Here is a 72,089-nt window from a genome sequence, read left to right as displayed (position 1 = left end):
ACTTACAGGATACAGGAGGCCATGAGGCCCAGCAGCCTTAGAGTCAGTCTCACTGAAAACCAGGAAAGGCTGAAACATTGGTGTCATAGACCAGCTCCGATGAAAGGGAGCATCTAAGAGAGAGTCAGATGTGATTTTGGCACATTGATAGTGAACATCAGCTATTGCACAAGGTTTGCCATAGTCTGGAGGTGGAAGACGACAGCTTGGGGCGAGCCCGCTGCAAACAGCCAGTCATCGAGATAGGGGAGGATTGACACCCCTGATCTCTGAAGATGAGCTACAACCACCACCATCACCTTGGTGAACACCCGACGGGCACTGGTAAGGCCGAAGGGGAGCATGGTGAACTGAAAATGCTCATGGCCGACTGTAAAACTGCTGATCGTGCCAGTGTGCAGGCAGGATGGGAATATGAAAATATGAGTCCTGCAAGTCCAATGCTACCATCCAGTCTCCTGGGTTCATGGCAGTCAAAACCTAAGCTAGCATGAGATGTTGAATTTCTCCTGTTTGAGGAAGAGGTTGAGGGTTCAGAGGTCTAATATAGGATGATGGCCCTTGTTCTTTTTGGGGACCAGAAAGTAGCAGGAAACGCAATTGCAGCCTACTTCTGGCCAAGGGACACTCTCTATGGCTCCCTTGACCAAGAGACCCATGACTTCCTTGTGGAGCCAGGACAAATGATCCTCCAGCAGACGGGCATGAGATGGTGGCATGAGATAGTCTTGAAGGCGAGGAAGTAGCCCCTTCAGACAATCTACAAAATGCACATGTCTGATGGCATGGACTGCAAGTTGGACAGATGAGGGTAAATCCTGTCACCAGCTGGATGGCCATGGTGGTAAAAGGGCAGACTAGGAAGGCTTGGAGGCTGCAGCTACTGGGGGCTATTGAACGGACCAGACTGCTGGCTACCTGACCCATGAGATGTGTGGTTACCACACCCTCGTCCACGCAGAGGCTGGGGAGCAGGCATGGCTTGGTGTCTGGCAGGGTATTGGCGCTGTTAGAAGTCCCTTCCGTATCCACGAAGAGAGTGAAATGCAGACTGGGGGTGACGTGGGGCAGCCAAGAGATCCAAAGACTTGGCCATAGCCTGTGAGTTCTTAAAGTGTTTCAGCACCAAGTCTACCTTGTCTCTGAAGAGACAGGTGCCATCATAAGGGAAGCTTGGACTTACCCCAAAATGCCATTCATCCTCAACCAGGCATGGTGCCTCAGGGCCACTGTTGATGAACCCGCGCTCCGCAGTGAGTCATCCGTGTCCAATCCACAACAAATTGTGAACTTTGTTCCATCTCTCCCTTTGGCAACGGCTTGAGAGAGTCCGGCTCGGGCCTCCTCTGGGACCTGTGGCAAAACGTGTGCAACTGTGTCCCACAGATTGTGGTAGAAATGGCCCAAAAAGGCATGTGGTGTTCACCAACAGAAAGTATAGGCTGGCAGAAGAAAACTATTTCTTCACCAAAGAGCCCAGACTTTTGGATCCACTGTCTGGGGAAGCAGCAGGGAAGGCACCCTGGGAAGTTGAGCTATATACCACCAAGCTTTCTGGGGTAGGGTGCTGTGTAAGGAAGTTTGGGTCCCACAGTGCGGGGCAATGGCGGCGGGCAATTGTCCAATTTACAGGAGACCCTGTGTTGGCTATGGACCAGGTCCCCAACAGGACGTCAGTGAGGTCATCATTGAATGGGAGTAGGAGTTCCGACAAGGAGACTACTGGTTGCAAGAACTCTGTCAAGATGTGGGTCTTGACTCCCACCCAAGGCAACTGAAGGTCAAGGACCTCAGCCACCGTCTGCACCACCATTGCATATGAGGCTCCCTCCTCCACAACCACTGTAGGGGAAGAAAGCATACCAGTATCTGGAGAAGTATCCAGTCCAGTGGCTTCACCCAGTTGGAGTCAGTGATCACAATGGGCATGGCACAACTCGTGGGTGTCAGCGGTGCTTTGAGCTTTGGCCTTGGGACCGGCAACAGGGAAGGTCAAGATGTTATGACCAGGATTAGTCCGGATCCAATAATGGATCCCTGGGGACCTGCTGGAGCAGTCAGCTTGGAACCAGACGGGCCCCCTATGACCCTGCAGGGCCAAAAGGCGTGTTGGGGAAGTAGGGCCGCCCCAACATGAGACGCATGGCCTCATAAAATTCTTTCAGTTGGGCGGGGGTCGATCTGGGTCCTGGAAAGTCTTGGAAGTGCGGAGTTAGCCCAGACGCAGGCTTCAAAGAACCATGCCTCGAGCACCAATGCTCCCTTGTCTCAATGGACGAGGAGAAGTTGAAGACTACTTCGACTTACTGCTCTTTTTCTTGCCCCTCTTACCTGAGCGTCCCAAGGACTTTGAATGGGATGAAGATGACTTTGAGCTCCATGGACAATCACAGGACCTTTCCCTTTACCAGAGTCATTTGCCAGGCCACTGGCAACTTCAGGGACTGCTCCATCAAAGTCTTCAGTGCCATGGCCCAGCAATGGGGGCCCGAGTTGGTGTTATGGTCACGCTCCACGCACCACAGACAGATATGGTAAAGTTCTGTCACTGACATCGGCTGGTGACAGGCGCTGTACTTAAAACCTGTCCTACGAGATGGTATCTCAACACACCAGGAGGCAATACCTCAAAAACAGTTGACATAATGTTTTAAAAAATATACAGACAGATGTAGCTCTCCTCTGGATCGGCGCAGGCTGGAGTGGAGATAGAAGAACTGTCGTCAGTACCGACAGGGCTGGCTTTAGTGCTGGTGGCGCCCTGTGCGACAATGTTTGTTGGCGCTCCCCCCAATGACCACCTCCTCCACGGATTCTCTCACTAGCACCCTTTAACAGTGACCAATACTCCATAACCACACTCTCTCCGATGCATTGAATTAGTTATATAGCGCCACTCATACCAGTGTAGGGGGTCTGAGCACTTTGCATCACACACACATTACACAGAGACAATCAATCATACGTGTGTGAATCAGTGTATAGGAAATGTTACATAAGCCAAAGGACTAAAAGTGTAGGAGTCACATGTCATCCATACTGGTAGGCAGTATAGTTTAAGAGTGCTTGGTGTGGAGAAGCACAAACTCAGAGTCGAAAAAGAAACAGCATAGTTGGGAGTTTTCTTTAATAATAAGAATCGATTTCTAGCCAAATTAACCCTTTATGCAACATTAATCAATGTTCTGATGTATACTTTGCAGTGTGTATGTAGTTCTATGGTGAAAGTTAATAGCTCACTGTTGAATATTAGCACTTTAAGTTCTAAACTGCAAGTAACAAAAGGATGTCTCTTTTAAAAGCAGTAACCTGCTGATCTGTTTACATTATATGCACTCTGTAATCTACGTGGTACATGTTCTTTGCAGCAGGCATATTAACCCTCTGCACTAACTTCACATGAGTCAAAACCTCAACTATACAAAATGCTGCTCTCTCTCCAGGAAGATAATTAATCACACAAGTTATCTTGACTTTTTTGTGAGGCCTGGTAATTGCCGGGGAAAGAAACTGCTGCAGCAGGTGCTTCAAAAACATAATAAACTTACAAACTCGTCGCCCCCAGGAAGCCAGCACCCGGTGCGGTGGCACTGGTCGCACTGCCCTAGAGCCGGTCCTGAGTACCGACGTCACTTCTGGCGCAGCCGCAACCACCATGCAGAGGTGTTCGATGCCACCTACTGGCACACAGGGGTACTGGTCATCAGTCTGACACCTTGGGAAATTCAAAGGTAAGGAATCTGCAGCTATAAGTGACAGCCAGAAATGTTTTGTCATCCGGCTCTGTATAATATCACTAAATCAGCATTGTCTTATTTTCACTTTGAAAAAATACATTTTGCAAGCTAAACCATAAATGTCTACCTTTATAGTAACATTTTAATTAGGATAACAGAGGAGTGTTTTAAATCGTTACAGATAGCAGGCGTTTATCATTTCGTATATTCTAGACAAATCCTGCAAATGGCTGGTATGCATGCTGCGTGCTGGTTTTCCCAAAGCTGAACAGAGGAGAATTGAACAGACGAGAATGGAGCACTTTGCAGCTGTTCCCGGCTGTGTGACCTTTTCAAGATCTCCCTTTGAAACTCTGCTGATAACTAGCTTTACTTGAATCTTGCACAGTGCCCACACGCTGTTCTCTACAGTGCCAAACTACCGCTCTTGTGGGTATAAATAGCAGAGGAGAAAAGCAGATTGATTATTTAAATGCAATTACTGAAGCAAAAGGTAGAAACTATCAAAAACTTAAACATTCAACCTCACATATTGAAATAAGACAGCAGGTTGATTCACTGTATAGCAGGGTGGGGTTTGTACCGTATAGACTTCCTGACGTTAAACGAGATTGGGGTAACAAAAATAAAGTTAGTTTACACTAACCATATTAAAGAGAAAGCAAGAATTGGCAATACCATTAGGACAAGTGTCTCTTCAGTCACTGGTCAGTTTAGTCACTTAATGCGTCGTCACACAAACACTTTGTAAATCATTGTCCACTAATTTACCCTTCCACTTACCCACTTCTTGCATTCACCGAATAACTCATTCCCAATAAACCTCACAGAAATTCAACAAGCATATACAGGAAAAATTCAAAGAATAAAAGTTACGAAAAAAGAAAACATTTTACCGTTATGAAGTGGCGGGGGTATATTTGCAATAAATACAATTAAACATAGTAGAATGCAGCGATCTTGAATTTGTTTTTTGTACAGAGTATTGTTTTTTTTTTATTATTACAACATGGCTGCTGTGTTTAGAAGCAATCTGTCGATCATCCTGGAGCGATAAAACAATTATATACCAAGGACAATACCATTGGAATAGTGCTGCTGGTTTAGAAGCGGTGGCCCTGCTGGATAAGTTGCACTGCAAATGAAATGATCAGCAAATTTGCGGCGTGATAGCACTGCATGGCAGCTGTATGATGTTCTAAGAAACAACGTTTTAAAAAGGAGAAGGGAATATATGCCAGGAGACCTATAAAAGAATGTAAACTAAAATACTGGCCACCAGCCCAGGCACTGATATACACAAAAATGTTCAGGTTGGTGAGTGAAATTACCAGGCTAAATGCTGTTACTCACAGGGCAATACAGCCAGTGGCTGAAGTGGGCTGAGCCACTGCTCTAGACTGTATGAAGTCATGGACTTCTCAAGTGAATATGAATGACACTTGAGCAGACCATTGGCAGAAGAGGGCAGAAGAGGACGGAACCAAGGCGCCTTTTGTATTAAGAAAAAAGACAGGAAAGTAATCTGTTTCATAAGCAGGCAATTACAAGGTAGCCGCACTCCCTGTATCCAAAATATAGTGGTTTGAGAACGCAATTAGAGTACATATCGTGTATACAAAAGCCATCAATCTACCGAAGTCCAGCTCAACCCCCTTCTGGAAACAGATACATAAACTCTTAGAGATATTCATTGGAGATCACTTTTTCTCTTTGCCTCTTCCATTTCTGTCTCATTGTATTTATTTATACAGTGGTGTTTTGCTGGCTGGTAAAACTGGGCGGTGTGTCCATGACTGGAAGTACCTCCTGAACTTACTGTTCTTTTTCATCTCTTTCCATCATGTGGCTGGGCAACCAAATGAGTGGTGTATTACCTTGTTCGCTCTGACTCCTCTCGACCTGCTAGTCTGGTGATAGCCTATTACAAAGGACATCATGTTGCACTGCGGCGTCCACTGTTACTCGTTTGGTTTTGCTACTCTTAGGACTGTGTACTTTGCTTCTGTGCCACAGCATGTGTGCTTTTACTGAAATTAACTATTATATTGGCTACGCCCAGTTGGCCTATGTAACTTTCCAAACCGGTCAATCGCTCCACAGCCTACCAGCCGAGTATTAGAGTTTTCCAACATTTTCTCTGGTGATCCAGCAGCCCTGCAGCTCGGACAAGTAAGATCATCGTTGAGGCTCCAGGTACCTGTGGGAATAAACAAAGAACAAGGGATCAGGGACATATTTAATTTCCACGGAAATAGAGCAACTCATTAAACTGTCCGCAATTGTACTTCATTAAATAGACCTGGAAACTAGCAAGAGGCACTACTAGCAACCCGACTTTTTAAAGGTTAAGGAGTTCCAGAAGAAATGACATTGCAAAGGGTTATCAAGGCATGAAGACAGGCCTTTAAAAGTTCAGTAAAAGTGGGTTCTATTAGAATGCATTTAGATTTCTGCAAATGGTGCACCAAGTTAAAAAGATTTGTATAGCGGGTGGTTCAGGAGGGAAACCTCTGCATACTAGAATTTCAGCTCATGTCAGAGTGAATTAATACAGGTACATACACATATGATTTGCCAGTAGTTATTTGTATTAAGTATAAGACACAAGTGAGATCACTGTTAAAACCTTACTCTGGTATTTGGGTAGGATTTATTTTAAAATATGTTTATGTGGAGATCCCAAGGACAAACATTGTCATTCTCCCTCTCTATTCCCATTCCCTCCTCCACAAAGCACTTTCAAGTGTTGGAAAGCATTCATCTTGAAGTGCATATTCAACTGAATCCATGAATGTTTCTGCACCTCTCCCAATCCACAGCCAAACATACATTAAATAAATGTGTTGGTTTGTAGCTGACCTGTTAAAAAGAGAAAGAGAGAAAACAAAGACACTGGGTATTGCCATTCGAATTCGTCACTAGTTAGCAATTCTACAGTGTTGAAGTGAATGACTAAGGACTAGATAAACCTCTGTAGTATTTTATCATTGTGTTCAGCATTTAATACTTCTTATTGCGTATTATATATCATCAGAATATGTGTTTCTGGCACTTCAAGTTCAAATGGAACTTTGAAATTCTTGAAATCATAAATATCTACGAAACTAAGTTCAAACATATTTGGATTTATCACACTTATTTTACTGATAAGATAACTACCTTTAGTTTTGTGAGAACACACTTTCTGGATCGAAAATATATTCAGGGTTGTTTTCGCAAACTTCATAATAACTAACATTTATCAGAACGATGAAGTTTACGTGGATACTAAATAATCACTTTTTCCAGTTCCTCACATAGATAAACAAGGCGTGCAAGATAAATATGAGTTCATAATTCCTCAGGGATAGCTCTGAAACAGTACTTTAACAATAGAGTCCACAAGTATGGATGGATTCCTAAGAAACCTCCCTGTATTCACTTCAAACTTCTGTTAATTCCAAAAATGTTCACGAAGAATCTCCAAGGTTTTCCATTCACTCACACAACAAGGTACTAGCTTCAGCAACAATGTATCTTGATTACCTAGAGAGGACAGTGTAAGCCATGAGGAACATAAGTAACGTCAACATGATAGCCACCATGTGCAACCCTCCTATGAGGTCTAAGGCTTCGTGGTAAATGTACTTTACTTGACTGTACTCATGAGCCTCCCATAGTGCATCCTTTGAAAAGCAAAGTCTCTCTTTACATGACGCCAGCGCTCTGCATGCACTGCCAGCCTTCACTCCCTCAGAGCGTACTCACACATTTCGGAATATTGTGTTCATGTGTCTGTCAAGTGGGTAGAAATAAGCACAGCAAACTCTGTGAGCACCTGGGAGGTTTATTTCACTGAATGGAGCTGAGAGAGGATTATGATTGCTCCTGTCCAAAGCGAAGGTTTTTCATATAATTGTGACAAGTGAAGGGAATTCTCTGTAGAGAAGCTCCTCACGACCACCTACTCACAGCACTGGGGGACCTGGGAGGCCTTTGGATGTTCATCATGTGTATCAATATTGAATTATTTGTTACATGCTCTGAAATGGAGGCAAGCAATATTAGCCAAAAAATCAAGCTGTCAGTTGCCTGTAGTTATATAGTTACTAAGGAAAGCTTGAACAAGCATTGGTAAACGCATTTCTATTTGCACTTGAATATAGTTTTTGTTTTGTAACAACCATATTTTACTTGAATTTCAGCCAGATTGTACCTCACTTTGAGGAAATGCATGGTAATGATGACTTAATTAATGTTTAGTAGAAGCATGAAATTAAAAGATGAAAAATGCATATAGCTCTTAAAACTGTAGCAATAACTTTCACATAGTATAATTACAATTACCCCCCACCCCTTTGCAACTGGCATTTTGGTTGTGACAGTAAAAATCAAAGTACTGCTATGAGGAATGTCACTATCCCATTAGGTGAAATCTTGTATTTTTTCTGTAATTTGTTCCTCTCTCCTGTACCCCCTCTTTTTATGTGCACACTCCTAAGGATAAATATTAACCACAAGCTCTTCAGATTAAGAGAAATGGGAGGTGGTGGGAGACAGGAGAAGGACAGAGAGATAATGAGAATGGTGTAGGAAGAAATGTGAAGTAGTGGGAGAAGGGTGGCAGAGTTATAGAAGATGAAGATAAATGAGTAGGAGGAGAGTCAGGTATAAATAGGCAGAGAGGTTTGGTAGTGTGATGTGCAAGCAAGAGAAAGGTAGAGGTGGTGAGAGGGCAACATGATAACTAACATATAGAACTACATGGCAGGTGAAAAGAACGTTAAGGCTAAAAGAAAGGTAGAGTGAAGTGTGAGGGGTTCAAAGAGAGTAGAAATAAAAGATTACATATAGAGTGATGACAGGTGAGAAAGAGAGAGAGCTGTGAGGTGAAGTTGATTTAGAGACAGAAAGAGAACAAAATAGAGCCAGTGGTGATGTAGAACTAAAGAGGGAGAGACATACAGGTGAAGTGAATCACAGAGAGGTATGAGGAGAGATGTATAACTATAGAGGTGAGTTAGAGAGAGCTAATTGAAACACAGCAGGATCTATAGAGAGAGATGATACGGAAAGGGAGAGGAGCATAATGACATATAAAGAAAAAGAGAGATTAAGACTGTTGAATAGTAAGAAAGTAGTAGGGTAGTATGAGAAGTGAGGCAGATATAACAGAGGTAGAAAGGGGTGAGATAAGAGGAGAGGAGAGGTATTACATGAGTGATGTGAGACATTTAGATATTAGGTAGCAAGAGCAAGAAGGTGGGCTAAAAGGTGTGAGATAGTGTCAGTCAGATGTGCATTAAATAGAGAAACAAATAGGCACCAGAGAGGTAGAGAGTTGTGTGGTAGAACAGGAGGTTAAAAAAAGGCAAAACAAGGTGAGGTATATGGAGACGAGGTGAAGATAAAGAGGTGAGGGAAAGAGAGAGACGAGGTTGAGTAAGTGATGAAGTTGAGGAACAAAAGATTGAGGTGGGTGAGATGGAAATAGCTGTGATTTGCGGTAAAAGGGTTAGATGGAGAGATTGCATTTAGAGACATGAAGATTCGGAGAAAGACAGTTAGTGTGACAGAGAGAGGTCACATAATGGGAGAAAGATAGAGAGAGATTGTTGTAGTAGAAACATTTTAGATACATACATAGAGAAGGCTGGGGACACAGAGATGCAGAGGCAGCTAGAGAGAGGTAAAGAAAGAAGGGTAAAGTGGAAGTGGGTGAAGTAAGAAGAGCGATTTAAGAAATAAACATAGGTAGGACAGACAAATAGGACTTGGATACCTTATTTAGTCATACAGGGTGGTATGTAGAGAGGAGATGTAGAAGGGTGTGAAGAAGGTGTGGTACAAGACAGATGTGGTATAATAATATGGAGAGGTAGAGAGAAAGGTGAAGAATTCAAGCTTAGGTATAACAAGAAGAAGGTGAGGTGTTGGTCCAATGAATTTGCTCAAACTTTCTTATGACTGTGTGGCAGAGATCTGTGTGTGTATATATATATATAAATATATATGTGCCGCTTTTCAAACACAAGCAGATGAAGGCAGAACGCCGAAACGCGTCCTTGTGAATAAAGCATCTTCAACTTGGGCCCCGTGAGTGCGGTGTGTTTCTTTTGGGAACCGGAGCTTTGATATTTGTGTGGACCCACCTCCACACTAACCGCACCCGTCTGCAAGAGTGCATACATTGCCGAGGTGGACTTTGGAGCTGGAATTTAATTGGCAATTGCACCGCCATCAGGGAATTAAGGCACCGACTGCGACTTTCGTTGACAGGAATCATGCCTGTGGAAGCTAAGGCCATTTGACCTGCTCCCGCGCTGAGTGCAGCGAGACCCTGGGGCAAGGCGAGGGGTCCTCGGAGAGGATGCACTCCACGGCGCAAAGGTGGTATGGCTGGTAAGATCGACAGGGCACTTTAAGAGGACAGCAATTGTGCCGCAACTAAGAAAAATCCTTTGCTTTAACTGACTTCGAATCCCAGAATACATCAGGGAAGAAGAATGCTGGGTCCGTGTCCTCTTTTGATGTTTGTGTGCCATATCCAATGGGGCTCACCTGTTACAAACCATCATGATAGGTTGTGCCGCTTTTCAAACACAAGCAGATGAAGGCAGAACGCCGAAACGCGTCCTTGTGAATAAAGCATCTTCAACTTGGGCCCCGTGAGTGCGGTGTGTTTTTTTTGGGAACCGGAGCTTTGATATCTGTGTGGACCCACCTCCACACTAACCGCACCCGTCTGCAAGAGTGCATACATTGCTGAGGTGGACTTTGGAGCTGGAATATATATATATATATATATATATATATATATATATATATATATATATATATATATATATATATATATATATATATATATATATATATATATATATATATATATATATATATATATTACCTACTGGCGGTCGCCAGTAGGTAGTTATAGTTAGGACCCCTTTTCCATAGGAAATCCGCAACATTCTATTTTGAATAACTTTGGCGCCGGTCGACGAATCCTCGCGAATTTCTCAAAATAGGTGGGGCGCTACGCTCCGCTCCTACCCTGAAAGTCTCGGGGGGACTCGTCAAGCGGGGGCTGAGATAAAAGGGGGGTCCCAAAACGCGTTTTTCCCATGCATTTTTCCATAGGACCTTTAGACAGGGCTACAGCCCGAACGGCTGAACAGAATTACTAGAAATTTGGCAGAGAGGTAGTCCTCAGGTCAAGGAAGTGCCTTTTGTAGGTTTGGTGTAAATCTGTTCAGTAGATTCTGAGAAAATAGCCTTTAAATCAATATATATATCTGAGCCAGCTTACGGTACGCTTACCGTAAGCTTACCGTACGCGTACGGTGGCGTGCGCGAGCGCGATTCTGATTGGCTCTTAGATCTTAGTAAACATTCGAAACAGCCGAAACCAGGAAGTGGCGGCCGCCATTTTCTCTCTCGCACTGAGAGCTAGGTTGTTAAATAAAACCAATAAACATATAAAGGGGCTGTTTAGACAGCTCCCACACACATAGCCATGTTGAGGGAGTCCCCAAAGACCCCCCAAGGCCAAAAATGCAATTTTTATTTTTTCGCTAATTTCGCCGATTACGCTTACCGTACGCGTACGGTAAAAAATTTTAAAAAAAAAAACACTATCCACACTCTCCCCACCCCCTGTGCTTTTGGAAACTGCAGGCCACCAAATGTGCAGGGCTTATTGGAGGTGTGAAAAACCACAATATTTTGAACAAAAATAATAAAAGAAAAAATTAACAACACTCTCTCCACCCCGTGTGCAAATGGTGCCCGAAGGGCACCATTTGTGCATGGCTTATAAAAATTACGAAAAACTAAAATATTACCTTTCAAAACGAAGTGCATCATATGTCCTCCATGTGCGCATGGTGCGCGAAGCGCATCGTGCGTACATGGCCCATCTAGCGTAACGTGGGCACGCGGTGCGCGTAGCGCACCGCGTGCCCACCATGCGTGCACGGCACTAACTGCGTAAAGTGGGCGCGCGGTGCGCGAAGCGCACCGCGTGCTTACCGTGCGTGCACGGAACGAACTGCGTTAAGTGGGCGCGCACGCCACGAATGGCGTAAAGTAACTTAGCATTTAAAAAACCGTACAAATTCACTGAAAAAACCATAGGTTTCACACACGTTATAGTTAGGAATTAGCATTTAAAAAACATTGCAAATTCACTGAAAAAACCATAGGTTTCACACATGTTATAGTTAGCCGAAATTTTACTGATAAAAAACCAGTGAAATTCCCCCGTTATAGTTAGTGTAGGCAACTATAACTCACGCGACCGCAATCTTCTGCTGATGACATATGTGTCTTTATGAAAAAAAAATATTTGAAATATATGTATAGCTAAAAATGTATGGAAGAAGACATGGGCAAATAAGTGTCTAAATACAGTATTAGCATCAGCAGAGGATTGCGGTCGCGTGAGTTATAGTTGCCTACACTAACTATAACGGGGGAATATATATATATATATATTCACTGAAAAAACCAAAGGTTTCACACACGTTATAGTTAGGAATTAGCATTTAAAAAACCTTGCAAATTCACTGAAAAAACCATAGGTTTCACATATGTTATAGTTAGCTGGACATTTTACTCGTGAAAAACCAATGAAATTCCCCCGTTATAGTTAGTTCAGCTAACTATAACTCGCGCCCCTGCAATGCACTGCTGATGACGTCACATATTACATCACTCATGACATGGTCAGTGACATCACTCATGACATCACTGATGACATCTCAAATGACATCACTGATGACATCACTGATGACATCATCCAATGAATGTGTGTTTTTCTGAAAATTAAATATGTTTTATATATGTATATCTCAAGGTCGATGGAAGAATAAATGGGTATATAAGTGTCTAAATGGATGATTTGTTTTTGAAAAATTGATTATGTGACTGATTAAGTGTATCATAGTGAATACATGGCTTTGTGAGTAATGTTTAAATATGTAAATATCTGTATCAGTCTCTCACTTTGTGTATAAGTGGCTGCATGGGTTGGTGAGTAGCTACATGGGTGTCTATATAGGTTATTAGTTGGTTTTTTCAGTATCAGTCTGAGTGTCTGCATGGTTCGGTGGGGGGTATTACGTAGTGCATAGGTGCATGAATGAGTGACTCACTGTTTGTATGTGTTGAACACAGCATGTGTGCAGGACTGTATGGGTGGATGAGTGTGCGTATGGGTGTGTTACTGAGTGAATGACTGTCTCAATAGTGTCTCTATGAGTAACTTCATATGTTTTAAACTAGTATATGTGACTATTGGTGTATATAAGTGAGTATATGTGAGAGTGAGAGATTGAAAGAGTTCATGTATGAATAAGTATGTATTTCTATAAGTGATTGTTTAAAAGACTAAGTATGTGTAAGTTTCCGTAGAAGTAAGTGTGGTGGTGTGTGTATAACTGTATATGCAAGTAAATGTATGTTTGATTCTTTATTAGCATGAGTGACTATGTGTGTGAGTAACTCTATGGATGAGTGGCATTGTGTAACAGGATGTATAGGTGTATGAGTACATATGATGAGTGAGTACATGTATGAGTGACTGTATAGGACTGTTGGTGAATGAGTGGATTTGTATGTGGATCTTAGAATTACTGAAGAGGTTGTTGTAAATGGTATTGGTATGTCCATTGTTTTGAAAATTTTAGTCTCTATTTTTGAATGTGTGTATCAAAGGTTATATTAGGGTGAGAGGAGGTCTGCTACTCAATCACAAGGATGATGTCATCAGGGATGTCATCAGTGATGTCATTTGAGATGTCATCAGTGATGTCATGAGTGATGTCACTGACCATGTCATGAGTGATGTAATATGTGACGTCATCAGCAGTGCATTGCAGGGGCGCGAGTTATAGTTAGCTGAACTAACTATAACGGGGGAATTTCATTGGTTTTTCACGAGTGAAATGTCCAGCTAACTATAACATGTGTGAAACCTATGGTTTTTTCAGTGAATTTGCAAGGTTTTTTAAATGCTAATTCCTAACTATAACGTGTGTGAAACCTTTGGTTTTTTCAGTGAATTTGTACGGTTTTTTAAATGCTAATTTTTGTATTATTTAATTATTAACACATTTTTTTTATTAAAAATAAAATTCCTATGTATTCATTTAAATATTATCTGTATCTTTTTTTTTTTTTTTTTTATTTCAATTAGGATAAAGTTGAACAGTTTTTTAAATTTTTGCAATTAATTTTTCTCCACTTTTTTTTTTTTAATATAAATTCTTGGGGTGCGCGCTCTGAGCGCGCTCCTAGTACAATTTCGTACGTTTTTTATGAATACCGTCGTACGTTATTTACGTACGCAAATATACGTCATAGTGCGCGCTGGGAGCGCGCACCCAGTACGTATGCGTACGTACGTACGCATGCGTGCGTGCGTCCTACGCGCTTCACGCGGTTTACTTCCGCATACTCTAAAATTACGCGCAATAACGGTCGCGTATACGCGTGTTCAATGTATGCGCACTAGGTACGCGCATATGACGTATGCACATGCGCTCCTACGCGTTCGCGCATACGTAATCACGAGGTGCGCGCTCGGAGCTTGCGCAGTGCGCGCACCTCGGGTTTATGCATAATAAAACAGCACTTCTTATTGGTTATCATTACTTTCAGTTTCTAATTGTTTCAATACCACACCCAATCGCCTCATGGCAAGTCATGTGATCAAGAATCATCACTTTTGATTGGTTTGAAGTACTTTCAGTTCCAGATTCTTCCCAAACCACACCTACTCCCCTCAATATTAGTTCTGATTCCTTTGGAGAAGGAGCTATTCTGTTGTTGAGAGACAATGGCCGAACAGCAACCATCTTCAGACAGTGATCTGGACACTCTTGAGAGGCAGAGGAGCAGGAAGCAGAAAGACAGCTTTATATGGCAGTTTTTCACTTTTCCAGAGGGACAAAAAAAGGTAAATGCACCTAAAGTTACATGTGTACTTTGTGATAAAGTCTTATCTCGTGGGAATCCTAACAAGAAATATTCTTTTAGCATTCACACTATGTTGAGACATGTTAACAAAATGCATCCAGTAACTTTTCGTCGAGGTTCTGGAGCAAACCCTCCACCTGCTCAACCGACGACATCTGCAGCAGCTCAGCCGAGCACATCTTCGGCAGTTCAGCCGAGCACTTCTTCTGCAGTGGTGCCTTTGCCTTCTTCCACACCTCGTTTTGGACCACCTTGTTTTGCTAGGTTGTCCACACGCTGCACTGATTACGGTAAACTTATTTCTGTGTGTGAGACCAGTCTTGATCTCATTCAGAGAAAATTTGATGCCCATGAGTGCAGTAGGCCATAGATGTTTTTTCTTTTTTTTCGTTTTTCTCTTCCTGTTTCCCTCCATTAACTCAAGGGCTCTTTTAAGAGCCACTTATAAACTTAACCCCAAAAATTTTTTTGGAGGGATTCTTTTTTTTTTTTTTGAGGTGCGCGCACCCTGCGCGCACCCAAGGTTTTTTTTAAATTTTTTTTTTTTTTTAAATAAAATTTAATGTACAAAAAGAGGTGAAGAAATGGAAGCATGAAAAGGGAGGATTGAGTAATACTAATATTTTTCACTTATTTTTTTTTAAAAAATAACATTTTTCAAAAAAAATTTTTTTTAAAGTATTTTGCAAGGGAACAGATTTTTTTTTTGATTTTTTCTTTCCAGTTCTGCAAAAAAAGAAAAAAAGTATTAATATTCAATCATACATTACAAAAAGCATTACATGTTTTTACATATTTTACAAAGCAATTTTTTGCCCTTTTTTTGCTGTTTTCAGAATTTTTTAATTTTCACTTAAAATAGTGAAAACAATTGTATTCATCATTTAACAGCGGGCAAAAAAAAAACAATCTGAAAGATTGTTTAAAAAAAGCCCCAAAACTATCCTCACTAAAATATACCTTGTTAGAAATATTACATATATATTACAACTACTTCTCTAGATGAATAAAAAATTTCTAGACAAACCGTCTTTAAACCTTGTCGCAAAAGCAACATGCCAAAATAATTTCTGTCAAAGGAGTCCACAATTGTTTTTATTACTTTTCCTTTAGGCCAAATAGTAATTTCAAAATCCTTTTTAAGTGATATCTTCAATTATAATCCTTTAAAATTACAAAAAATGCTTCCTTCAGATGCAGTTTTTAGTTTTCAAAATTTGGGTTTCAGAAAAATTAAGTAAGAATTGGGTAAATCATAAGGCAAACGTTGCTTGAAAATCAATTGGGAATCATTACACAGTGTCCAGCCTTTTTCACATTTAAGAAAAACTATGTAATGTCCAGAAGTTACAGTAGGTCCTTCATGAAAAATTATTGCAACTGTAACAAAAGTTTTTCCAGAAATTGATAATTGCTGTCCTGTAAACTTCTTTATTAAAGTATCCAATTTTGAACCATCTGCTCTACAACGTTGTATCATTAAAATTACATACTGACCATATTTCTGTAAAAATAACGTGGAAAACATGTCAGATTTACATGCAGAACATTCCATGTTGTGATTGGCATCTTTAACTAATTTACTAAAAAGTTACTGATTTACTTTGTGGTAATGGTAAAAATATGAACCTTTCTGAATCAACATTACTACTACATGTGTTCATACAGTTTTCACAGCAATGTTCCCATTTGTAAGAGACACCAAATAAGTTTTCTACTTCTACTCCTTCATCTTCTAGTACACTCAAAATATATATTAAGAATTCCTGTGCATCTTGCTGGACATTTTCTTTAAACTGTGTAGATCCAGAACACACATCTAAAAGATTTCTAACATCAGTAGCACTTTCTATTTCAGTTTTATCAGTACTCAGCTTCTCAAAAAGGAGACTCAGCAGAGAACACAATCTTTTTCCATGATTTACTATTATCTGTTCTAGCAACTTTTCAAGATAAAATACAACATTCAGCACTACATTTGCATAGCAGTTGACACCAGAGCTATTTTCAAAATGACAACCAACAACCTCTTCAACACTGTCCTTTTTCTTTTTCCTTGCTATCACATCACTGTCCTTTTTTTTTTGTTCTGTTCATCCACATTACAGATATTCTCAAATCTCCTTTTCCGACAAACAACATGTTTTTCAATCACAGGATACTGACCTAAATGAGGAGCATAGGTTCTTCTTAATCTGTTATACTCCTTTACACAGTTTGTATCAGCACTAACTTTTGAGTCATCAAAGTCTATCATAAATAAACCAGATAATGTTTTCACTCTTGACAAAGCAACATATGCCATACCTTCTTTGAACACAGTAGAACCAATGTTTACAAAAGCACTATCTACAGTCAATCCTTGAGACTTGTGAATAGTTACAGCATATGCTAGAGAAAATGGAAACTGCTTCCTATGTACATATAAGTCTTTCACAAGCATGAAACGAACTGAACAACGACAAATGTCTTTAACTTCTTCTATCTGATCAAATTTTATTTTTAAACATTCAATTCCATCTTTTTTCTGGTAATTAATAAAACCCACAACTCTTCCCATAGCTCCATTCACTAAACCTTTTTCTACATCCAAATTTCTCCTTAAAATCACTCGACAATTCATGCAAACATATAGATTTTTTTCTAATCCAGCTGTTTTGGAAATATTCTTTTCTAGTGAATCCAATTTATTTTTCAGTTTGCCTGTTAATGTAAAAGTAATTCTTTCATGCTGAATTTTGTCCTCTGCTTCCATTTTCTTAATCTCTTCGTTTTCCAATTTCAAAAGTTCCTCATTGAATATTGAGCACTCACGTAGTGTTGGCATTAAGCAGATTACAGTATTTTTTTCTGCAATGTTCTGGTATATAAGTTATGTAGCAACCGACTCTGTAATGCTTTTTTGCCAACTTCTGTGAGTAGTCCATTTCTGATATCTTTCAGAATACTTGCATAATCTTCGTTGTTTGCTTGTCTCATATTGGTAGTGAGTTCTTTGTACTCAAAGAACGACCAAATATTCGCATTACCAATGCTTCCTAATGACTTCTTCGTGTCTTCATGTGTCACAGTATTAAACACTGGTTGTCCTTTAACTGGAGTGAGCTGCAGAAGATCCCCAAAAACTATGACGTGTTTACCTCCAAATAACACGTCATAGTCTCTCTTAAGTATTTGTTGCATTCTTAAATGCACAAAGGCAAGCATTAAATTTGAAACCATGCTCACCTCATCAATAATGAGAACTTGCATCTTCTTCAACACTCTTGAAACTTCGAGGCATGCTTCTCCAGTTAGCTTGTGGTATTCTATTTTGTTCTCATGCTCCACTGGTAACATTAGCAAGCGATGTAAGGTAATTCCTTTTATGTTATAGACTGCTAACCCAGTTGGAGCAGTTACCACACAAGACAAATTTGAAGCTGTTTTTTGCTGTAGGTAGCTTCTGATGACTTTTATTAAGAAACTTTTACCAGTTCCAGCTTGTCCACTCACATACATCCTGATTGGTTCAAATGATGTGCATGAGCACTCTTTCTTTTCATGTAGTAATCCATGATCAATTTTTTTGATGACTTCTTCATAAATTTCTTTTTGTTCTTCATTCAGTTGTTCTTCCAGATTTACTAAGTCGATTGAATCTTCCTGTGCTTGATTCATAGCCGTTTCTACTTCAGTCATGGCTACTGCAGCTTCATTTTCTATGATCGGTTGTCCTAGGGGATCTTGACTAAGTGTTACTGAACTTTGGCTGTCTTGAGAACTGTCTCTAGCTACTTCAGCTGCAATTTTTGCTTCCTGTTCATTTTCTTCATTTAACATTTGGACATAAGTTGTGAAAGTACTGCATTCTATGCTGTCTTTGCTAGCATTAAAAGAATCTTCATAGCTTTGAAATTCTCCCAGTAGTTCGTCCTCTGAACGCCATGGTTTAAACAGCTGTAAAAGAGCCAAGTAGTAAAATTCCTTTTTGTCAGTAGTTTCGCAACTGAGCTTCCTGTGATTTATCAAACTTCCTTTTGTTTGCTTCACCAAACATCCTTCCTCACCAATGACTTTATATTTTCCATTGTTGATGTCTTCTGTGGCTTTCCGTGAATAAATGTAGTTCTGCAGCACTTCATAGAGACACATGTTCTCAAGATGATGACTTCTCTTTGGGTAATATGTGTCCAACATGTTTGATTTCAAAATATCTGTACTTTCTGGGTCATTCTCGGCCAAATATTCAATTTCTCCAACAGATTTCAGTACCCGATTTCTCATTCCTGCAAGGCCTAAGCTTACCCAAATTATTCTTCTGGATTTCGAGTAAAGACTTGCAGATGATAACCTATCTGAGCATTCGTAGGATCCAATTTCTCGATGCGATAACATCTTTAAACTGAAACTGTACAGCTTCTTACTGACAGTCTTCTCGTGAGAAATCTCTTCCCACATTTCCTTCAATTCTGTTTTCTCAGATTTAGTGATGTAAGATGTCACATACCGAGCAACAGCAATAGAATTGTCTGCCACATACTGAATATCCATGTTAGCATTCCACATGGATAAAATCACTGGGTTGAAGTCATTTATAAATTTTGACTCTTCATTTCTTTTTAGGTTGTAGGTATTTTTGGGAGATTTTCTGGTTATAGTATGTCGCACAGCTGACATAAAACTGTTGACTCTTCCTTTTGAAAGAACAGGTCTAGGAAATCCAAATCGACACTTTGTGTAGAATTTATCTTTCGTCTTGTACTTCCGTCGACAGTATTTTCCACACCGATGACTTTGGAAACGTAAAACTTGGTCTTTTAACTTTTTCTCTTCTGTGCTTTTAGGTATAGCACATGTTGCATATTCTTCAATGAAAGATAACACTGCTTCATCAGTATCTGTTCCAAACTTTGGGGCATCCTTGATCCACAACAGCATATGAATATGAGGAGCACCTCTTGCCTTGCACTCTTTTCTCCAAAAGAAATCCACTACTTCTCCAAGAGGTGGATTTTTTTTATTGCAGATGAAGGACATCATAGCCTCAAATCTATGATTGAAATATCTGCAAACATTAACTGGATCCAATGAGCACAGTTCTCCAGCTGTCTTGTATTCAATGTTTTTAATGTTTGAATTTGCCTCTCTTAGAAAATCCAGTAAATCATCCCAAGCGTACTCGGCACAGCTTAGGGTTAGAAACCATGTTCCTAAATTCCGTAACATGCATTTTAATTCACCATGGCGTCAGTACCAATATTAATTTGTCCCACGCTGACAAGCCATCAGATTGATCAGTTGTGTTTCCAAATGATCATCTCGGTGCTGCAATTTCTCCATAAAATCCTTAGCAGACACATTTTGTAAATGTACTCCACTTTTTAAAATGTGATTTACTGCATAAGATAATGCAGACAAGTCGCTTTCAAATAAAAGATGGAACAAATAAGGAATACTTTGACGAAATCTTGGATCTTCTGCATATAGTCTTGTAGTCCGATACTCAGAAGCTGGAATCTGTTCTGGACGTTCATCGTATCGTCCTCCTTTTCCTGTAGGAAACAGCTGGGGAAAACATCGAGCTTCCAAGCTCTCCTCCCATACACTCACGGGAGTTCCTTTTGCTTTCTTCATCTGAAACAGATCAATAGTGTCTCCCATAACTTCTTTTGAATGAAGAGGATGTATGCTAAAATGTTCATAAATTTCTTCTTCCTTTGACTTGTCCACTTTTTCAATTTGACCAGTTGGTGTTTCTGTGTCTTCTTGTAAATCTTCTTCTTCTTCTTCTATATAAATTGATTCATACCATTTATTATTTTTTTTCAAATACAAATTTGCTCTTTGTACTTTTCGTACATCCACCAGCTCTTGCCAAATCTTCTTATTCTTTGTAGGTACACCATTAACCAGAATTACTAATGGTTCAGTTTCCAAAGTATCTGCATCAATAGTTTCCATATTTTTTTCAAATCCAAGGGCAAATACACCACTCTTCCTTTTAAACCTCTCAGTAAATCAGAAGGAGGTAATTTACCAGTTTTGGGCTCCATACGTACTATGGTCTGGAACGGATGAACACATTGAATGAGTATAGACTCATATGTATTTAATTCAGAAAGTTCAGCAGGAATAGCATCCAATTCTAAATTATTATGTACAGCTCTGGTCGGCATTCTATTTTCTTCTAACTTATTATAAAAGTATTTACAAATACGCTGATCTTCACCCAATTCAAAACAATTTTCAAGAAATATATATGTTGCAAAATCCTTCCACTTATAATTATCTTCATTTTCACTTTTTTTATACAAATCAACACTCCTTGTTTGAATTTTATAATGACTTCTGCGGCAACAAATACAAGTAATATTTGGTGTTTCATTAGAGGTGATAGTAAATTTTGTCATTTCATCCTCCAAATTTTTAGTAATAATGAGTTCTACATTCTGTTCCTCATTTTCCTCATTTACTGTGTCCTTTTCTGCACTTTCTTGTTCTGGACCAAAGTAACAAAACTGAATCTCATCAGTAACCTTCACTACATCTGATACAGATCCATGGAACAGAGCATTACTCAACTCATTCAACTTTACTGCTGGACTTTTAGCAAAATACAATGTTCTCACAAACTTTCTCATTTCAGTATGATGAACAGCCAGCATCCTAAAATGATGAAAAACACTTTTACACACTTTTCTAGATAGACAAGCCAGAGAATGTCCCTGCAAACCAGTATTTTCTCTCACTCTGCATGGATCTAGTGTTTGAAGCACCTTCATCTTCTGTTTTACACTCTTTTTACTATATTCTCTTAGAAAGTCACGTAATTTATCAATAGATTCCGGACGCACAGTACAAATACTACTACAGTTCCAAGTGTACACTGGGGCTTTTGGACGTCTCCCCATAGCCTCAGCAGCCATTACTTCTTCCTCATTTCTAGGGACCATTTTCTCTTTTTGCATCACACACCCATCCTTAACTTCATATGCTCTACCATTAGTGTCAACTGCATGCAACAAACTATTACTTTGAAGATAACTCTCTTCATTAAAAAATGGTTCAGTACTTGAACTGTGTTTCCATTCTCCCAAGAACACTTTACAAAAGTTACTTTTTTTCACTTCTCTTTTCCTTTTGCTTTGTGACTTCATTGCATTCACTAATTTTTCTAATCTACGCATCCTATTCAAAATTAGAATAAAAAGTTTTCTTTTTATTTCCAAAGCCTTACTTACAATATTTTCTATAATTTTTTTTTTCTTAATAAATTTAGATTTTTTCTTATATTTTTTCATATCCTTTAGCAAATTTAACATCACTCTTCTCTGAAACATTTAACGACAAATGTTTTTAAAATCTAATTTTCGTGTTAAATCTGTTTGACATACTTCTGATTGTACATTAGATTTTTTTTTTGCTGTTGACTGTGTTGTTGCTTTGTACATAAAACTCTCTTTGTTTTACAGTTATTTTTGCCATTTTTTTGTTTTTTGAAAATCTTTTTTAAGAAATCTCTGCTCTGCTTACCAGTAGACTTTTTCTTTTTGCCATCACCAGCTTCTCCTGCTATATTTTTTTCCCAGTTTTGTCCAGATATACTTGTTGTTGCTTTTCTTTCCTTTTTCTTGTCCTTAAAGGCATTTTTTTTTTCACTGTTGCTCAGCAATACCTGCAAGGAACTAAAAAAAAATCCTTTTTGTAATTATAATTCATTTAAATATTTTTTTTTACTTTTCATTTATTTCAAATGTTTTTCCATTTGTCTCTCATTTGTGATTTACTAATTTGTGAACAGTACTAACCACCACAGTTGAAAAAAAACAAGCTGCCCCTTTCCTGCAAGTGCATTTTTTAACAGAACAACTGCAACACAAATTATATATGTGGCCACAATTTCTGTGCACACACAGCCTCATGGTGTGCTTCTAAGCAGAAAACAGAATTTGATTTGCAAATTCAAAGCACATTTACTACTCTGGTAGATCAAGTGATAATTGCTGTTACAGCCTTACACATTTTACCTGGAAAATCACAGAGGCAGAAAAGAGCACATTTCCTAACAGCTACTTCATACCATAAGTATCTGCAACCTGGCTGAGTGTTTAGAGTAGAGCAAAGAAAAAGAGGCCTTGGTGACGTTGAATGTGTTTGCATTACACACAGACCTGAGTAGTACGCATGGGAGTGTCGGAGAAGCTGCTGCGTGTGTCCCAAGAGTGTGTTTCTGCAGACTATGTATTGTCAGCTGCAAGAGACATGAGCAAGGAGATTTCCAGAACTGCATGAAGACTACAGGGATGTACGTAACAGTGCATGTGTGCTAAGGGATAATTTGTGTAAACACAACAGGCTGCCCCTTTCCAGGGACTGCATTTCTTACTGAACAACATCTTCACAAATTAAATCTCTGCCCACAATTCTTGTGTGCACACAGACTCATGCCATCTTTTTACGCACATAACACAGGCCGCCCCTTTCCTGGGACTGCATTTCTTACTGAACAACATCTTCACAAATTAAATCTCTGCCCACAATTCCTGTGCGCACACAGACTCATGCTATGTTTTTTGGAACAAAACAGTGTCCCTGAATAGTACCAAATTACTGTTACAGCCTGATACATTTCCCTTATCATTTACAGAAGCAGAAAACAGCACATGTCCTAACAGCTCCTTAAAACCATGTCCATGTGTTACAGGGTGAGTAATTAGACTAGATCAATTTAAATGAGGCCTTGCTGACGTTGAATGTGTTTGCATTACACAGTGCTATCTGAAACAGCACACAGAGCTGAGTACTACACATGAGAGTGTTGGAGAAGCTGCTGCGTGTGTCCCAAGAGTGTGTTTCTGAACACTGTGTATTGTCTGGTGCAAGACAGATGAGCAAAGAGACTTCCAGAACTGCATGAAGACTGCAGGGATGTATGTAACAGTGCATGTGTGCTAAGGGATAATTTGTGTAAACACAACAGGCTGCCCCTTTCCTGGGACTGCATTTCTTACTGAACAACATCTTCACAAATTAAATCTCTGCCCACAATTCCTGTGTGCACACAGACTCATGCCATCTTTTTACGCACATAACACAGGCTGCCCCTTTCCTGGGACTGCATTTCTTACTGAACAACATCTTCACAAATTAAATCTCTGCCCACAATTCCTGTGCGCACACAGACTCATGCTATGTTTTTTGGAACAAAACAGTGTCCCTGAATAGTACCAAATTACTGTTACAGCCTGATACATTTCCCTTATCATTTACAGAAGCAGAAACCAGCACATGTCCTAACAGCTCCTTAAGACCATGTCCATGTGTTACAGGGTGAGTGATTAGACTAGATCAATTTAAATGAGGCCTTGCTGACGTTGAATGTGTTTGCATTACACAGTGCTATCTAAAACAGCACACAGAGCTGAGTACTACACATGAGAGTGTTGGAGAAGCTGCTGCGTGTGTCCCAAGAGTGTGTTTCTGAACACTGTGTATTGTCTGGTGCAAGACAGATGAGCAAAGAGACTTCCAGAACTGCATGAAGACTGCAGGGATGTATGTAACAGTGCATGTGTGCTAAGGGATAATTTGTGTAAACACAACAGGCTGCCCCTTTCCTGGGACTGCATTTCTTACTGAACAACATCTTCACAAATTAAATCTCTGCCCACAATTCCTGTGTGCACACAGACTCATGCCATCTTTTTACGCACATAACACAGGCTGCCCCTTTCCTGGGACTGCATTTCTTACTGAACAACATCTTCACAAATTAAATCTCTGCCCACAATTCCTGTGCGCACACAGACTCATGCTATGTTTTTTGGAACAAAACAGTGTCCCTGAATAGTACCAAATTACTCTTACAGCCTGATACATTTCCCTTATCATTTACAGAAGCAGAAAACAGCACATGTCCTAACAGCTCCTTAAGACAATGACCATGTGTTACAGGGTGAGTAATTAGACTAGATCAATTTAAATGAGGCCTTGCTGACGTTGAATGTGTTTGCATTACACAGTGCTATCTGAAACAGCACACAGAGCTGAGTACTACACATGAGAGTGTTGGAGAAGCTGCTGCGTGTGTGCCAAGAGTGTGTTTCTGAACACTGTGTATTGTCTGGTGCAAGACAGATGAGCAAAGAGACTTCCAGAACTGCATGAAGACTACAGGGATGTACGTAACAGTGCATGTGTGCTAAGGGATAATTTGTGTAAACACAACAGGCTGCCCCTTTCCTGGGACTGCATTTCTTACTGAACAACATCTTCACAAATTAAATCTCTGCCCACAATTCCTGTGCGCACACAGACTCATGCTATGTTTTTTGGAACAAAACAGTGTCCCTGAATAGTACCAAATTACTGTTACAGCCTGATACATTTCCCTTATCATTTACAGAAGCAGAAAACAGCACATGTCCTAACAGCTCCTTAAGACAATGACCATGTGTTACAGGGTGAGTAATTAGACTAGATCAATTTAAATGAGGCCTTGCTGACGTTGAATGTGTTTGCATTACACAGTGCTATCTGAAACAGCACAGAGAGCTGAGTACTACACATGAGAGTGTTGGAGAAGCTGCTGCGTGTGTGCCAAGAGTGTGTTTCTGAACACTGTGTATTGTCTGGTGCAAGACAGATGAGCAAAGAGACTTCCAGAACTGCATGAAGACTGCAGGGATGTATGTAATAGTGCATGTGTGCTAAGGGATAATTTGTGTAAACACAACAGGCTGCCCCTTTCCTGGGACTGCATTTCTTACTGAACAACATCTTCACAAATTAAATCTCTGCCCACAATTCCTGTGTGCACACAGAGTCATGCCATCATTTTAGGCACATAACACAGGCTGCCCCTTTCCTGGAACTGCATTTCTTACTGAACAACATCTTCACAAATTAAATCTCTGCCCACAATTCCTGTGTGCACACAGACTCATGTCATCATTTTAAGCACATAACACAGGCTGCCCCTTTCCTAGGACTGCATTTCTTACTGAACAACAACTTCACAAATTAAATCTCAGACAACAATTCCTATATACACACAGACTCATGCTGTGTTGGTAGGCACAAAACACAGGCTGCCCCTTTCCTGGGTTATCAAGTGTAACAGAACTAATGCTTTTTTCAAATGTGCTGCCATTTTCCTCTCTTTTCTTTCAAAGTGATTTCTGCTAAATGCTAACCATCACAATTAAAAAGAAGCTGTCCTTTTCTTTCAACTGCAAGTCTTACTTTTCAACAGCAACACAAATTAAATCTCTGTCAACAATTCTTCTCTGCACACAGACTCATGGTTTGATGGTAGGCACAAAACAGTATTCCTCATTGTTACCAGTACACATTAACTTATGGTGAAAACATACTCCATAATATTGTACATATTCAAAACAGTTAAATATCTCGCAAAACAGAAAATGTAAATCACAACTTTAAACAAATAATCATAATTCTTTTATTTATATCAAAATTAACCACAAACACCCCCTCTCAAACTCATAACTCACCTTTAAAATTAGTTAGTTGTGAAAGAAATGTGGCAGTCATACAGCAGTTTATCAGACCAGAATCTCTGAGCTGAACACCTCTCTCCTCTCAGCAGAACCAGTTAATGGCACAGTTTCCCTCTCTTTTTTCACACATATACATGTTAATTTCAAATCTCAGTGCTTCCCACATTTTTTCAAATGAAATCACACATTTCTATTGGTTGAAAACTTCAACCCCTTTCCAAATGTACCCTTCCCCCAACTTGACTTCTGCCTGCTACCATAGCAACAGGTCATGGAACACAGGTGTGAGCAGAGAGGTCAGAAGTTCAACAGACAATGTTTCATTTCCAAAGAGCAAGAGTGCTTGACTTTTCAAACCTAACAGCAAATCCAAACTAATGTTCTTTGTTCACACATTTTTCTGAACCAATACAATACATGCTTTTTAAAATTTAAACATACAGCCTAGTTTTTAGTGTAGAATGGTTTGAAACAGCCAATGAGTTCTTTTTATAAAAAAAAGTATGTGTGCCCCCATTTTTCAACTGTCTTTCATTTCTTTTTGCCTTTCTACTGAAAGACACCTCCTGAGTGCATCCAGATCTCCTTTGAAGACGTTCACAGTGTGGATTGTAGGTCACAGCTATGTCTTCTGGAGTGAAAAATTTGCAGAAAAAAGAGGTATGGTGAGAGACCTTGCTTTGCCAAATGTAGACATCAAATGGATTGGTCAGAGAGGGTTAAAGTGGCACCAATTAATGCCTTTGGTGAAAACCTTTCTACATCTCCCACAGCCTAACCTTATTATTGTGCACTGTGGTGGAAATGACCTAGGCACTTTAACTGGGGTAGGTCTGGAAATGCTTATTAAGGACACCTTTGTGCAATTGATGTCACTTTTTCCACAAACTGCCTTCGTATATTCTAACATATGCCAAAGGCAAAAGTGGAACTGGTCCAACCAATTTTGTCCGCAGATTGACAAAGCAAGGAAGCACGTCAACAAATCTATTTCTGCTTTCCTCAGAGACTATGGTATGGGTTCTATATACCACAACAACTTGTGTTACAACATGCAAGACATTTATAGAGGAGACGGTGTACACTTCACTGATGAAGGCAACAGAGTCTTCCTCTTGAACTTTAGACTCTGCATCGGTACTTACTTGTAGGTACCAAAAAACAAACAATAAACACAAAGGCTCTTTTCAGAGCACCTTATATCTAAACACTTAAGTGCGATTTTTTATTATTTTTTTAAAAAAAGTTTTTTTTCGGGTGCGCGCTGGGTGCGCGCACTCGGTGATATTTTTTTTCAAAATATAAATCTTTTTTTTTGCCCTACAAGGTCCTACTGTGACCCCCTTACAATGCCTAGTGGGTCAATATCTCCCCACTCTGCCCCCTTTTCAAGTTCTCCCACTTTGTTTATCACCCCCTCTTTATGCGAGAGACAAAATGGCGGCCGCCGCTTCCTGATTTCCACCGATATGAATGTTTACTGACATCTAACAACCAATCAGAAGTGCGCTCGCGATCGGCAAGGTGCGCGCACAGTACTTGCTCAGTGCGCGCACGCTGCGCGCTTACAGATATATATATTGATTTAAATGCTAATTTCTCAGGAAATACTGAACAGATTTACACCAAACCTGCAAAAGGCACTTCATGGACCTTATGGCTACCTCTCTGCCAAATTTCACATAATTCTGTTCAGCCGTTCGGGCTGTAGCTGCGACTAAAGTCCCTATGGAAAAATACATGGGGAAAACGCGTTTTGGGACCCCCCTTTTTTCTCAGCCCCTGCTTGACGAATCACCCCGAGACTTTCAGGGTAGGAGCTGAGCGGAGCGCCCCATTAGTTTTGAAAATTTCGCGAGGATTCGTCAACCGGCGCCAAAGGTATTCAAAATAGAATTTTGAGATTTCCTATGGAAACACGGTCCTAACTATAACTACCTACTGGCGACCGCCAGTAGGTAATATTACCTACTGGCGGTCGCCAGTAGGTAGTTATAGTTAGGACCCCTTTTCCATAGGAAAACCTCAACATTCTATTTTGAATAACTTTGGCGCCGGTCGATGAATCCTCGCGAATTTCTCAAAATAGGTGGGGCGCTATGCTCCGCTCCTACCCTGAAAGTCTCGGGGGGATCCGTCAAGCGGGGGCTGAGATAAAAGTGGGGTCCCAAAACGCGTTTTCCCCATGCATTTTTCCATAGGACCTTTAGAACGAGCTACAGCCCGAACGGCTGAACAGAATTACTCGAAATTTGGCAGAGAGGTAGTCCCTAGGTCAAGGAAGTGCCTTTTGTAGGTTTGGTGTAAATCTGTTCAGTAGATTCTGAGAAAATAGCCTTTAAATAAATATATATATCTGAGCCCGCTTACGGTACGCTTACCGTACGCTTACCGTAAGCGTACGGTGGCGTGCGCGAGCGCGATTCTGATTGGCTCTTAGATCTTAGTAAACATTCGAATCGGCCGAAACCAGGAAGCGGCGGCCGCCATTTTGTGTATTTCACTCAGAAAAAAAAGAGTGAAAACAAGAAAAGGGGGAAATGAGGAGAGTTACAGACCCCCTTACATTTGTGAGGGGGTCAAAGAAAGACTGTAAAGTACAAAGAAAACATTTATTGATTTTAAAAAAAATCACGGGGTACGCGTACGGTAAGCTTACGGTAAGCGTACGGTAGAAAAAAAAAAAAAAAAAAAATGAAAATCAGATTTAAGTGTTTAGATATTAGGGGGCTCTAAAAAGAGCCGTTGTGTTTATGAAATGATTTTTTAGTGGTACCTACAAGTAAGTACCGATGCAGAGTCTAAGGTTCAAGAGGAAGACTCTGTTCCCTTCATCATTGAAGTGCACACCATCTCCTCTATAAATGTCTTGCATGTCATAACGCAAGTTGTTGTGGTAAATGGCACCCATACCATAGTCACGGAGGAAAGCAGAAACAGATTTGTTGACGTGCTTTCTTGCTTTGTCATCGCACCGCGTGCCCACTGTGCGTGCACGGCACTAACTGCGTAAAGTGGGCGCGCGGTGCGCGAAGCGCACCGCGTGCTCACTGTGCGCGCACGGTGCGTGAAGCGCACCGTGCGCGCACGGAACGAACTGCGTTAAGTGGGCGCGCACGCCACGAATGGCGTAAAGTAACTTAGCATTTAAAAAAACGTACAAATTCACTGAAAAAACCATAGGTTTCACACACGTTATAGTTAGGAATTAGCATTTAAAAAACCTTGCAAATTCACTGAAAAAACCATAGGTTTCACACATGTTATAGTTAGCGGAAATTTTACTGATAAAAAACCAATGAAATTCCCCCGTTATAGTTAGTGCAGGCAACTATAACTCACGCGACCGCAATCTTCTGCTGATGACATATGTGTCTTTATGAAAAAAAAATATTTGTAATATATGTATAGCTAAAAATGTATGGAAGAAGACATGGGCAAATAAGTGTCTAAATACAGTATTAGTATCAGCAGAAGATTGCGGTCGCGTGAGTTATAGTTGCCTGCACTAACTATAACGGGGGAATTTCATTGGTTTTTTATCAGTAAAATTTCCGCTAACTATAACATGTGTGAAACCTATGGTTTTTTCAGTGAATATATATATATATATATATATATATATATATATATATATATATATATATATATATATATATATATATATATATATATATATATATATAAATATATATATATTGTCACGTATGTTTTTAGCTTATATGTCAAACGACAGTGGCTAACGATGATCTGGGAGACATGGTGTAACATTTGTATTAGTTCAATGTCAAATGCACAAGTTTAAACTCAGATTGATTGAACAGTAATCACAGCTAAGCCGAGTTACATTTTATTAAACATTGCCTCAGGCAACAGTGCTTTCCCAGCACCTCCACATTTTGTTAATTGTTGTAAATTAGGATTCATTTGCGAAGCAGTGAAAATTCACACAGTACAAGCAAATCGTTTATCAGTGAGATGGGAAGAGTGTTCCTAATAATCTGTAGAGAAACCTATAAAAATATAGTTCTTAGGAAGGTGAGGACTTGACAATGTAAAACTTTTTTATGCCAAATTTGCACTGAATTTCAAAACAACACCACTTAGAAAACAATGATATCTACACCTTCTCCAGAACAGTAGACCCCACAATAAATCCAATTCCCAGAACATAAAAGCCCCCTATTGTCCTCATACCTTTCATGTTTGTGCAGACAGCCCCATGCAGTATATATGGGCTTCTCTATTTGAGCGCACCAGTCCATTGCTGCCATTCACTCCGACAGGAAGGGGCATTTAGTGAGTTCCACCTACAAGCAATATCATGTTTAACAATTAAGGTAGCAAACCCCACAAGTTTGCGATCGCCCCGAGTGCCCCTAATCCTGCCGACCGTGCCCAAGAGGATTAGGCCACGTTACAACGCATGCATTCACAACGCATGCCATTACAAAGCGGTCATTACAACGACCACGTTGTTACATCGCAGACCTTGACAATGCAAGTCATTACAACGACATGCTGTAGGTGTTGGAATAGTATAATTTACTATTCCAACTCCAGTCTGTGCAACAGTAGGGAAGGTGTTCGATTTAAAATCCAACACATTCTACCCCTACAGCAAGTCATTGTAAGGGCTTGCATTGTAATGGCATGTGATGTAACAACCCGGTCGTTGTAATGACCACTGTGTAATGGCATGCGATGTGTAAACATCGTTGTAAACTATGTTTACCGCCCTAGAGGGTCACCCTGGGCATAAGTTCAAGGTCACTTTCCAAGACCTTAGATAGCTTGCATTGGATGTGTTCCCAATAGGGTGTAAGAATCGGACAGGCCCAAACCATGTAAAACGAATCTGCTGGGGACACAGAGCAGTGGAAGCAAGCAGGGTGGGGCAGCATGCCAGCATGGTATAAACATGTTGGGGTGACATATGTTGTGTGAAGATAATTCAGCTGAATCAATAGGAGGTGAGAGGAAATGGCCAGCATGCATTGGGCTGTTCTAGCCTCCCTCCAGTCAGCGTCATCTAGCTCACCAAGCCAGCCCTCCCAATGGCGTCAAAGGGTGTCAAAACTGTGTGGGGCATTCACTATGAGTGAGCGGTAGATTTGGGAAATGGCGCACTTACCAGCGCATTCCATTTGCAGTTTGTCCTCAAGGAGGCTAAAGTCAGGAATGTCAGTGTCTTGAGAAGTATTGGTCACAAGTGTGTGATGCAGGTGCAGATATTTGGGGAGTTGCATATGGTGGAGCTTGTAACAGCCATGTAGGTACTGAAAAGTAAAGAAGTGATTTATGTTCCAAACATTCCCTAGAAACGTAATGCCTATCAGGTCCCATTTGCGAAGCCTTTCAATCTCGGGACTCCAGAGCGGGATCATTCTAGTCATTCTAAGATTTCATCCCATAAATCTCAGTGCAGACCTCCTACAAAGGAAGACCAAACGAGTGATATCGGGCAGGGAGTGCACGCCATATAGGATCTCTAAGATGTGGTCAAGCCCCAGAAGTGAGAGCCCTCCGGATAGGATGAGTTGTCACACCCACCCACCAGTAAACCAGTCATTAATTAAAATTAGTTGAGAAGCGTAATAATAGCACAACTGTCTACCATCCCCAATCTACCATCGTAAGGGGATTGCCTACCAGTGGGAAATGCGATTCGCAACAGACCATTAAACCAAGGAAAGGAGTGAATGGCAGAGTTGAAAGTATGAAACCAGCAGAGAGAAATCAGGATATGAAAGTGTTGAAATATGTATAAATAAATTAGGGACAATCATCATCCTAAAGAGGGCGATGCGGCCCATCTTATGTAGGGAAACGATGTCCATCATTGGATGTCCAGTTTCATCTTGGACACCAATGGGGTCAAAGTGAGGTGCTGTGTAGATTCGAGGAGAAGGACGATCAGAAACCCAAGGTATTTGAGACGCTTCACCGGGATGTTGGACCGCCACGAATGGGCACTGGCATCCCCTCGAATTAGAATCAAAAGAGATTTGGCAGTATTCACATGGAGGCCTGAGGCCTCACTGAACAAGGTGAGGAGTTCAAGATGCCGGTGCCCAGAGGACTGGGTGCAGCTAAGAACAACAGGATGTCATCGTGGTAGAGGGCAACCCTCTCCTCCTGTCCATCATCCCATGACCACCCACTAAACTTAGCATTGGAGTGGATAAGTGTTATAACCTCCCTCCTTCTCACATGTATGCTTATATATATATTAGCCTTATTTGTTTCTAGGTTTTTCCCATGGTTTGCTCCACCTCCTTTCTTTACCAGATGTTGGTTCCATCCTGGAATCCTGGCGAGAGTGCACCGTAGAATGTTGGTGGTTCTCTCTCTGAGGAGCGTTAGGCATGGCAGTTGGAGATGACGAGTGGACAGCTGTGCAGGGCACAGCTGCAGTTCTCCAACCCTGCTGTTTTTCCAGCCTAACCTACATCTTTGCCGAGCTCCGCCTCACCTTCTTTTCAGCTGCATCCTAGTACCGTCCTGTGCCGAGCTCCTACCTCAAGGTGTTCCTGGAGTCTTTAATCCTGGCCGGTGCCTGTTGTTCTCGCTCCCGAGGAGTTCTTCGTTTTGACGGTATTCTGCCTGCTCCTTTTCAATCTTTCTCCATTGTCCTCGAGGCCATACAGGTCAGATCGCGAGAAGCATCATCTGTCAACATTTCGACATGTCTGGGGGAGTATTTCCATTTTGGCGCCTGCCCTCTGAAGCAGGTCTCTTCAGTGCACGCCTCAGGGGGGGCGTCTGCTCTGCTACTGCTCCTGCGTCGAGAGGAGTGTTCCCGTCACGGCACCTGGCCTCTGAAGCAGGTCTCCTCAGCACACACCTCAGGAGAGGCGTCTATACTCTGCTTCTGCTTCTGCATCAAGAGGAGTGTTCCCGCTGCAACGCCTGCTCTCTAAAGCAATTCTCTTCAGCGCACGCCTCAGGAGAGGTGTCTCCACTCTGCTTCTGCCGCCTACGTATAGAGGAGTGTTCCTGTCACTGCGCCTGCCCTCTGGTGCAAGCCTCCTCAACCAATCTTCAAAGGAAGTGTTTCTGCACTGCTCCAACCTACCACACGCTGTGGTCTTCCTCCTTTGCAGCGCATGTCCTCCATGAAGTGTCTGCACTCCATCGGTTTGTAGGAGCCTAGATTCTTTTTTCTCCTCATTCATCACAATGTTTTCCCTCCGAACACGAAAGTGGAATTGCTCTTTGTCTTTCCTCCAGTGGACCAGCAAGTAAGTGAGGGTTTTAGGTTGTGTCATACGCAGACAGGCACAGCTAGTTTCGCCTGCAGCTTTTCCTCAATCATTTTCTTTGTCTCTTCTTTGAGGTTGCACGTTGACAGGCACAGCTCAGTCGCCTGCAGTTTTTCATGACTCTGGGTGCGCTGACAGGCACAGCTTGTCCTTGTGTTTTCAGCAACTACACACACACTGATAGGCACAGCTTATACTGCCTGCTACTGTTTCCATTAACCTTCTCTATTGTTTCCTCATTCACACTTGATAGTGTTCTATATTTCTCCTTCATTTACCTCAATGTGTTGTGTTGTTTATAGTCATGTCAGTTGCTAATATGAGTCAACCGCCTCCGTTTTTAAATGATGAGGGTGAACCTGAAATTCCTTGGGATAGATGGGTCAAAATACTTCATTCCTATCTCATTGCCATAGGAGGGGAAAAGTTTTCTTCAGTAAGGAAACAACATATTTTACTACACAATTTGAGTTTCCAAGGGAGAAAAGTTTATGAAGATCTTACTGATGGTGGAGAAGAGGATTGTGAAGGGGATGTTGATGTGTTCACCACTACTTTAAGAACATTGGGGGCTCATTTCAAAGATAAGGTTAATGTTGTTTTAGAGTAACATAAGTTATTTAAAAGGGTACAAGGTAAAGATGAAAAAGTCATCTCATACATTGCTGCTTTGAGGGGGCTCTCTGCCACTTGTGAATTTGGGGCGCTTGCTGATTCCCTTATTAGGGATCAACTGGTCTGTTGCACAAATGACCACAAGGTGCAAGAGGGGTTGTTACCTCAAAATCCTGATTTGGAAGAAGCTGTAACTATAGACTATTTTTCCAAATGGATCACTCTTAAGTTTGTCAATAGAGTGGACACCAAAACTATAACACGCTTTCTTTCTGATGTATTCGCGAGTGAAGGAATCCCACATACTCTTATCACTGAAAATGGGGTCCAGTTGGTCTCTGAGGAAATGAGAGTGTTTCTTGTCAGTCTTGCCATAAAACACATTTCCACTCCGTTATATTGTCCACGTGCGAATGGGTTGGTGGAACGTTGCAATAGAATGATTAAAGACGCTTTACAATTAGCGATGGTTGCTCATAAACCCATTTTTCAGTCATTCAAAGACATGATAAGGTCTTATATTATTACACCCAACACTGTAACTGGTTACTCTCCATTTTGTCTTTTAAGAGAGCGCAAACCGGGCTCCAAACGTACACCCAATTGGTTATTTGAACACAATTCATTTGTATGGGATGATCAATTGACCAAGGAAAGGATTGAGCGCCATCAAAAGAAATACAAGCATGAATATGAGCACAGATGGGGAGTTAAACCACGTGAATGGAGAGTAGGTCAACGAGTCCTTGTTAAAAATCCTGACAACATCTTGAACAGGTACAATAAATACTATGGCCCTGTAAGGATTAAGGATGTCAAGAAAAATGTGGTCACTATGGCCGATGGCAGAATGTGGAGCATGGACAGACTAGTTCCATATTCGGAGCAGGTTGTTGTTAACAAGTCTGATAATGGTTCACATGAGTTGTCCAACATGTCTAGAGTTAAACGCTGTGACAGAAATGTAAGATCACCTAAGTGGCATGGGGACTAAGTCATGAAATAATTTTTCTTTTGTGTACAGTATTTCCGCATTTTCCCAACTGTGAGACCTCCCTCCAGCCTCTCTTCCTGTCTTTCTTTTGCTACTTTGTTCCTTTTCTTTTTTTCCTTCTGTATATGTTCCTTTTTCCCTTTCCATTCTTTTCTCCTCTGTCTTTTTGGTTTTCCATTTCCTCTCGCTACCCCTCCTCTCTCTGTCTCTTGGCTATCTTTGGAAGGGAGATGTGTTATAACCTCCCTCCTTCTCACATGTATGCTTATATATGTTAGCATTATTTGTTTCTAAGTTTTTCCCATGGTTTGCCCCACCCCCTTTCTTTACTAGATGTTGGTTCCATCCTAGAATCCTGGCGAGAGTGCACCGTAGAATGCTGGTGATTCTCTCTATGAGGAGCGTTAGGCATGGCAGTTGGGGAACGGTTTTACTTAATAAACCCATGTTTATCTTCCTAATTTACCTTGTATGTGGACTTATTATTATAATAAGCCATGGCAGAGGCTCTATCATGAGGGCAAATAAGAGGGGAGATAGAAGACAGCCCTGGCGTTTTCTCCTGTAGATGGGGAAACGGGCAGAGAGCAAGCCATTGACCTCGATTTGTGCATATGGCTGGTGGTAAAGGGCGCTAATAAGGCCCAGCAAGTGCTGTCTGAGTCCGTCACGTTCGAGGGCAGCCTCAAGAAATGACCAGTCCACCATGTTGAACGCCTTCTCAAAATCTATGAGTAGTGCCGCCAGAGGGTGAGATGTGGTCAACCTGTAAATCGCCACCTGGACTCTCCTAATAAAGTGTCTTGTGCTTTTCCGAGGCATGAAGCCACATTGATCAAGATTAATTAAATTGGGCTAGAGTAGATTGCAGTCGAGTGGCCAGAATATCGGAATAAAGTTTAGCTTCAGTGTTGATTAACAAAATGGACCTGTATGAAGAACACTTCTCAGGACTGTGTCCTGGTTTGGAAATGACCATGATGGAGGCCAAATCGTCAATTTAATTCTTAAGGATTGGTTGAATGCTCTTTGCATGAAACATTGATACATTAAACACCAATTGCATTATGCAGGCACAAGTAGAGTGTGGCATTCTCCAGTTTCCAAATAGTCCTGGATCTGGCCCCTCAGAGACACAGAACATCATATCAGGGTAGATAACACGAGGGTGATCTGCTCAGTGACATGCATGCGGCACAGATACAAAGCCCTCTGCAGCTAGCACAGAAGGCGAAGGTGGCTGACGAAACCAATAGGCTTAAGAACAGGGCTGTCCATGATAAGGAGAGCCACAAAACCATCAAGGAGCTCATAAACAAAAATACCCACACTACACATCATGGTGCAAATCTCAGTTTTCGCCCCCCTCAGCGCTGCTACTCGTCTGGAAATGGGGCAGACCAAAGCAAGACAACAAGACCCCGAGGGGACAACACAAACTGTTGCAGACACTCACCCTACATGCAAAGCAGCATAAAATGTGCCCCTCCCTGCAGGCAATCCACAACCAGATAGATTGGACCTTATATTGAAAGAAATAAGGGAATCCCGCACAGTAATGGAGCAAAAACTCTGTTCTCTTACTACTGAAGTCACCCTAATAAGAGCAGATCACAAGAAGCTTGCATACAAAGTAGGCACAAACATTGCAGCACTACAAGGCCTAACCCCCTGGTGAAAAGAACAGTCCGAAATAGTAGAACGACTCCAACATCAGGTCTCGATATTGCAGGATAGGATGGAATATGCAGGAGGAAGCTCATGCCAGAAAAACATTTGCATAATAGGAATGCCAGAGAACAGCACAGGCCAGAATGCAACTTTATACATAGAGACCTGGCTGCGAACTATAATAGGCCCCGGTGGGGAATCAGAAGATTTTTGTGAAGAAAGAGCACACAGAGTCCCGGCCAGGAGAAGAGCGCCTGGGGTGCCCCAATGCCCTATAGTTCCCCGAATACTCAACTACAGAGATTGGGACATGATTCTTCAAACGGTGCAAAAAAAAGCACCCAAAAAGCATGACAACACCCAAATGTAGCTATTTTCAGACTACACCCTACAAGTCCAGAATTTGCGTGCTTCATACCCAGGGATCAAACAACTTCTTCAAGCCCTGAACCTGAGATAACAACTTACTAGATTCCACTCAACATGGCTTTAGAGCCCGGTACTCCACTGAGTCTGCCTTGATTCTGGCAACAGAGGAAGTTCATCAAGCAATGGATGGGGATGGGTGGGTGGCCCTAATCCTGCTTGACCTTACAGCTGCCTTTGATACGGTAAATCACAAATTGCTGATATATAGGCTCCAGAAGGTTGGCGTCAGTGGAAAAGCCTTAACCCTACTATCATCTTTTCTGTTTGATAAGGAACAGTTAATACATTGGAATGGACTTAAGTCACACCGGTTCACTCTACTGGGCGGAGTCCCTCAGGGCTCTGCTCTCTCTCCCACCTTGTTTAACATCTATGTGACTCCTTTAGCCAACTTAATAAAGAATCACGGTTTCTCGCTTGTGTCCTACGCTGACGACACTCAGCTAGTGGTGTCTGTAACACACAGCGTAGACGGTACGACGGAACATTTTGGTAACTGCATCACAGACCTGATGATCTGGATGAACCACAACTTTTTAAAGCTAAATGCGGGTAAAACCGAAGTTGTGGAATTTGGCACAAAAGCATCTGTTTGGAGTCAACTATGGTGGCCCCCTGAAGCTGGAACATGTCCGGTGCCAGCACCCAAAGTAAGAAATTTGGGTGTCCTGATAGACAAAGACCTTACTCTTGCCCCACAGATTAACCAGGTGTCCTCAGCCTGTTTCTACACCTTGAAGGTTTTATGGAAAATCCTACCCTTCATTCCTTTCTCATTGAGGAAAACGGTGGTTGGAGCTTTGGTATTGTCAAGGCTGGATTATTCAAATGCTCTATATTTGGTAGCAGGGGCAGCCCAGCTTTCCAAAGTCCAATCGTTACAAAATGCAGCCATAAGAGTATTACTCAATCTTCCAAAGCATCATTCCACATCTGTCGGGGTGAAGCAACTACACTGGCTTCCAGTCAAACAACGGGTGGATTTTAAGGCTCTGTGTATAGTCCACAAAGCCTTTTACGGTGGAGGGGCTTCTGACCTACAAGCTCTGTTCCCTCGCTATAACCCATCGCGCCATTTTAGATCTTCTAATGCGGGACTGGTGTTATGTCCTAAGATTAATAGAGTGAGGTGGGGAGGAAAGCGATTTTCATATTTAGCCACAAAATTGTGGAACTCACTTCCGACACCACTTCGACTTCAACCAAGCAGAACACTTTTAAGGAAGCAAATTAAAACCTTGCTTTACTCTCAATGTTAATCGATCTAGTCGCACTCACAGGTACCTTATCTTAGCACCAAGACGCCTCAGCATTAGTTGCGTTTTATAAATGTCTCAGTCAGTCAGTCAGTCAGATATGCCCTTTTAAACTCTGCCATGGTCAAGATTACTCATGACCAGAAAAGCAACTTCGTTGGCATCCCAGCTGAGGTCTGGGAATGGGTAGAGCACACCTTCCCTGAACTACCTAGAGATGCAGCCCTTAAGCGCACTGTCGAACCCATGACTCGAAGACGTGAGCCGAAAGCCTGGCATCTAAAGCAAGCCGCGGAGGCAAGATAGAGACCTCTTACCCATACCCGAGCAAATGCTGAAGGGACAGCGATTGTCCCTACTATCTCCGGCCACATTTTGCGAAATAAGAACACTCACAGATGAAGAATCCTCAACAGGCAACATGATCCGGTCATAATCAGACAACAGCCAACCGCTCTTCCCATCCATGACATCACAGACAGCAAATGATTTACGAAACTGAAAAATGCTAAGGTCAAACTGTTTACATCTCCCTGTTCAATCTATGTTATCCTCTACTGCATTATGAGATAGTAAGGTAGGATTAACAGTAATGATAAAACCTCCTAGGCAATATCAATAAAGTAAACAAATTACACAATATCTATGACAATAAGAAGACCAAGGAAGACGAAAAAAAATATGTTCAAAGTTGTTACTATTTTAATAATTTCTTCTCATATTATTTAAACAAATGATATTTATACAAAAGATTTAAAAAATGAAACACAATATTTAACACATTACATTTAATCAATATGTATAAATAAATGGTTAAAAAGTGGCAATATCTTTATTAACTCGACGCGCATTTCGGCGTATACAACACCTTCTTCAGGAAAGCCACACAATTATCTAAAAAAGAAAAAACATACTCAGATTTCATCAGTGGTTGTCCATATCTTGTTATGTATTCTCATGAAAAACATCTATTTAAACAATACATATCTTTTTTTTTTAAATATATCATAAAAAGCACAATATGTATCAATAGAAACAATCTATATACATAATCTGACGGTCTTCCTATGTATCACACATTACAATTTTATATTTATTTACGGTGCTATAGCTGAGTGCTCAAAAATGAAGTTTAATGAAAGAGGTCTATTAAATAGTAAAGGCCTGTAACATTATATAATCTAGAAACAATAAGATAGAAAATAAGTAGCCAATCACTCACAGATCCTGTTTCAATGTGATGAGTTCCTACTGATTAAAACCTGCAACTCCATAGTTGGTGAATATCTTTAATTCTAATAAATGGCTAAAAAAATGTATGTATCACCATTATTATAGACCTGTATGATGGGGTCTAATCATCATTAATGTACATGGTAGCTGCTGTTTGTATAAGTTATCTATATGGTTTCATATGGGGAAAGACATTTGACGAGATTTATGCTCGTAAGATATGCAATTAAAACTAATAAATCAATGTTAATAATTCAATAAGATCACAAAGAAATAAGGACTGTACTCTATTCGATAACAGTGTGAGCAATCATCGTGCTCCAAAATTCGGACTGATATTAACGGACCGGAAAACGGAGATTGGTTATGAAAATCAAAGTATCTAGCATTAATCTATCACAATTGGTGTTAATTCACTAATATTATGCATGTTCATTAAGAACAGATAAACCACAATGACGAAAGTGATTACCTGATTAAAATGCAATACACCGGATGTGCAACGATGTCTTATTAATTTTAAAATCAACGGTTTCACGAAAAGGTCTGATGTCTACGAAAGAGAAGAATAAAAACCGACTATTTTTAATAGTAATTAAATTACAAAAAGATAGAGATATCCTTAACATTAAATAACTGTAGGTTTCTATTATCTTTTGATCTAAAGAGAATTTTAAATGTCAATGCCTGGTTGTCAAACTAGCTTCGTATAGGTATATTGGAAAAGCGGCCTGGTCCTACTTAATGTTAAAATCAGTAAAATGATATTCTGGAAAGCCTCTTAAAAAACAATACACAATCTATTGTCAAAACTGAGACCTTATAAAGGAAAAAAGAATACATTATAAATTTGACTGGTATTTCCATAAATGTTTATATTGATTAAAAACACAGTGGCCTGAACAACTTGAATTGGATTCAGTATATACCAGTCAAATCTGATAGGTTGATACCTTCAAAACATTGTCCGACATTTGATATCATTTTTTAATTTAACTTTCGTTTAGTTGTGCTGATTTTACAACTCGGACAAAGTTTTGGTTACTATCTTCATAATTCTAAACTTATCATATATCACTCATTGTTACATAATATATATCAGGCCAGTAGGTTCTTCAAATAATACAAGGTTATTATAGTAATTGATATCTATAATACCAAACAGTTTTATATGTCTTTGAAATTTTGTCAGACAGAACAATACAGTTTCCATGGTTTTCAATATAGTCTGTTTTCTCTGACCATCTTCACTTCAGTCTGTCTTCTCTGACCACCACTAATTCGGTCGCATGACACTTTTTAGAATCACATGATTATCATGTGACTAGTCATAGAGTATATAATGTGTAGAATGGCACCAACACATTTGATACTCTTTTCCGAAGGCGTCACCGGCAGCCATTCTTAGCCTGGTCCTACTTGAAGCCTCCTTTTCTCAGGTACTTACTAGTGTGTAGCTATAGGGACTTTGATTTACTCTGAAGCTGTAGTTTTACCCACTCATAGATATATATTGTTACCTTTCTTCTTAGATAAGTCCTTTACTGTGTATGCTTATTGAGCTACATATTTGGAACACTATCACATATCCAACGCTTGTTCTAGTTTCTTCGTTGAATTTCTTCTATTGCAAGGTAATTACGGGGTTCATTGTTACTCCGATTTATAATGTATCCTTTTTTCCTTTATAAGGTCTCGGTTTTGACAATAGATTATGTATTGTTTTTTCAGAGACTTTCCAGAATATCATTTTACTGATTTTAACATTAAGTAGGACCAGGCCACTTTTCCAATATACCTATACGAAGCTTGTTTGACGACCAGGTATTGACCTTTAAAATTCTCTTTAGATCAAAAGATAATAGAAACCTACAGTTATTTAATGTTAAGGATATCTCTATCTTTTTGTAATTTAATTACTATTAAAAATAGTCGTTTTTTATTCTTCTCTTTCGTAGACATCAGACCTTTTCGTGAAACCGTTGATTTTAAAATTAATAAGACATCGTTGCACATCCGGTGCATTGCATTTTAATCAGGTAATCCCTTTCATCATTGTTGTTTATCTGTTCTTAATGAACATGCATAATATTAGTGAATTAACACCAATTGTGATAGATTAATGCTAGATACTTTGATTTTCATAACCAATCTCAGTTTTCCGGTCCGTTAATATCAGTCCGAATTTTGGAGCACGATGATTGCTCACACTGTTACCAAGTAGAGTACAGTCCTTATTTCTTTGTGATCTTATTGAATTATTAACATTGATTTATTAGTTTTAATTGCATATCTTACGAGCATAAATCTCATCAAATTTCTTTCCCCATATGAAACCATATAGATAGCTTATACAAACAGCAGCTACCATGTACATTAATGAGGACTAGACCCCATCATACAGGTCTATAATAACGGTGATACATACATTTTTTTCAGCCATTTATTAGAATTAAAGACATCCACCAACTATGGAGTTGCAGGTTTTAATCACTAGGAACTCATCACATTGAAACAGGATCTGTGAGTGATTGGCTACTTATTTTCTATCTTATTTTTTCTAGATTATATAATGTTACAGGCCTTTACTATTTAATAGACCTCTTTCATTAAACTTCATTTTTGAGCACTCAGCTATAGCACCGTAAATAAATATAAAATCATAATGTGTGATACATAGGAAGACCATCAGATTATGTATATAGATTGTTGCTATTGATACATATTGTGCTTTTTATGATATATTTAAAAAAAAAGATATGTATTGTTTAAATAGATGTTTTTCATGAGAATACATAACAAGATATGGACAGCCACTAATGAAATCTGAGTATGTTTTTTCTTTTTTAGATAATTGTGTGGCTTTCCTGAAGAAGGCGTTGTATACGCCGAAACGCGCGTCGAGTTAATAAAGATATTGCCACTTTTTAACCTTTTATTTATACATATTGATTAAATGGAATGTGTTAAATATTGTGTTTCAGTTTTTAAATGTTTTGTATAAATATCATTCGTTTAAATAATATGAGAAGAAATTATTAAAATAGTAACAACTTTGAACATATTTTTTCCATCTTCCTTGGTCTTCTTATTGTCATAGATATTGTGTCATTTGTTTACTTTATTGATATTGCCTAGGAGTGTTTGTCATTACTTTTCAAGTCCCTGTCCTAGGAATTGAACTATCCATTGTTCAGGGGGTCCTTGTTTTTTCTGATAAGGTAGCATTAACACCATGTCGGTGATCCGCAGAGTAAATGATATGCAGAAATGAGGTAGGAGGAACACAATAGACTACATTGTAATCTGCTATCTTGTGATGAAGATAGATTGCCTTTGGGAGGTACAGGGTAGAGATCCCCTGTACGAGGAAGTCCCCTCCAGAGCCTTTAAGATACACTTATAAAGTGAGACGGTTAATGGGGGACTGGGGCTTGATGATAATGACCACTAATATGTTATTCTGTTGCCAGTACTTGGGTGGGCTGGGCCCTGGGGCAGGTAGGCACTTCCCTCCAGGGAGAGCAACCTAGGACTGACTGGGTAGCCCCATTTACTGTCATGCTATTATGGCCCCTTTGGTAGCTACATGTTCCACAACTACATGGTTAGAATATGTTGCACAAAAAGTTTGGTTAAACATAGTTCCACAGTTGGACCTAGTTTTGGTTCATTTTCAGGGGTTACTGACGGGTGCCACACGCTATTTACTCATATGTAATAGAACTGACCAATGTGGAGGTATTACTAACATAACACATAAGGGAATTACACATGGTGACAACTCACCAATATAATGACACCACCTGGAATATACAGGGATGGGATCAAAACACGAACAACATAGAATCCACGCACAGCTGGCCAGGCATTAAGCACATATAGGCGCCGATTACGATCCTGTAAAAACCGGGTACGAACCGTCGGACGGAGCATATTCTCCGTCCGACGCGTACCCGGTCGTACAAAAATACAAACATGGAATTACGATTCGCACGGGAACACCATTTCCGTACGAATCGTAAAAAACCCCGACCGAACAAAATAAACATACAAATGCGAACCGGGAAAGCGCCGACCTGACGTCGGGACGCACGCAGCCTGCCATTCACGAACCAGGAATTACGATTCGCACCGACGTCATCCCGCACGGTGAATATTTTCCGGCAGCCAAAAATCAGGACGACGCGAACAAGGACCACCAGTACGCGACGGACAGACAGGACGACGCGAACAAGGAGGACCAGTACGCGACAGGACGACGCGAACAAGGAGTACCAGTACGCGACGGACAGACAGGACAAACGCGAACAAGGAGGACCAGTACGCGACAGGATGACGTGAACAAGGAGGACCAGTACGCGACGGACAGACATGGACCCGAACCTACGAGTCATCCCGGCCCTCATAGCAGTCGACCTCCTCTACAGGTTCCGACGCAGACGCCGCAGAAGGTCAGAACAACTAAGGGAGGGGGGAAAGTGGGGTGGGGTGGGGGTGGCAGGACCAGGGCAGGCCACAAACCCCCCACCAAAGTCACACAGCACACATGCCCTGGACATACCTGACTCCCATGCCCTGGTCACTACGAGGGGGTGGGGGCGTGTCCAGATAAGCCAGCGACCGCCACAACGGAAGTCCGTCACGACGTGAACAGGCAACACAACCAGACAGGTACGTCCCGTACCCACGCCTGAAGAGCGTGGGTACGAGTCGAACCACGCCCACACCCACGTCACTCCAACAATGGCGGGACGGCTCGTACCCACGTGGCAAAGGCCTGGGTACGGCCCGCACAAGCATCACATAGCGTGGGGACGGATATGTACGGACCCTACCCCTACCCGTATGCATGGAGCGTACCCCCACCCCAACAGTGTAAGTACGACCCGTACCCACCGCGCGTATGTATGGAGCGTACCCCCACCCCAACAGCGTAAGTACGACCCGTACCCACACCCGCGTACGTATGGAGCGTACCCCCACCCCAACAGCGTAAGTACGACCCGTACCCACACCCGCGTACGTATGGAGCGTACCCCCACCCCAACAGCGTAAGTACGACCCGTACCCACACCCGCGTACGTATGGGGCGTACCCCCACCCCAACAGCGTAAGTACGACACGTACCCACACCCGCATACGTATGGAGCATACCCCCACCCCAACAGCGTAAGTACGACCCGTACCCAAACCCGCGTACGTATGGAGCGTACCCCCACCCCAACAGCGTAAGTACGACCCGTACCCACACCCGCGTACGTATGGAGCGTACCCCCACCCCAACAGCGTAAGTACGACCCGTACCCACCCGCGTACGTATGGAGCGTACCCCCACCCCAACAGCGTAAGTACGACCTGTACCCACACCCGTGTACGTATGGAGCGTACCCCCACCCCAACAGTGTAAGTACGACACGTACCCCCACCTCGAATGCATGGAGCGTAGCCCCACCCCAACAGTGTAAGTAAGACACGTACCCTCACCTCGAATGCATGGAGCGTACCCACATCCGTGTATGTCATGAGCGTACATATTGTGAAATTGGAGAGGTGGGTGCAGAGTCCTCCCAGCAGTGCCCTGAGACAGGAGGGGTGTGTGCAGAGTCCTCCCAGCAGTGCCCTGAGACAGGAGGGGTGTGTGCAGAGTCCTCCCAGCAGTGCCCAGACACAGGAGGGGTGGGTGCAGAGTCCTCCCAGCAGTGCCCTGAGACAGGAGGGGTGGGTGCCTATCACTCCCAGCAGTGCCCTGAGACAGGAGGGGTGGGTGCAGAGTCCTCCCAGCAGTGCCCCGAGACAGGAGGGGTGGGTGCCTATCACTCCCAGCAGTGCCCTGAGACAGGAGGGGTGGGTGAAAAGTCCTCCCAGCAGTGCCCTGAGACAGGAGGGGTGTGTGCAGAGTCCTCCCAGCAGTGCCCAGACACAGGAGGGGTGGGTGCAGAGTCCTCCCAGCAGTGCCCTGAGACAGGAGGGGTGGGTGCCTATCACTCCCAGCAGTGCCCTGAGACAGGAGGGGTGTGTGCAGAGTCCTCCCAGCAGTGCCCTGAGACAGGAGGGGTGTGTGCAGAGTCCTCCCAGCAGTGCCCAGACACAGGAGGGGTGGGTGCAGAGTCCTCCCAGCAGTGCCCTGAGACAGGAGGGGTGGGTGCCTATCACTCCCAGCAGTGCCCTGAGACAGAAGGGGTGTGTGCAGAGTCCTCCCAGCAGTGCCCTGAGACAGGAGGGGTGTGTGCAGAGTCCTCCCAGCAGTGCCCAGACACAGGAGGGGTGTGTGCAGAGTCCTCCCAGCAGTGCCCTGAGACAGGAGGGGTGTGTGCAGAGTCCTCCCAGCAGTGCCCAGACACAGGAGGGGTGGGTGCAGAGTCCTCCCAGCAGTGCCCTGAGACAAGAGGGGTGGGTGCCTATCACTCCCAGCAGTGCCCTGAGACAGGAGGGGTGTGTGCAGAGTCCTCCCAGCAGTGCCCTGAGACAGGAGGGGTGGGTGCCTATCACTCCCAGCAGTGCCCTGAGACAGGAGGGGTGGGTGCAAAGTCCTCCCAACAGTGCGCTGAGACAGGAGGGGTGTGTGCAGAGTCCTCCCAGCAGTGCCCAGACACAGGAGGGGTGGGTGCAGAGTCCTCCCAGCAGTGCCCTGAGACAGGAGGGGTGGGTGCCTATCACTCCCAGCAGTGCCCTGAGACAGGAGGGGTGGGTGCAAAGTCCTCCCAGCAGTGCCCTGAGACAGGAGGGGTGTGTGCAGAGTCCTCCCAGCAGTGCCCAGACACAGGAGGGGTGGGTGCAGAGTCCTCCCAGCAGTGCCCAGACACAGGAGGGGTGGGTGCAGAGTCCTCCCAGCAGTGCCCTGAGACAGGAGGGGTGGTTGCCCATCACTCCCAGCAGTGCCCTGAGACAGGAGGGGTGTGTGCAGGGTCCTCCCAGCAGTGCCCCGAGACAGGAGGGGTGTGTGCAGAGTCCTCCCAGCAGTGCCCAGTCACAGGAGGGGTGGGTGCAGAGTCCTCCCAGCAGTGCCCTGAGACAGGAGGGGTGGGTGCCTATCACTCCCAGCAGTGCCCTGAGACAGAAGGGGTGTGTGCAGAGTCCTCCCAGCAGTGCCCTGAGACAGGAGGGGTGTGTGCAGAGTCCTCCCAGCAGTGCCCAGACCCAGGAGGGGTGTGTGCAGAGTCCTCCCAGCAGTGCCCTGAGACAGGAGGGGTGTGTGCAGAGTCCTCCCAGCAGTGCCCAGACACAGGAGGGGTGGGTGCAGAGTCCCCCCAGCAGTGCCCTGAGACAAGAGGGGTGGGTGCCTATCACTCCCAGCAGTGCCCTGAGACAGGAGGGGTGTGTGCAGAGTCCTCCCAGCTGTGCCCTGAGACAGGAGGGGTGGGTGCCTATCACTCCCAGCAGTGCCCTGAGACAGGAGGGGTGGGTGCAAAGTCCTCCCAACAGTGCGCTGAGACAGGAGGGGTGTGTGCAGAGTCCTCCCAGCAGTGCCCAGACACAGGAGGGGTGGGTGCAGAGTCCTCCCAGCAGTGCCCTGAGACAGGAGGGGTGGGTGCCTATCACTCCCAGCAGTGCCCTGAGACAGGAGGGGTGGGTGCAAAGTCCTCCCAGCAGTGCCCTGAGACAGGAGGGGTGTGTGCAGAGTCCTCCCAGCAGTGCCCAGACACAGGAGGGGTGGGTGCAGAGTCCTCCCAGCAGTGCCCAGACACAGGAGGGGTGGGTGCAGAGTCCTCCCAGCAGTGCTGTTGGACAGGCCACACAGAGGGCTTGCTCCCTCCCCGCACGACAGGGCCCAAGCTCCGGCCCACCAGGCATACCCCACGAAAAGCACCTGTACCCCGTCTCCCGATGGATCTTCTGCCCTCGGACCTCTACTCATCACGGGGGCCAGCCCCACCGGCTTCCCCGGCCGGGTCAAGCCGCCATCTTGGGCCCTGCACCACGAGGCCGCGTGGCCTCACCCCGACCCTAACCCCGGGCCTGGCCGGCCCCGACATCCCGGCACCACCATCCACCCAGGAGGTGAGCGGACCACTTGGCAGGTCAATGGGAGAACGAAGTGTCAAGGGCTCTCCCCCGCCAGGTGCCGATCGCCTCCAGCTCCCCCAGGCACTGGCTCCACCCCCTGCTGGGTGTCTGGACACCTTCATCCCGGACCCTCCGACCTCCAAGTGCGGGGGTCCGGACATCAAAGGACACCAGCCCTATAACTGGGGCAGCTCCGGAGCAGGAAGGCAGTTGTATCCTGGAGTCGAGAGACACCGAGAGAACTCAGCCTTGACGGACTACTGGCGCTGCCGTAGCCCGCTCTTGTGAACCATCGTCCTGCCTGCTGGCGCTGCCGCGGCCTTCTGCAACCTCCATCCTCGTCGGGACCTGCTGGCGCTGCCGCGGCCCGTTGTAACGACCATCCTCGTCGGGACCTGCTGGCGCTGCCGCGGCCCGTTGTAACGACCATCCTCGTCGGGACCTGCTGGCGCTGCCGCGGCCCGTTGTAACGACCATCCTCGTCGGGACCTGCTGGCGCTGCCGCGGCCCGTACATCGACCATCTTTCCGGGACCTGCTGGCGCTGCCGCGGACCGTGTACCGACCATCTCAACCGGGACCTGCTGGCGCTGCCGCGGCCCGTACCACCTAAGCCACCAAGCTCGAGGATTGTGAGCTAGTCATCATCTCACCCGAACTACCTGACTGGTAGACAGACTGTCCCGCTACCCCTTACCCTGCTTTGAGAGACTTGAATCGAGGGGACCCCTGAGTCCAGACCTCCTTGTACCATTCAACCGTACCTTAAGAAGTGCTTATAAAGAACACTGAACCTTATCCGTGTGTGGTATCTGTCTGTGGGGGGGGAAGTTACTTGTCTGTACGATCGTTGGAGACGGCTCTCCCCGGAGACCTCTCCCCCTGTCCCCGGCCGACCCTCCCGGTCCATCTACCCTTTCTAACATTGGTGGCCAGCGGCGCGATCCGAATCAACGCGTAATCGTACAGAGAGTAGCTCACCCCACGACAAAAACACGATGTCAGCCAAAGATAGCACCTCCACCAAGAATTTCCAAATGGATAAATTAGAAGAATACAACCACCGCGAACTGAGACAATTCTGCATAGAACTTGGCATTGCTACCACCGGCCTGAGTACCAAGGATGATCTAAAGCACGCCCTAGAGTCGTGGACAGAAACTGGGGTCGCCGGACCCTCCGACCAAAGCAGCATCACACCAGAGGGGAACGCCACGGCTCCCGAGGAGCGGGGAACGGGCCTCTCGCAGGAGGAGATCCGAGAAAGAGAAAGAACCCGATTGCACGAGTTGGAAATGGCACGACTCAAGATGGATGGGGAACTCAAGTTAGCTGAACAGAAACTCAACCTCGAGCATATGCGGCTCCGAGATGAACGAGAAGAGAAGCAGAGACAGAGAGAGCTGGAGGAGAAAAAAATAACGCTCGAGCACGAGCGCCAACTAGCGGAGATAGAACTTCGGAAACAAAATAAAGAACTGGGGGTGCCTGAGCGACCACATACCCCGGGGCCAATCGAGAAAAAAGTCCACATCCCCAAGGATGTTGTCCGCGAGTATGTCCGAGAAGACGACATACAACAGTGGTTTAAAGCCTACGAGATCGCCATGACCTCCCACCGGATCGACCGGAGTGATTGGGGAGCCGGACTTTGGGAGAGGTTTATCAACGAGGGTCGCGATGCCCTACTGCAGCTCCCAGATCACCAAATGTCGTTCTACGACCACATGAAGGCTGCCCTCCTCACCCGCTACGGCCTCACACCCGAGATGTACCGCCAGAGGTTCAGAGATTGCACCCGGATCCCAGGTACAACTTGGGTAGAATACGTGAACTATTTCAGCCGTGCCTTCGAGGGTTGGATAAGGGGGAGCCATGTCACCACTTACGAACAACTCTTTAACCTTATGGTATGGGAGCACCTGTCGAACAACTGTTTCGTCGAGCTCAGGCAGCACCTCCTCGACAGTAAGCTGACTGACCCCCGGCAGCTCGCCGCCGAAGCTGACCGATGGGAAAGCACCCGAGTGGGCCGGAGGGGGCCACACGAACAGAACAGAAGCAACCCAGGCCAGCACCGTCCTCGGGGAGGAGGAGGGGGCCAGGGGCGAGGAAGAGACGCCTTGCCAACAACACCCGTGGCCAGCACCCCGCCTCCGGCCGGCCGGGGCAACCCCCCGTGGCGTCCTGGGGCCCGAGCCAACGTCACGTGCCACCGATGCCAGCGAGTCGGCCACTACGCCAATGACCCGAGCTGCCCGCAGAACCAAGCACCCAAGCCCCGCCAGGTAGCTGCCGCCGCCCTGGGGGAAGAGCGATCATCGGAGGAACCAGAAGAGTATGAGCCGGCCCAGCAAGAGTGGGAGCCGGCCGCCATGGTCCTGGCGTGCTTAGGGGGAAGAGACATGGTCCCGCGGGCCCCCCTACCCGCTAACACCAGGAAATACGGTCAGTGGGTGACCATTAATGGACAGCGAGCCGAGGCCTTGCGTGACACAGGCGCCAGTGTGACGGCCGTCCGCTGTCACCTGGTGAAGCCCGAGCAGATACTGCCGAACATTCTCTGCCCCGTCCGCTCGGCAGACAACTCTGAGAGTATGTGTCAAATGGCCTGCGTCCCATTCGAATGGGGAGGGGTCTCCGGCCTGTTGAAGGTGACGGTCCGGGACGATGCCCCCGTGGACTGCCTCCTGGGGAATGACCTCGAGAGTTCCCCGTGGGCCACCGTTGAGAGAAGAGAGCACCTGGGGATGCTGGGCCTCCCGGACTGGGCCTGCATAACCACCCGGTCCATGGCTGCCCGTGCCGTCCCTCGATCAGAAGAACCGGAATGGCCGGCACCTCCACCCCCGGTCGCCCCAGTAGAAGACAACGACAAGGCCAGCCCCCCAGACCCGACGACCGAAGGGGACGCGCAATCCCAGGACTTTCCTGACCTGGCTCAGTGGCGTCAAGAAGGGGGGCCCACCCAAGAACAGTTCCGCCAGGAACAAAAGACCTGTCCCTCCCTCGAGGGACTCCGCCAACAAGCCAGCGCCCAGAATGCAGGGGACGCCACCGGAACTCACTGGGTCTACTGGGATAACGACCTGCTATACAGCGAGCAAAGAATCGCCGAGCTGGGGGCCGGTCGAGTACTGGTGGTACCTCTCCGCTTCAGAGACTTTCTGCTCAACCTGGCACACGATGTCCCCCTGGCTGGACACCTGGGCCAGGACAAAACGTACAGCTGCCTAGTAACCCACTTTTTCTGGCCGAAAATGAGGAACGACGTCCTGAACCACTGCCGATCTTGCCCCACATGCCAAGCCAGCGGGAAGAGTGGTCGAGAGCTGAAAGCCCCTCTGCAACCCTTCCCTGTGGTCACCACCCCGTTCGAGAGGGTGGGGATAGACATTGTGGGGCCTCTGGACCCCCGCACGGCACAAGGACACAGGTTCATCTTAGTACTGGTGGACCATGCCACCCGCTACCCCGAGGCGGTGCCCCTACGGACCGTGACAGCTCCGGTGGTTGGCCGGGCCCTAATGGGGATCTTCTCCCGGGTAGGCTTCCCCCGAGAAATCGTCAGCGACCGAGGCACGAACTTTATATCCAAATACATGAAGTCCCTCTGGCAACAATGCGGGGTCACCTACAGATTCACGACCCCCTATCACCCCCAAGGGAACGGACTAGTGGAGCGTTTTAACCGCACTCTCAAGGGGATGATTGGGGGATTGGAAGAGCCCCTCCGTCGCCAGTGGGATGTACTACTCCCGTGCCTCCTCTTCGCTTACCGAGAAGTTCCCCAGAAGTCCCTCGGTTTTAGCCCTTTCGAACTCCTGTACGGGCACCCTGTGCGAGGGCCCCTCAGCCTAGTAAAGGAAGGTTGGGAGATGGCCCCCCTAAAGACCCCTCCAGACGTCTTCAAATACATCCTGGCCCTACGCAATCAGACCCGGCGCTTCAGACAGATGGCCAAGGCGAACCTCGAGGCCAGCCAGGAGGACATGAAGAGGTGGTATGATCACCATGCCTCCTCCGTTGAGTTCGAGCCCGGACAACAAGTATGGGTGATGTCCCCCACCGAACCATGTGCCTTGCAAGATAAGTGGACGGGGCCCTTCAAAGTGGTCGAGCGCAAAAGCCCCGTCACTTACCTCATCGACATGGGGACCTCCCGGAACCCCCTTCGGGTCCTCCACACCAACCGACTCAAACCACACTTTGTGCGCTCAGAACTTAGCCTCCTGATGGCTACGGACAGTGGTGCAGAAGAAGACTCCGAACCCCTCCCGGATCTCCTGAAGACTCAGGAGAATGATGGCTCCGTGGACGGGGTCCGGCTCTCTGACGCCCTCACTTCGGAGCAACGCCAGGACTGCCGGAACCTCCTGCTGCAGTTCGCTGCCCTGTTCTCCCTCACCCCCGGGGTCACCACTTGGTGTTTGCACGACGTAGACACCGGGGACAGTCCCCCTGTCCGACACCGGGCCTACCGCGTACCAGATCGGGTACGGGCCTGCATACAGGAGGAAGTGGCCAAGATGCTCACGATCGGGGTCATCGAGCCCTCGGACAGTCCCTGGGCCAGTCCGGTTGTATTGGTTCCCAAAGCCGCTGCCCCCGGCACCGCACCCGAACTGAGATTCTGCGTCGACTACCGGGGCTTGAACGCTGTCACCCGGACCGACGCTCATCCTATCCCCCGAGCAGACGAGCTGATCGACCGGCTGGGGGCCGCCCGCTACCTTAGTATCTTCGACCTAACAGCGGGCTACTGGCAGATCGGCCTCACACCCAGGGCTCAGGAACGGTCAGCCTTCTCTACCCCCGATGGCCACTATCAATTCAAGGTCATGCCCTTTGGCATGAAGAATGCCCCCGCCACGTTTCAACGCCTTGTGAACCAGGTCTTGGCGGGGCTCGAAGAGTTCAGCGCTGCCTACCTGGACGATATCGCTGTATACAGCCGCCACTGGTCCGACCACCTCCGTCACCTCCAAGAGGTCCTACAAGCCCTCCAGCGGGCCGGCCTCACCATTAAGGCCGGCAAGTGCCAAATTGGCCAAGGGTCTGTGACCTACCTTGGGCACCAAGTGGGAAGCGGGCTGGTGGCCCCGCTACAACTTAAGATTGCTGCCATCCAGTCCTGGCAGCCCCCCGTCACCCAGACCGAGGTCCGAGCCTTCTTGGGGCTCACCGGCTACTACCGGCGGTTCGTGAAGGACTACGGCAGCATCGTGGGGCCCCTCACGGGTCTCACGTCCAAGAACCAACCGAAGCGGATTAACTGGACTCCTGATTGTCAAGCGGCCTTCGAGAAGCTGAAGGCCGCCCTGTGCACCGCCCCTGTGCTCCAGGCCCCCGATTACAGTCGGGAATTTGTGGTGCAGACCGACGCCTCCGACCACGGCATCGGAGCCGTCCTTTCTCAGTTAAACCCCGAAGGTCATGACCAGCCGGTGGCCTTCATCAGTCGACGTCTCCTGGCCCGAGAACAGCGTTGGAGCACCATCGAGAGGGAGGCATTCGCAGTAGTGTGGGCCCTCAAAAAGCTCCGACCCTATCTCTTCGGTACCCACTTCCGGGTACAAACCGACCATCGACCCCTGCAGTGGCTGATGCAGATGCGGGGGGAGAACCCAAAACTCTTGCGCTGGTCCATTTCCCTGCAGGGAATGGACTTCACCGTGGAGCACCGACCAGGCCAAGACCACGCCAATGCGGATGGCCTGTCCCGCTTTTTCCGCCTCGACGAAGAGAGTCCCCAAGGAGATGGGTGACTCTCCCCGCCTTCAGCTGGGGGGGACGCATGTTGGACAGGCCACACAGAGGGCTTGCTCCCTCCCCGCACGACAGGGCCCAAGCTCCGGCCCACCAGGCATACCCCACGAAAAGCACCTGTTCCCCGTCTCCCGACGGATCTTCTGCCCTCGGACCTCTACTCATCACGGGGGCCAGCCCCACCGGCTTCCCCGGCCGGGTCAAGCCGCCATCTTGGGCCCTGCACCACGAGGCCGCGTGGCCTCACCCCGACCCTAACCCCGGGCCTGGCCGGCCCCGACATCCCGGCACCACCATCCACCCAGGAGGTGAGCGGACCACTTGGCAGGTCAATGGGAGAACGAAGTGTCAAGGGCTCTCCCCGCCAGGTGCCGATCGCCTCCAGCTCCCCCAGGCACTGGCTCCACCCCCTGCTGGGTGTCTGGACACCTTCATCCCGGACCCTCCGACCTCCAAGTGCGGGGGTCCGGACATCAAAGGGCACCAGCCCTATAACTGGGGCAGCTCCGGAGCAGGAAGGCAGTTGTATCCTGGAGTCGAGAGACACCGAGAGAACTCAGCCTTGACGGACTACTGGCGCTGCCGTAGCCCGCTCTTGTGAACCATCGTCCTGCCTGCTGGCGCTGCCGCGGCCTTCTGCAACCTCCATCCTCGTCGGGACCTGCTGGCGCTGCCGCGGCCCGTTGTAACGACCATCCTCGTCGGGACCTGCTGGCGCTGCCGCGGCCCGTTGTAACGACCATCCTCGTCGGGACCTGCTGGCGCTGCCGCGGCCCGTTGTAACGACCATCCTCGTCGGGACCTGCTGGCGCTGCCGCGGCCCGTACATCGACCATCTTTCCGGGACCTGCTGGCGCTGCCGCGGACCGTGTACCGACCATCTCAACCGGGACCTGCTGGCGCTGCCGCGGCCCGTACCACCTAAGCCACCAAGCTCGAGGATTGTGAGCTAGTCATCATCTCACCCGAACTACCTGACTGGTAGACAGACTGTCCCGCTACCCCTTACCCTGCTTTGAGAGACTTGAATCGAGGGGACCCCTGAGTCCAGACCTCCTTGTACCATTCAACCGTACCTTAAGAAGTGCTTATAAAGAACACTGAACCTTATCCGTGTGTGGTATCTGTCTGTGGGGGGGGAAGTTACTTGTCTGTACGATCGTTGGAGACGGCTCTCCCCGGAGACCTCTCCCCCTGTCCCCGGCCGACCCTCCCGGTCCATCTACCCTTTCTAACAAGTGCCCTGAGACAGGAGGGGTGGGTGCCTATCACTCCCAGCAGTGCCCTGAGACAGGAGGGGTGTGTGCAGAGTCCTCCCAGCAGTGCCCTGAGACAGGAGGGGTGGGTGCCTATCACTCCCAGCAGTGCCCTGAGACAGGAGGGGTGGGTGCAAAGTCCTCCCAGCAGTGCCCTGAGACAGGAGGGGTGTGTGCAGAGCCCTCCCAGCAGTGCCCAGACACAGGAGGGGTGGGTGCAGAGTCCTCCCAGCAGTGCCCTGAGACAGGAGGGGTGGGTGCCTATCACTCCCAGCAGTGCCCTGAGACAGGAGGGGTGGGTGCAAAGTCCTCCCAGCAGTGCCCTGAGACAGGAGGGGTGTGTGCAGAGTCCTCCCAGCAGTGCCCAGACACAGGAGGGGTGGGTGCAGAGTCCTCCCAGCAGTGCCCAGACACAGGAGGGGTGGGTGCAGAGTCCTCCCAGCAGTGCCCTGAGACAGGAGGGGTGGGTGCCTATCACTCCCAGCAGAGCTCATGGAACGCAAAGGGTTGAGTAGTCACAGATACCATGCCCACAAATGTCAGTCAGGTGCACAAAGACCCTGCAGTACATGTACCACATGTGTTCGAGGCTGGGAGTATACGCATGCATAGCGCAGAAAAGAAAACATGTACACATGAAGTCATGTCAATAGGCCACATACACAAGTACAATGACTACCAAGGATGCCACGAATGACGCAGGTGGAGACATCGCTCAGCATGCATGTGCAAAGGTGAAGGACTACGTCACACACCCAGCTAATGGACACACAGCTCTGTGCTAAAGTCAGGGGACACCCTGCAGGGAAGAAGTCAGGGTACACAGAGGAAGGAATACACCTTGGGACAATTGCAACATGCAGCAACTGCATACATGAATGGAGAAAGGTAGCTAACACCGTGTGATGGCACACAGATCACAGGGTCCCCCCTATGAGCAGCACACTACTACATTTCCCACACACCCAACACATGACAAACACCCACAACCATGTAGCAGCCCCACCAACAGCAAGGCCAGCAATGCAGGAGTGTTCCAAGGGCAAAAATAAATAGCTTTATTCCGCATGAGAAAAAAACTAGTATGACATGAGTCCAATTTCAACAAAGGCCATAGGGCAGTCCAGGAGTCCCAACTGGATGGGGGACACAGTGAGATGCGTGTCCCCTAGCTTGCCTGCACAGTTACAATCCGTTGTCTTCCACAGGGGTCAGGGCATCATGTGGGGGGAAGAAACAGGCACCGCAGGGACAGGAGGGTGAAGGGTAGGTGTCGTGGGTGCAGGGATGGAGGACTCCACCACAGGGGGTGGGGCAGGGCCAAAGGCGGAGGCCAGGATCTCGCTGCACACCTTAGCAAGGTCCTCCAGGGACTCCCCTGCACCCGAAGGAACCACAGGCCCCAAGGAGGGGGGGGTCAGAGGGATGGGTCTCAGCGCCACTGTGGGAGGGTGTGGACAGGGGTGGGGAATCAAGCACCATGACCGGGGACCTCCTTGACCGCTTGCGGGGTGGTGTCACTGTGGGGCTCAGGGACAGAGCGGCCATGAAGGAGTCTTTGGGGGAGATGTGGCCAGGAGAGCTGAGGGGAGGGGATTTGGAGGGAGTGGATTGGGTGGAATGCGGACTCCCACTCTGGCTGCGTGTCACACGTTTGCCACCCGACCCAGTGGGTGTGCCTACTGCACCCTGTGTGTGCGTGTCAGGAGGTGTGTGGCGGACCTTCCCTGCTGGTGTGGTGCCTGTGTCTGTTGTGGTGGTTGCATGCTTACGTCTGGGTGTATGTTGGACAGGCATGGGAGTGGGAAGTGTGGAAGGAGCAGGGGTAGGGGGTGGGACGTAGCGCTGCAGGAGACCCACTGCTGCAGTCAGTGTGGGGTCTATGGACCTCAGCAAGTTGCGTTGGTCAGCCTGCGATGAATGAATGCCCTCGAAGTATGCCTCCATGTTGTTGAGGACCTGGCTGTGGGCATGGAGGACATTAAGGATCGCAGTCTGACCAATCTGCAACTGCCGCTGGATGTCCACAGACTCAGCATTGGCGGCAGCAGTGGAGACAGGGGCACGGGGTGCGGTGCCTGGCAGGAAGGAGACGTGTGGTGACCGGGCACGTTGGGAAGGGACACGAGCACGTGGGAGGCGGCTGATGCCAATGGAGGGGGCGGTGCCAGATGTAGGGCTGCTGTCAGATGGTGGTGCAGCCACCGTCCACTCGGAGTGATCATCCTCGGACCCGTCCGCTTCATAGTCTGTTGTGCCAGTCGACAGGTCCCCGGGGTCACTCTCCACCGCCTCTGTCCCACTCGAAGTGCCAGCCCCGATGTCACCGCTGGCACTGGTGCTCGGTCCCTCTGCGCCGTCTGTGTCCATGTCTCCCACCGTGTCCCCCGACGATGCTGTGGGCAGGGTGAAGAGACAGAAAGTAATCATACACCTGTATACATATGTCACATGAGTACAATCTACGTAGGTTACAGTGCATAGCCTGAAACAAAGGATGAGTTACAACTACAAAACAAGGTACATACGTAGGCCCTGCAAGACACAGTTGTGTGACCCACCATGGCATGGAAACACTATGGAGAGCATGACACAATAGCAAATGAGATGACATGGCATTCTGACTGAGGAGCAAGGCCCTGGGGACAATACAGCACTGCATCTGCACCACACAGCGTGGCAGGAAATTGGGATGAGCAGGGACCAAATCCAGGAACTAGAGGCACATGCAGCATAGGTAATACTGAGAACATGCCCACCCTGACTGGCACGCTGCACCTTGAGTGTATGTCCAGACAAACATCACACACTGGCCAGTCCGAGCAAGGAGATGACAGGTCTTGACATGTAGGCCATGGCCGCCCCACCCACCCCCTACATGAGACACATCTGTGGAGACACAGGAAGCCCTTACATCTCTTAGTCTGGGTGAAATACACATGGGATGCAATAATTCAAGATTGCACACCAAATACCCAAGGTGCGGCTGTCCAAAGAATCATGTACAAATGGCCATCATCAGATGATTGCTACAAGACACACAGGCAATGGCCACCGTGAGTATGAACTTGGAAAATCATGTCAGGCTGGACAGTGGACACTTGTAATACATCTCACGTCAATAAACATGGTGCCAGGGGACAATGGCACAGAGCACAAGCGATGCTGTAGACACAGAGATTGTTGACATTCTCGGATTACACACATGATACCTAGGAAAAGATGCCCCTGGGGACAGTAGTGGCCACACAACTCCATGCTCCTGAATGGAAATGACTGCAACACACGCTAACATCCCTGCACTATGCGTAACGCACACTCATGCACATCATGTCACAGGCCACCACATGGGACATGCCTGCTGGAAGGCCTCGCACTCAAGAGATCAACTCCCATGTCTGAAATCAGCATTAGTGCCAACTGACATGGAACCCACAAGTCCAGAACTGGACAGGGCACAGGCAAGGTCACTAAACCTCTTACACACCACCCCCACACATGACGCTGCAGGCATTGTACACTTGGAGAAGGTGTCAGGCTACATTACTTTGTGATGGAGTGACTACACAGAGACCAGGGAACACATTGCAAGGTTGGGAAGGGAGGCAGGTGAGGCCTGCAACACTGTGGGTAACAGGATCTGCACAGCACCATAAACCCTGGAAGTGTATCCATGGAACAGTGCACTTACAAATGCTGTTGAAACACAACAAACACACACATGTACCTACCCCCTTCCGGCTGCTGCATGGCCTGTAGACGCCTGTCCAAGTCAGGAAAGACCACCGCCAGCACACGTTTCTGGATGTGGGAGAGACGGCGGTGCCCGCGGTTCTTGTGGCTCTCAGGTGAGTCCCCCAGCAGGAGCCGTGCGATTCTCCGCGTCCAGCACCGGATATCCTGCCAGCGTTTCCTCACCTGGGACAGGTGCCGCCTCCGACCATCCGCACTCCTCACGGCGCTGACGGCGTCCAGCCATATCTGCTCCTTGGCAGAGGCGTCTACCTTTGAGGATGAACAAGTGACACTACATCAATACACCTTGCACATGTCACGGGGACACAGATTAGAACACATTTGCAGTTTACAACAAGGCATAGTATGCATCCAACGCATTGCAACTTTGTCATAGGGACATGATCCTGTGGGGGAAGGCCAAAAGCAGTACGTGCCATTGGAAGGACACAGGTGGAATGAGGGCAACTACACAATCAATGATCCTGGATCACACTGTGCATCACACCCACCCCTCCTGTCTCAGGGCACTGCTGGGAGGACTCTGCACACACCCCTCCTGTCTCAGGGCACTGCTGGGAGTGATAGGCACCCACCCCTCCTGTGTCTGGGCACTGCTGGGAGGACTCTGCACACACCCCTCCTGTCTCAGGGCACTGCTGGGAGGACTTTGCACCCACCCCTCCTGTCTCAGGGCACTGCTGGGAGTGATAGGCACCCACCCCTCCTGTCTCAGAGCACTGCTGGGAGGACTCTGCACACACCCCTCCTGTCTCAGGGCACTGCTGGGAGTGATAGGCACCCACCCCTCCTGTCTCAGGGCACTGCTGGGAGGACTCTGCACCCACCCCTCCTGTGTCTGGGCACTGCTGGGGGGACTCTGCACACACCCCTCCTGTCTCAGGGCACTGCTGGGAGGACTTTGCACCCACCCCTCCTGTCTCAGGGCACTGCTGGGAGTGATAGGCACCCACCTCTCCTGTCTCAGGGCACTGCTGGGAGAACTCTGCACACACCCCTCCTGTCTCAGGGCACTGCTGGGAGTGATAGGCACCCACCCCTCCTGTGTCTGGGCACTGCTGGGAGGACTCTGCACACACCCCTCCTGTCTCAGGGCACTGCTGGGAGTGATAGGCACCCACCCCTCCTGTCTCAGGGCACTGCTGGGAGGACTTTGCACCCACCCCTCCTGTCTCAGGGCACTGCTGGGAGTGATAGGCACCCACCCCTCCTGTCTCAGGGCACTGCTGGAAGACATCAGGCATCCCCCCCCCGGAACCCCCCCCTGCAGTACAAAGCATGTGTGTCACACCTGGACACAATGGCAGAAGTCACAGTCACTAAAAAGGGACACAGTCTGTGCCAGTGGACACTGAACTCACCTGATAACCTGGTCGCCCATACAGCATGGGGTACCGTGGGAGGATCACATCCACCAAAGCCATGTTCTCCTCCAGGGTGAATGGCTGTGACCTCTCCACAGCCCTTGACATGGTTCCAGGGAATCAGTAGCAGCAGCTGGGTCGTGGAATACAGAGATGTGCAGGCAAGTGCTCCCTCATGGGACCTGGCTGCCTTATATCTGCCTTGCTGGCCCATTTCATGCACAGGAGTACAGAGTGATTGGTCACTCACATTTGCATCCTATGTTTCCTCCAATCCCTTCAAACCTAGCAGTCTGTGGGTTCTCTATCGGTTTCATTCTCCTGCATGATGTCAGCCCCACAAACACATTGCAACAAAGTAGAAGAATTCCAACTGACTACTGCTGTGCACCTTCCAGAACACATTCAAATTTTGAACTTGGTCTCCATGACAACCAGCATGCATGTAGGCCTTAATACTTGTCCCTCATGTGTCCCCTATGTAATTTGGAGCTCCACACACAGGTACGGTGCGTTCCGGGGTCCTAGGGCACCCCAAATGCATTGCAACGGACCGTACACGCGTGCCTACGTTCACTATCACTATGGGTGTCCTCGCGTATGCGTAGTCGTAGTGGTACGGGCCGTACACACGCCTGTACGCTCCCTATCACTACGAGTACGCATACGCGAGGCCACCCATAGTGATAGGGAGCGTACAGGCGTGTGTACGGCCCGTACCACTACGTGTACGCATACGCAAGAACACCCATAGTGATAGGGAGCGTACAGGCGTGTGTACGGCCCGTACCACTACGTGTACGCATACGCAAGAACACCCATAGTGATAGGGAGCGTACAGGCGTGTGTACGGCCCGTACCACTACGTGTACGCATACGCAAGAACACCCATAGTGGTACGGGCCGTACCACTATGGGTGTTCTTGCGTATGCGTACACGTAGTGGTACGGGCCGTACACACTCCTGTACGCTCCCTATCACTATGGTTGTTCTTGCGTATGCGTACACGTAGTGGTACGGGCCGTACACACGCCTGTACGCTCCCATTCACTATGGGTGTTCTTGCGTATGCGTACACGTAGTGGTACGGGCCGTACACACGCCTGTACGCTCCCTATCACTATGGGTGTTCTTGCGTATGCGTACACGTAGTGGTACGGGCCGTACACATGCCTGTACGCTCGCCATCACGATGGGTACACATACGGCAGCACTCCCACAGTGATATGGGAACGTACACAGGCCCTCTTCGCAGCAGTACAGTGGTTTTCACACATCACAGTGGTGACAGGCGGCACACAGGTAGGGATAGGGCGGACATACTTGTCCATGGATGGACATACTTGTCCATGGATGGACATACTTGTCCATGAATGGACATACTTGTCCATTAATTGACATCAAGGCATCGTCTGTGCATTACTACATGTGTGGGGCACAGGTGTGACGGCCTGTGATGTGGAACATTACTCCTGAGTCGAGAAGGCACCAGATGTATGATGAGATGTGTACAGATGTACTGTGTGATGGTGCAATGTGTGCCAGGCATGCCCTTGACTCCTTTGACATGTGTGCATGTCGTACTGCACACTTGGGGTGAGCGTCACTGGCATGGCACGGACACCAACACACGGAAGTGTCCCCTGATGCCCGGTACAGGGGTTATCACACCTGACTTGTCACTACCCACGGTGCACAATGTGACTATGTAATGTATGTGTGGGGGCTTCCCATCAGGTTGATGTTGGAGCACCCTCAAAAGCTGCAGCCGTTGCAGCAACCAACATGTGTCTGTGTGTAGATTGTCATTGCACACTGTTCCGCACACCATGCCACATGTGGTATCGGATGTGAGCCGCACATGTATGCATGGGACACGGAGTAGCGTGACAAGGACATGTCAGCATCCTCACAAGGAATGTGTGGTGAGTCATGACATGTGCACCTTCATGGCAAGGTGTGTGGGCTGTCCTAGTGTAATGTCATGTGACCTGTGGCTCCAGTGTTCCGCTACCAGTCTCTGCAATCGGCATCCTACTGCTGCTGATGTGTGGGCATATGTCACTCCTGTCTTGCGTCTGGCTGTTCACTTGCACTGGAACACAGCTATTCCCATGGCGTGGCATGGGGAGGTTCTCAATCTCCGTGTGTAGCTGGGTCTTGGTAGGAGTGTCACCTTGCATCCATACGTGTCCTGGGCATGTAGCACATACCTGACTCCCTATGTAGCATATGTGTATTGACAGATTAACATGTGCTCAGTACACATGATTTGTTGTCATAGTGCACTCACTCTTCCTTGTCACTTCCAAATTACTGCAGAGCGCCGCCTCTTGCCCGACCAATTCCGGACTTGGCTGCCATGCAGGAGAATGACAGCATCCGGCTCTACCGCTTCACCCAACCGTTGATTCTGGAGTTGACGGCGAGACTGGCACCACACCTGCAACCGCAGCACAGGTATCCTACGGCACTGACACCCCAGCTGAAGGTAATGGCTGCCCTACATTTTCTTGCCACGGGTACCTTTCAATATACCATAGCTCATGTTGGTGGCATGTCCCAGAGCATGTTCTGCCGTGTACTGCATGATTTCTTAGAGGCCATGTTGATTCACCTGGATGACTTCATCAAGTTCCCAACCCCTGAACAGATGACTGCGGTCAAGCGTGGATTCTATGCCCTGGGAGGGATGCCCCATGTCATTGGGTCCATAGATGGGACACATGTAGCTTTGGTACCACCACACGCACGGGAGGTGGCGTACCGCAATCGAAAGCACTACCACTCCATCAATGCCCTTGTGGTGTGTCAGTCCAACATGGTGATTTCACATGTCTGTGCTCGTTTTCCAGGATCAGCACACGATGCCTACATCATGAGGCGTAGCGGGATGCCTGAAATGATGATGCAGCTGCGCAACGAACGGGCATGTGTTGTTGGTGGGTACAGTCTGTCTGTCCTGTATTATGCATAGCCTACCAGCACGACCGCTTCACCACTTCTAACGATGTCCATGTGCTTCCCATGTAGGGGACGCTGGCTATCCCAACATGCCTTGGCTGCTCACACCTCTCCGCAACCCCATCACGCCGGCCCAGCTCCGCTACAACACCGCCCATGGCCGGACAAGGCGAGTGATAGAGAGGACGTTTGGCCTGCTGAAGAGCCGATTCAGGTGCCTACACAAGACCGGCGGCGCACTCCCATATGCCCCGGCGAAGGTCTGCAAGATCTTCATGGTCTGCTGCATGCTGCACAACATGGCAGTTGAAAGAGCTGTGCCACTCATCCTGGATCAACATGACGAGGACCATCCACCCGTGGAGGACGAAGGGCTTGGCAATGGGGCTAGTGATGTGGAGGATGTGGAGCCGCAAGAGGACATCCGGACTCGGCTCATACGCGACTTCTTTGCTTAGTGGTGAGTACCAGTGTCTGAGTGTGCACGCATTGGTCCCCGTGTGGCATGTGTTGTGATGTGTGTCTCCACCTGCATGTATGGCACGTGAGTCAGAGGTGTGTGTGGGTGTGTCACTGGAGTGATGGTGGCAGTGATGGTTGTATTTCCCCAGTCATAATTGTGACCTAGCATGTTGTCATCCATACATGTGTCGAGTAAATGCACATGCAAGTGGCTGTGCTTTTTGTGGCTGACGTCTTGTGTGTCTCTCTTCCCCAGGTACTTGCGCATGCCGTCTGCTGCTTGCATTGTTGTGGCACTGCTATTCCTCATGGACATGACATCGTGGGCTGACTCAGCGTTACAGGCACGGACACGTTTGGAAGTCTCCATAGGGTAAGGGATGCATCTGGGGTGTATTGGGTGTGGCAGTTGTTCACGATGTATGCACACTGCCCCTGTCGATGTTTGGTTCCTCTGCAGCCATGTAGCATCACCATGGGACACGACATGCAGCTGTGTACACCTGAATAGATGGTCTGACTGGTTGACAGTCATCAGTGATGGGATAGGGGATTGTGATGATGGCATCAATGTGTGTGACACTGCCCTCGGACACATACGGTTAGCATTGGCTTGACATGGTGTGGGACTTCCACATCAGCGGATCTATGGTGTATGGCAGGCTCTCCGTGAGCAGCTGTGGGGGTTTAGCTGTTAGCCGACGCTTGTGTGCCAGTTCCATGGCAAACACGCATTTGTGCTGCAGAAGGGGGGTGCCAGTGTTGGACCCACATGTTACTCCACATGATGTGTTCATGTGTACTTCAAGTTGCCTCTGCAATCCCGAAAACATGACTAATAAAGGTGTCCCTATGCCTCCAAGGTGCCTCTTCTCAGTCAATGCTGGTGTGTTGCCACGGTGCATCCAGCATGTCTGGCATGGTATTCCCTGATTGTGGCTATGTGTCAATGTGTCGAGTAGCAAGATGCAAGCTGTGTGTGTGGGCTGAGACTGTGTATTGGGCATGATGTCCATGACTGTGTGGGTATTGTGACATGTGCCATCCCCATGCATCCAACGTTGTCCAGGACCCCATTCTCTGCATCCACCGGACTCAAGCTTGCAGGACATGGTTCTGCCACCTGTCTACACATACCTGGGTGCCCCCCAGGACACTGGACTGGATCCCTGACCTCTGCGCATGACTGTTGCTGTACTCAATGTGTCTGTCAGCACGGTTGTTCGGCCACCCCCTCAGCTGGTTGGGCCCATCACGGGTGTGTATGGTGCTCCATGTCTGTCTTGCCTAATACACTGTGACCCATGTGTCCTGTGCCAGACTCAGGCCCCAGGGTTTGAATGGTTGAAGACAAAAGATGACTCAGGCATGTTTAGACTTTACAAGACACATGTTAGGTAATAATGCAACCAGCAGGCATCTACTCTTCATAGTGTGATTTATTATGGGGGGGGGGGGACAAAGTGAGGGGCTTTCCGGGATTTTGGAATCCAAAGTTCAGTAGGGGAGTTGGTGTCCTTGCCATTTGAAATCCTCAGAGTCCATGCCACAGTCTTTGTCAACATTGGTCAGCCAGTGACCAGCAAGGCCATGTGGCAGAGAATGTCTCTTGATGCTGTGATGCTGTTGCTCCAGTGGGCCAGGTGCCAGGCCAGGTGTCCTGGGAGATGGTGATGTAGCGCCGACCCTCACGGTCCTTTCCGTGGACGACCCGGCCTCCTGCGGGGACCCTCAGCAGCAGGCCGTGACGACGTCTGAGATGCTCCATCGGATGTTTCCTCCTCCTCCTCCTGATCCCTCCCTGTGGGTGGTGATGTTCTCCGCCTTCTGGCACAGGGAGGGTCGGCCATGTTGTCGGCCATCCGACGGAGTGTATCGTGAATCCCCTGGAACGCCGTCACTTGCTCAGCCTGTCTGTCCTCCATCCTCCGTTGGTGTTGCAGTAGACAGGCATGTAGCTCCGCATGTTGCTGGGCCTGCTGGGTCTTGATCCCCTCGAGGACGGACACAACCTGGGCCAGGCCTGTGGTGTCCTGCCGGTATGTGTCCAGGATGTTTCTGACATGGGAATATACCGGTTCCCCAGCCAACTGGTCAGGCTCGCGCCTCCGCCGTCCTCCACTCCCACCACCCCTGCCCACTTGCACCTGGCCTGCCCTTGTGGGTACATCGGGTCTCCGGGACCCCTGAGGGGTGGCATTGGCGTTGTCGCCTGCCTCCTCCTGGGTGCCCGGGACACCGTGTCCCTCCTGGGCAGCCTGGCTGCATTGTGGTGTTGGGGCAGGGATCCTGGGTGTCTCCTGGGATGTGGCAGGAGTGGGGGTGGTGGTTGGCACAGTTGTACCTGACGCAGGTGCTGCAGGTGGTTGGACACCAGAGGGGCCAGGTCGGTCGGGGTCGTCCACAGAGTGGTGAGAGTGGTCGCTGCCGGTGGGATCGGGCTCCCGCAGATCCGGGTCCTGTGAGTCTTCCCCCCCAGTGTTGGGGGGTGAACCACGACGTTGACCTGTGTGTGAGAGAGACAATGTTAATTTTGGTCCATGCAACATCCATGTTTCATCTGTTTCAAAGTTGGGACATTTCCTCTTGGAATTGGGATCTGTCTTGCATTCCACTCACAGTGCACTTGTGCATGGGTGTGTCCCTTGGGCACCACTTTGGCCCCTTTAACTATGTGTGGCACGGTCTTACTTGCTGCGTCAAGTGTGACTGCAGTCAGCAGTGGAGTGGGCAGGTGTGGCGAGCCATGCATTGGCGCCTTCCGTGTAGCACTGTACATGTGCACATGGAGTGGATCCACACACTTATATGATCCAGGTAGCTGTCGTTGTGCTCGTGAACAGGTTGTGACATGGCCCTGTGTTTTGCCATGGGGAAGAGGGGGGGTTCTGGGACTGGCCACCCTTGTCTACATGCACGCAGTCTACCTGCTGACGAGCAGACATTCGCACTCGCCACACGGCTGATTTGCTCTCCCTGTGTCTCGCTCCCTCTCTGTCCCCCTCTCCCTCCCTCCGTGTGTCAGCCTCCTCCCTCTGTCCGTCTCCCTGTGTCTCCCTCCCTCTGTGTCCCCCTCTCCCTCCATCTGTGTGTCAGCCTCCTCCCTCTGTCCGTCTCCCTCCCTCTCTGTCCCCCTTTCCCTCCCTCCGTGTGTCAGCCTCCTCCCTCTGTCCGTGTCCCTGTGTCTCCCTCCCTCTGTGTCCCCCTCTCCCTCCATCTGTGTGTCAGCCTCCTCCCTCTGTCCGTCTCCCTCCCTCTCTGTCCCCCTTTCCCTCCCTCCGTGTGTCAGCCTCCTCCCTCTGTCCGTGTCCCTGTGTCTCCCTCCCTCTGTGTCCCCCTCTCCCTCCATCTGTGTGTCAGCCTCCTCCCTCTGTCCGTCTCCCTCCCTCTCTGTCCCCCTTTCCCTCCCTCCGTGTGTCAGCCTCCTCCCTCTGTCCGTGTCCCTGTGTCTCCCTCCCTCTGTGTCCCCCTCTCCCTCCATCTGTGTGTCAGCCTCCTCCCTCTGTCCGTCTCCCTCCCTCTCTGTCCCCCTTTCCCTCCCTCCGTGTGTCAGCCTCCTCCCTCTGTCCGTGTCCCTGTGTCTCCCTCCCTCTGTGTCCCCCTCTCCCTCCATCTGTGTGTCAGCCTCCTCCCTCTGTCCATCTCCCTCCCTCTCTGTCCCCCTCTCCCTCCCTCTGTGTCCCCCTCTCCCTCCCTCCGTGTGTCAGCCTCCTCCCTCTGTCCGTCTCCCTGTGTCTCCCTCCCTCTGTCCGTCCCCCTCTCCCTCCATCTGTGTGTCAGCCTCCTCCCTCTGTCCGTGTCCCTGTGTCTCCCTCCCTCTGTGTCCCCCTCTCCCTCCATCTGTGTGTCAGCCTCCTCCCTCTGTCCGTCTCCCTGTGTCTCCCTCCCTCTGTGTCCCCCTCTCCCTCCATCTGTGTGTCAGCCTCCTCCCTCTGTCTGTGTCCCTGTGTCTCCCTCCCTCTCTGTCCCCCTCTCCCTTCCTCTTTGTCCCCCTCTCCCTCCCTCCGTGTGTCAGCCTCCTCCCTCTGTCCGTCTCCCTCCCTCCCTGTCCCCCTCTCCCTCCCTCTGTGTGTCACCCTCTGTCACCTCAGCCCAGCTTCCTGGGCACACACTGTTAGCAGATCTTTGAGTGGCCCTTGGCTTGTTGATGCGAGTTTGTTTCTGATCTCCCGGCACCCATTGGGTGTGATGTGTGTCTGTGCGCTGCTGCTGTGGTGGTGTGTGCTGCCACTCTTTCACAATGTTGGCTGTTCATTAGCTGCTGTCATGTGCAAAACAGTGCCTTCACCCCCATGTGTTGATGCAAGGCGTCCGCCATTTGCTGGCAAGTCATTCCTGTGTTGGGACACACTGTTTGTCTGGCTGTGACCTAGGCCATATGGGCAGAGGGCATTGTTGTCTGCTTCGGAGTTGCACTATGTGATTTTTGGGGCCCAGCCTCCCGCCATCCGGGTTACCGTGTCATGTGTTGGTGTCTTCTGTGGCCTGTGACTTGACATTGTCCAGCTGGGTGCATGGGGCATGGTGGCAGCAGTGGCATGTGCGTGCTCATGGAGTGTGGTTGAGTCATGCGATGGCTTGGGCTGGTTGCGTGCCTGTTAGTGATTTTGGTTGTGGATGCCGTTCCCCCCATGTGAGGTGCGTTGTTTGTGTACTCACCCGGGTCTCGGAGTCCTTCTAATCCTTCGACTGCCTCCACCGGCAGTATGGCCATCACCCTCTCCTCCCAGGGCTGGTAGTGTACGGGTCTGCGGGAGGGCCCTCCTCCTGTGGCGTTGGCCTGGTTGTGTTCCTCCTGCCTCTTGGCTCGGACCCTCCTCCGCAGATCGTACCACCCGTTCTGGCATTCCTGCCTGGTCCTTCTGGTGTCCGCAACAGCATTCACAGCATCGACGATGGTCTGCCACATGGCTGTTTTTGCTGCAATGCTGGTCTGTCTGACCAATGTTCCAAAGAGCTGTGGCTCGACTCTGAGGATTTCATAGACAAGAACCTCCAACTCTCGGTTACTGAACTTTGGATTCTTAGTAGTGGGCATGGTGAGGGGTGTGGGTGTGGATGGGGGGGGTGTGGATGGTGGGGGGGGTGTGGATGGTTGTGGGTGTGTGGGTGTGGTTGTGCAGGTGTGTGTGTGAATGTGATGAGGGTGTGTTTGTGAAGGTGGTTGTGTGGAGATGTGCAAGTGTAAGGTGTGGTGAAGCTTGTAGTAAGGTGCTGTAAGTTGTCTGTGGTGTCTGGCAGCAGTGAGTCTGTTGCAAAGGCTCATGGTTTGTGTGTGTGGGCCCTTTTTATTGGTCCATTGGTGGGTGTGGCTGTGTTTGAACTTTGGGTGGGTGTGTTATAAGGAGTGGTGGTGTTTAGGGCCTCTGTTTGTTTTTGGCAGTTGCAGGTCAGTGAATGTGTATTTTTTGAGTGTTTGTTGGCCATGTTTAGTGGCTTTGTGCCATTCGAATAGTGTATTCTTGTGTTGTTTTGTTTTGTCCTGGTTGTGTACGTGCGTTTTGAGCGTTTGTACGGTGTGTAGATGGGCCATTTGGTTGTACGGTGCTGTCCTTGTGTGTGGCTTGGCACGACTCGTACATGCGGTTGTGATGTTGGGGCATGGGGTGCGCTCCGTTCTTAGGAGGTTGTGGTGGGGGTGCGACTGGAACGTACTGGGGTGTGGGTACACGGGGGTACGACACGTACAGGGGTGGGGGTACGACTCAAACGTACTGGGGTGTGGGTACACGGTGGTACGACACGTACAGGGGTGGGGGTACGACTCGAACGTACTGGGGTGTGGGTACACGGTGGTACGACACGTACAGGGGTGGGGGTACGACTCGAACGTACTGGGGTGTAGGTACACGGGGGTATGACACGTACAGGGGTGGGGGTACGACACAAACGTACTGGGGTGTACTTAGACGGTGGTACGACACGTACAGGGGTGGGGGTACGACTCGAACGTACTGGGGTGTACTTAGACGGTGGTACGACACGTACAGGGGTGGGGGTACGACTCGAACGTACTGGGGTGTACTTAGACGGTGGTACGACACGTACAGAGGTGGGGGTACGACTCGAACGTACTGGGGTGTACTTAGACGGTGGTACGACACGTACAGGGGTGGGGGTACGACTCGAATGTACTGGGGTGTAGGTACACGGGGGTGTGACACGTACAGGGGTGGGGGTACGACTCGAACGTACTGGGGTGTGGGTACACGGTGGTACGACACGTACAGGGGTGGGGGTGCGACTCGAACGTACTGGGGTGTACTTAGACGGTGGTACGACACGTACAGAGGTGGGGGTACGACTCGAACGTACTGGGGTGTACTTAGACGGTGGTACGACACGTACAGAGGTGGGGGTACGACTCCAACGTACTGGGGTGTAGGTACACGGGGGTATGACACGTACAGGGGTGGGGGTACGACTCGAACATACTGGGGTGTGGGTACACGGTGGTACGACACGTACAGGGGTGGGGGTACGACTCGAACGTACTGGGGTGTGGGTACACGGTGGTACGACACGTACAGGGGTGGGGGTGCGACTCGAACGTACTGGGGTGTACTTAGACGGTAGTACGACACGTACAGAGGTGGGGGTACGACTCGAACGTACTGGGGTGTACTTAGACAGTGGTACGACACGTACAGAGGTGGGGTACGACTCGAACGTACTGGGGTGTAGGTACACGGGGGTATGACATGTACAGGGGTGGGGGTACAACTCGAACGTACTGGGGTGTAGGTACACGGGGGTATGACACGTACAGGGGTGGGGGTACGACTCGAACGTACTGGGGTGTGGGTACACGGTGGTACGACACGTACAGGGGTGGGGGTACGACTCAAACGTACTGGGGTGTGGGTACACGGTGGTACGACACGTACAGGGGTGGGGGACGACTCGAACGTACTGGGGTGTAGGTACACGGGGGTATGACACGTACAGGGGTGGGGGTACGACTCGAACATACTGGGGTGTAGGTACACGGGGGTATGACACGTACAGGGGTGGGGGTACGACTCGAACGTACTGGGGTGTGGGTACACGGTGGTACGACACGTACAGGGGTGGGGGTACGACTCGAACGTACTGGGGTGTGGGTACACGGTGGTACGACACGTACAGGGGTGGGGGTACGACTCGAATGTACTGGGGTGTGGGTACACGGTGGTACGACACGTACAGGGATGGGGGTACGACTCGAACGTACTGGGGTGTAGTTACACGGGGGTATGACACATACAGGGGTGGGGGTACGACTCGAACGTACTGGGGTGTAGGTACACGGGGGTATGACACGTACAGGGGTGGGGGTACGACTCGAACGTACTGGGGTGTACATACACGGGTGGGGGTTCGACACGTACACGGGTGTACATACAGGGGGGGGTGTACATTAACGGGGAGTACGACTCGAACAAATGGGTGCTGGGGGGAGTGTTTGGCGCGTATGCGGGCACATATCTCCATGGTTGCAATGGGAGTTCGGTGCGGACGGTGTTTTTACCATACGGTTGTGAGTTCGGACGCACGGGTGGGATCGTGATTCCTCGGTCGGACTTGACTTTTCACGTTTGTACGGTAAATCGTCCGAGGACGTGTCGGACACATTTCCCGACCCGAGGACGTGTGGGGAATGATTCCAAATGCGGTTCGTATGGACTTTTTACCATGCGAATCGTGATTGCCAGTTCGTATGGAACTTGTACGATTCGTACGGTAAAAAGACCGGATACGAGTCGCACGGGGATTTTTTCTACTGGATCGTAATCGGCACCATAGTGTTTCTGCAGGAGACCCATGTGTCTGCTGCAGAAGCCACTAAACTTAAAAGGAAATGATGGGGACAGTTATTTAGTACAACATACTCCGCATTTGCACAAGGGGCTGCGATATAGATCCTGGTGCACAGACAGAATATCGAGTTTCAAATATCGATCTACAAAAATATTGATTTTGAAATATTGTCTTACAGGAATATCGAGGTACAGAACATCAACATTAAGGTAAGAAATATCCTTTTTGAAAATATCGAAGTTAGTAAAATAATTTGTTAAAATATCGTTGTTTAAAATATCGATTTTTATATTAGTGATATGTATTTTAGTATGAATTTTAAAAGTATGTAATGTAATTTTTTTGTATAAGTATTGAACTTGTTTTTAATATATGTGCTAAGTTTTTAGTAGTGATTAATTTTATGTTAATTACATTTTGCGCTTTTCAGTTCTGTAGTGGGTTATGGGTTTATAAGGGAATATGGTGGGAAGTAATTTAATTATAATTTTTATTCATTAATTAATTGATAATTAAGGGGTCTATTAGTATGGCAGGCGGAGGCACCACCGCAATGCTTTTTTCCACACGCCAGCAGCGGTCCTCACGTCTGCCATATTAGTATGGCCAAACATAGCCCATTTCCCGTACGCCGTGATGTGACGCGAACCACCATCAAAGTGCGCCCACCACCACGGCGGTGGGAGCCAATGGAGACTCACCGCCGTGCGGAATGACGTCCCGTCCGCTGTACAAATCAGGATGCCCCAAACAGCCAGTCGCACCACAGAGGAGAAACCACCGAACCAGAGACGGCGGAAGCTCGACAGCGGAGCGCGAAACCAGAGTGCTGGTCCCTTCCACCCGGTCCCAACCTCAATGGATCCAGCTCTACACGTCTTCCCGGTACTGTACCTGATACATTACCAGCAACTCATGGACCGTCGTGGAAGACACCGCAGGTACGCAATAACACAATCCCGCACACAACCGCAACACACAACTCATGGGCTGATATACGGTTCCTGTCCACACCAGCCATCCTGGTGGGGACAGGAACACATAC

Source organism: Triturus cristatus, chromosome 3_2, assembly GCF_964204655.1.
Source record: "Triturus cristatus chromosome 3_2, aTriCri1.1, whole genome shotgun sequence".
Classification (NCBI taxonomy): Eukaryota; Metazoa; Chordata; class Amphibia; order Caudata; family Salamandridae; genus Triturus; species Triturus cristatus.
This window is presented reverse-complemented; position numbering follows the sequence as displayed.